The sequence below is a fragment of the Silurus meridionalis genome, chromosome 29 (genome assembly GCF_014805685.1).
Source record: "Silurus meridionalis isolate SWU-2019-XX chromosome 29, ASM1480568v1, whole genome shotgun sequence".
NCBI classification, from domain to species: Eukaryota; Metazoa; Chordata; class Actinopteri; order Siluriformes; family Siluridae; genus Silurus; species Silurus meridionalis.
The window spans coordinates 6572880-6644968 of record NC_060912.1 but is presented as its reverse complement, the minus strand read 5'-3'; the positions used below and the strand labels follow the sequence as shown (position 1 = coordinate 6644968).

Here is a 72089-nt window from a genome sequence, read left to right as displayed (position 1 = left end):
CATAGCTTACTTGTTAGCTGTATATTCAGCTGATTTGCACACTACAATCAAATATTAGTTTATGACCCTATGTGGAAGAACATTTTTCTTTCCTGCTTTCCTCGTGCCTGCGTCAGTTTTCTGTGCACGATGTTTTGACGTTGTTTTCCTCTTTTTGCTGAACTGTTGGACCTTTTCTTCTGACATTTTACACTAAGCCCTGTTACAGTAAATAGTACCAAAATAAAACCACTTTGTACACACACACACACACACACACACACACACACACACACACACACACACACACACACACACAAACACACACACACACACACACACACACACACACACTCTCTGGCTCCTCTCAGTTTGACTTTTCCCCCTCCCCCAGTGCTTCAGCATCTGCAATGCAGCATGACTCTGAATGCTCCTTGTGCCCCATGCGGACGCTACAAATGAATCACTTAACATTTGTAATGTCACATTTATTATATGATTACTTATTTTTAAGTATTTTAACTAATCTAAGAGAATGCATCCATGTAAGGAAAATTGTACATCTTGTTTTATCACTTTTGCCAGTTTCAGACGTTGCCTCATCATCTATTTGGCGTCTCTAAGGAGGAAATAACTATTTATATCAAAACATTTATTCAATGCATTTGCGATATAAAGTGTCAAAGGCAGTGTACTGGAGGGCAAAACCATCTCTGAAGCATTTCCTTGGTAAATCCTCACAGCTGCAATATGTATATGTTTGCAATTTATACCTACAGTGCTGTGAAATAGTTTTTGCCCCTTTTTGATTTTTGTTTGTCACAGCTAAATAATTGAGATCACCAAGCAAAGTTTAATATTGCGCAAATTATATATAAAATATAAATACAAAATTCAGTTTTTATAAATGATTTTTATTTATTAAGAGAAAAAAAGCAGTTCAAACCTGCCTGGTCCAGTACTTTTGTCCATATAGTGTATATACAATGCTAAACATTCTAACAAAATGCTGTTTTGCTCTAGAGTATATTCAATGTGATGTATAAAGGTCTGCTTAAGACAAAATATGAAAATAAAATATGTATGAAAGCACTTCAAGACTATGCACAAAGTACAATCACAACACTGGTCAATTTAAACATACTATATGTACATTTTATTCAATTATATTTACTGTATATTTTATGATGTTTCTTCTTTCATGGCAGGTGGGAGGAGGAGTATGCAGTAAGAATGGACATACAGGAGAGGATAGCTGAATTAGAAGAGGTAAAATATTAGATCAGACTTTTTAAACACAGTGTTGTGCATGCTATTCCTGGCTTTGCTAGCTCTTGTGGTAGTGCATAATACTCTTAATCTCAAGGTCATGAGTTTGAGGTTGATGATGGAGCATTGGTTTTAAGGTACAAGAGCAACACCAACATCAGCTTCATGGATAGGGAGTAGCAATCTACATCCTGCCACAAAAATTGTATGAGTAGATTTTGTGTCCAGGAGGATTTAAATAGAAATGCATATGCTTTTATTTTATTTTATTGAAACTGGATTATATAATGTTGTTTTTTTGCTAGAGTTAGTACAGAAAAAAATATTATAAATCCTGAAATGAAAATCCTGTGTCCCTGATAAGCCACAAGTTACCCTGGAAAGCCTATGATAGTTTTTTAGAGTGAGTTAGCTGGGAAGATGTGGACAAAAGCAATTTGTTGTTCATTTATAATCTTTAATATAGATGAATACCCAGCTAGCCTTAGTAACAGTGTTGCTTACTTATAAATCAGAAAATAATAATAGAGATGAAGAATTCCAAAAGAAAAATACCAACTATTTACATACTGAAGCAGAACTGAGGGCAACAAAGACTCAATTTAACGTTTAACAGACAGCTTATCCACACAGTTACACACATTTGACACTGTAATTTTTACATAATATACCCACAAAGGGTTGCTTTCAGTTTTTGAAATGTGGCAAAGACATCTTGATTCTGTAAAAATAAAATTGCCATGATACAGATTGTAAAAATGTTAATATTGTCAGTCCTTCAAGAGATTGTATTGGCTTCACTTACAACATATACTTACAGTACAGTAAAATTCATACTTTGCAAACCTAGCTTGTTAGCTTGCTAGGAAGCTGGGAACAGGATTAGTCTTGATACAGGCCCCTTGGGCCATAATGTGGTAAGGGCTTTGCTCAAGGGCCTACCGTGAACCCCCGACTGTACCAATCAGTAGCCCAGAGCCTTACCCATTGAGCTACCAGTCCCCAAGTGACTCCAAGAGTCCCCAGGTGACTCCAAGAGTCCCCAAGTCCTCAACCAACCAATTTCATAAAAAGATAGAAACCCATACTTTGTTTTTGATATTCTAAATGTAATATTACAGTCATGCCCTATTGTATGTATGAGTTGTCTTAAAAAATGCTAAACTGACTTTAAGTGTCTTCATAAGAGTCCATTGCCTGCTGTCAGTAAGCTATGAGTTAAATTTTTCAACAATGTCCCAAGAATTACAGTTACTAATGTGACTTGTTTAGCAATGCTTTTCAAATATATATATGGTATAATTAATTGTTGGCGTGCATTACATGATTTTAATATATGGCATGGAGGGGAATAACCACCCAAAGAGAAGCAGGGTGTATTAATATTGTGTAACACAGACCTAGTTGTGGATTATTCCACTTAAACCCAGGTGATTTTCCAGCATTGACAAGTTATTGATGTTTGCGGTGCAAAACTGACTTAATGAATAAAAAACAGTACATTTCTTAAGGGACTCCTGAAAGCATAAATAAATACAATATGCTTTAAAGGAAAACGAGTAACCACTTGATCTTTCTATTCAAATTCTAGATAACCCTTGTCATGTGTGTGTAGCTTTTCAGAATGCGCTACAAGGTCAAAACAATTCAAACTAAATGTTCTGCAAGTGAATGAAAGCGCTTTTCTGATAAACACTCATCTACCTGTCAATCTTTCATGACTGGAATATGCCAATATCACTTACATGTATGTGTCTAGGACCTATACATGAGCGAGATGTGCCAGGATAAGCTTGCTCTCCGAGTAAAGCAACTGAAATCTGAGCTCAATGTCTTCAAGAGCCTCATGAGCAACGTGAGTTCATTTATCATATTATTAGAAAAGGTTTGGAAACACCTAGTCTTTTATCGTATTTAAGACACATGTATGTTCTTTTGATGGAGATGTAACCAGACTGTCTCACACCCATAGTCAAAGATGGTGGTGGAAGGTTGATTTGAGGTTGTTTTGGAGCAGGGAAGGTTGGAGACTTATTTTGGGTGAAAGGAAAACTGAACCAACATGGCTACCATTCCATACTTCAGCACCGTGCAATTCCATCTGGACTGTGGAAAATTGGACTAAACTCCACCATGCAACAAGACAATGAGCAACAAACGTTCAAGCTATTTAAGCATTATTTATTGAACAAACAGTGATATTTTAATACCATTAAAGTACCTAGCTTATTACCTATAAGTAAAACAAACAGGCATCTGTCGCTCAAAAACCCTAAAAGGTGTTTTCAAACTTTTTTATAGCCGCAGTATATAACTAACAGTTCATTGTAATTTAACTAAAAATTATTAAAGAATATTCTAGAGGTTTTTAATGTTATTTTTCTACCTAATCTGATTACTCCTAATTCTCATCAGAACCTCTCTGAGTTGGATAGTAAGATCCAGGAGAAAGCCATGAAGGTGGACATGGACATATGCAGACGGATTGACATCACTGCCCGCCTATGCGATGTAGCCCAGCAACGGAACTGTGAAAACATGACTCAGATCTTCCAGGTATCAACATAACACAGGATTGAAAAACTAAACAGCAATATTGATTTTGTAAAATTAACTTGTCATTACTAACACCCTTTTGTCTGAATAAGCACAAATCTCCACAAGCACACTCCAAAATCTAGTGGAACATCTTCCCAGAAGAGTGGAGGTTATTAGAACAACAAATGGAGACTAAATATGGAATGGGATGTTAAAAAAGCACATATAAATCTTATGTTCAAGTGTCCAAAAACTCATGTCAGTATAGTATACAGGATATTAGTCATTACAATTTTACAGCCTAAAGAATAAATATGGTTTCACCTTTCACAAGATTATTGGGTGTCAACCTCCAGTTAGTAACAAGTTTTAATTTTGTTACTGTGCTTAAGTACATTTTAAGTACTATTATAGTACTTTTATACTACTATTTGTCTTTACCACACTATTCACTATTTTAATGTGTAATATCTTACTTGCCTGAATACATACACTATAAGATCAAACATTTGTGGACACCTAACCATTAGATTTGTCCTTGCTTGTATTTGTTTGTTGTTCAATTAGACACAATTCTTCTGGGAAGATGTTCCACTAGATGCATGTGGAGATTTGTGCTCATTCACTGCAGTCAATGCAGTCAGTGACCAATACTTTTGTCCATAGTGTACATTGTGTTAAATTATAAGCTGTTTCATTTATTGTGACCACAAGCGTAACCCCATGGTTCTGATGAGAGTTTGTGTGGAGTAAGGTTTCTCTCACTGTGTTTCTGTAACAAAAGGAAACTCTCTGCTCAAAATGGCAAAATGTGCAGGAGAATGGAACACTGAATTGAATACATTATTAAAATCAGTTCTTCTGATTCATAAGTACATTCAAACGTCAGTGCTTTTGTACTTTTTACCCAATTAAAAAGAGTACAGAAATGGTGACTACTGGAGAATACAGGGCCAAAAAAATAAATGCTGATAGGTTTCACGAGCCCTGTTGCCCCCATATACCTGTATTTATATTATGGTGTAAGGTTTTTAATGCATGCATGTTGGGTCACCAAAAGCTCACCACAATCTCTAAGACCAGCAACAAAATGGGGTAGCAGGGTTCCACATAGAATCTTAGAAGAAACAGCAATTGTGGATTTGTCAATTCAAGAAGCTTTTTATTGTAATTTTAACCATACTGTATAGCTGATGCAGTACACAGTGAAATATGTGGTACTCCAGAACCCTAGTGCTACATTACACAACATAGAGCTACAAAACAGAACACAGAGCTAAGTGTCCTCGCCACATAAAGTGCATCGTGTGCAACCGAGTGCAAACAGTGCAGACAAAAGACAGTGCAGACAGACAACACAAAACAGTGTGGGACAAATACACAAAACACAAAATAGTGCCGACCAGTAAACCTACTTAATAATATGCTATACAGTACAATGTGCAAAAGAGAATAGTATACAAGAGTATAGGAACATGATAGATTGAGGAAAAAAAACTGTTGCCTAGTCTGAATGCAATGATCAATTCAATGCTTTTTTTTTTTAATTAAAGACTAGAGCTCTCTACAGGTACTGTATTGTTTCCACAGCAATTAATGGTGCTTTAAGGAGCCCAGTTTGACTTGTAACACTGTATTCCAGGGAACTTTCCAGATCACAAAAGTAAATTTGATCAACTGTTAATAAATTTATATTTCTTTGTCAAGTATAAGAACAGTTGTTCCCTGATTAGGTATAGATGTCAGTATTAAAAAATACCAAGTCACATTAACTATAAAGCTTGAGAGAAAGGTCTACTGAAAGGCCTATGGCTGGTATGAACTCAAATGATGTAGCTGAGCAACTGTAGATATGCAAGAGCTAAATGTCAAATTCTGCAAATTGCTTTTTTCCCCACAGATTTTTGTGAATGTATTTGCTTCTTTTTCTAGTAGCACTGTTCTTCCTTTACTAGAGTTTTACAGGTTTTACATAAGTAATCTTAAATCTAAACCACATCCACTTTTAGTTCAAATTCGAATACAGACAGATATTTGGAGCACTAAATAGATACAGACACAAATAATTACATGTTTTTACGTCTACAATCGTACTCAGGGACATGGTTGTAAACAGGAGAAGGGCCTTGTCATTTGCCAGACAGAATCATTGTCCATATAACAGAATATTATCTTATTATATTGTTTAACATTTTTCTGGCTTGTTGTCTCGTTATTCTTGTTTAACACTTAGCATAAGGCTTTTCAAAGTTATTAGTTTAATGTGGTTACTTTCAACAAGAATATAATCCAAATGTAAATAAAATAACTGTTTATCAATTCTTTCACATTTTGCAAACCTGATTCAAAAGTCTATTTTCTAAAATTGCTATTTTCTGACATTTTCAAAAACTGTTTTACTATAAAGCGGATTTTCAGTGTTTGATTTTGTGTCGCAATTGTTATCAAGTTACATCAGAAGCTTTTTCTTACATTAGCAGGTAGCTACACCTCCCTCAACACTGACTCGTCAAACGAAACAAGCCTCCTTCACTAATAAGCCCAACATTGCTGAGGACCCGGTCAGTCTTTCTGAGAGCGAGGAAAGCAAGATTAAAGAAGCGGATCCATGTGGCTCAACAACCAATCCAGTCAATGAAGAAATGCAGAGGATACTCAACCAGCTGTAAGTTTTTGAGCTTCTGAGAAAAAAAAAAAACATCATTGCTGCATAAAACAGGCTTGTACTGTAGCTTCAACGGAGGACTGTTTAGTATCTGCTGTAACGCGACAAAATGACGTATGACCATTATTAAATTAAATAATTAAAGGTCACTGTATTCGTAGGTTCAAACCACTCTTATCAAATTATTACTTCTTGTAGATCTGCAGGTCCTGTGTTCATGTTTAAAAGCATAGGCATGAGACTGCACTCCATATTTTCAACAGATCTCCAGATGTATATGAGGATGTAGCATATCCAGATAATTTTTCCACTATGAGAACCTTGTGGGGACTGAACATCCCATTCCAATTAGTTAGCATTTGCTGTTATAATAACCACCACTCTTCTGGGAAGATGTTCCACTGGATTTCAGAGTGTGCTTGTGTAGATTTGTGATCTTTCAGCCACAAGGTGTTAGTAAAGTCAGGTACTGATGTAGGCGAGGTGAGGAGGCCTGGGGTGCCATCAGTGCTCTAATTCATCTCAGAGGTGTTCAGTAGGGTTGAGGTCTGAGCTCTATAGCAGACCATTAAAGATCTTCCACTGTTTCCCATATAAAACAAATCTTGATTGAGCTTGCTTTGTGCATGGGGCTTGTTATGCTGGAACAGGTTCATGTCTCCTAGTTCATTTAAAGAGAAAGTTCAATGCTACTGTATCCAAAGACATACAAATGTACAATTATGTGCCTCCAATGTTGTGGTAAGAGTTTGGGGATGAACCACATCACGAAGGTTAGGTCATCTATAAGGGAACAATAAATAAAGTATTCACTGCTTTACAGCGCATTGACTATTGTGTGGAGGGTTTCTAGAAAATTCCTGCTCCAGCTTCAGTTTAAGAAGCAGATAAAAAATAGTAATAGACATAAGAAAAAATATTTTGCTGATTTGGGGGGACAAAAGTTAATAGTGGTGTGTATTTCTGATTTTCAGTGTATATCTGGAATTGCATTATTCGGTTGTAGCCCAAACTACACAAAGCTGATCTCATACTGATCTCTAAAATAAAAGCAAATTTCTAGTTCATTTCTGTATGAGCAAAATATAAATGCTTGGATTTATTAATTATTAATAGCTCAAAGAGACCATCTGCTGTGAATATGTCAACATTTTTGTGCAGCACTTTTCAAAAAACAAATTTTCCAGATGTTATTTCTCAAGATTTATTAATGTGGTGGCACAGTGCAGCATTTTTCTCTTAATCTTTATAAAGATTTTGGATTCTCTGTACTTTGACTTATAATGTCCAGGAGTCTTAAGTTTTAATACTCATTTGAACTCTTTTGCTAATCTGCTAATCTGCTTGCTAATGTTTAAGTGTGTGTGTGTGTGTTTTGTAGGCATGACTGTGAGTTTGAAGACGACTGTGATAGTCTGGCATGGGAAGAAACGGAAGAAACATTATTGCTCTGGGGAGATTTCCCAAGATGCACCTTTGCTGTGGACACTAATGGGGAGGTAGACAGCATTTGTTATTTCCCACTGGCTTCACTCAAGAACACAGTGCAAATTTACTTATATGTCTGCAGTATCATCTAGACGTACAGTGCATCTGGAAAGTATTCACAGCGCTTCACTTTTTCCACATTTTGTTCAGTTAAAGCTTTATTCCAACATAGATTATATTAATTATTTTTTTCAAAATTCCACAAACAATATCCCATAATGACAACGTGAAAGGTGTGTGTTTGAAATCTTTAAGTATAAGTATTCACAGCCTTTGCTCAATACTTTTTTGAAGCGCCTTTAACACCAATTACAGCCTCAAGTCTTTTTCAGATTGTTGCTAGAAGCTTGGCACACCTATTGTTGAGCAGTTTTTCCCATTCTTCTATGCAGAACCTCTCAAGCTCCATCAGGTTAGATAGGGAGCGTCAGTGCACAGTCATTTTCAGATCTCTCCAGAGCCATTCAATCGGGTTTAGGTCTGGGCTCCGGCTAGGCCACTCAAGGACATTCACAGAGTCGTCCCGTAGCCACTACTTTGTTATGTTATGTTTGTGTGCTTTGGGTTGTTGTCCTGTTGGAAGATGAATCATCACCCCAGTCTGAGGTCCAGCGCCATCTGGAGCAGGTTTTCATCAATGATGTCTCTGTACATTGCTGCAGCAATCTTTCCCTCAATCCTGACTAGTCTCCTAGTTCCTGCTGCTGAAAAACATACCCACAGCATGATGGTGCCACCACCATGCTATGGTATTTGCCAGGTCAAGAGTAGTGCCTGGTTTCCTCCAGAAATAACCTTTGGCATACTGAGAGTCAGGCAGGCTGTTATGTACCTTTTACTGACGAGTGGCTTTTGTATGGCTACTTTACCATACAGGCTTTATTGGTGGAGTGCTGCAGAGATGGTTGTTCTTCTGGAAGGTTCTCCTCTATCCACAGAGAAAGGCTGGAGCACTTACAGATGATGGAGGCCACTGTACTTATTGGGACCTTCAATGCTGCAAAAAAAAAAACTTCCTCAGATCTGTGCCTCAATACAATACTGTCTCAGAGTTCCACAAACAATTTTTTGGACTTCATGGTTTGGTTTGTGCTCTGCCATGCACTGTTAACTGTGGGACCTTCTATAGACAGGTGTATGCCTTTCCAAATCATGTCCAATCAACTGAATTTACCACAGGTAACCTCCAAACAATCTGTACAAACATCTCAAGGATGATCGGTGGAAACAGGATACACCTGAGCTCAATTTTGGGTGTCATGGCAAAGGCTATGAATACTTATGTGCATGTATTTTTGTTTGTTTTTCATTTTTAATAAATTTGCTAAAATTTTGAACAAACTCCTTGCACGTTGTCATTATGGGTTCGAATTTTGAGGAAAATTATGAATTTAATTCAAGGCTATAACATAAAATGTGGAAAAAGTGAAGTGATGTGAATACTTTCTGGATGCACTGTATAAATATATATCCACATGATGTGCTATATTATTGTGATGAATCATTTTCTTTTGAAATATAGTCTTAAAAGGCAGAAAATATCAATGCCTTACACTGTAACACAAAATAACAGCCAAATTCTGACAGTAACTGACTGTTTCCCCTTTAAAAGTTTATTTCATTGTAGAACATTTTTGCCATGTCCCTTAAAATACCACAATATACTATATGATTTTGTTTCTCAGGGTGATGCTAGAATTAACAGATGACAGACCACTCGAATGCAGCACAGTATTGTATCTCCAAAGGATAAACACACTGTACAGGAAGCCTGAAACCAACTCCGGGTTTTCTTTTCGAGTATTCTCTATTAGAATCCTGCAGCGCAAAACAAGCTGAAAAGCATTTTATCTGTATGGCAATGTTTGCATGCTATTGTCATCTTTAACTAATCATAACGTATCTAATGATAATATATCATAAAATTCCCTTTCGGTCCTCTTAGCTTGCTGTACTGTGACTGGGGAGTACAGCAGATTTGTTATTTTACTTGGTAAGGCAGATTTCTGTTTTGTTAGTTATTTTGGTTTGGGGCTTTTACATAGCGTTGTGAGCTGATGTTTCATTGTTATGAACCCTAGCAATACGCCGCTGCCTGTTAGCTACAGTTAAATCAAGAACATACAGCAAGGTCATTTTTTACAGTGTAGTATAGGCCTTAAACTGTATATACGATTTATTGGCTTATTAGATATGCCATAATATAGTCTTTTTTTTACACAGCAAGAAGAGTCCATTGAGGAGGTGATAAAGGACACAGAATCTTTATTCAAGTCCCGTGAGATGGAATACCAAGAGACAATAGACCAGATTGAGGTAAGTGCTTTTAGTGTGTGTATGTTATGAATTTATATTAAGAAAGTAGAAGGGGCATAATTACCTATGTTTTCACCATAACATTTTTAAGACACGAGAAAATGCTGTCTAGTTTTCTTCAAACATTAGTAGCTTAGATCATGAATTGGTAATTTTACTCTACTGTTCTTTTAAAACTCTCCTAAATTTGTGGACACAATGGACATTGTGGTGAAGCATCTTTAGAGAGATAAAAAAAAGTTTTAAAGTTTCTATTTCAATGTTTCTTCTCATTGTAAGTTTTCCTAAATGAGTGAGATAGTGGAGACTGTGGAAAGAAAAAACTTTCTGAGATGGCATAAGGAAGAATCCTTGAGAGGAACCAGACTCAGAAGGGAACTGATCCTCAGTTGGATGACACTGAATTTACATTCATTACAGTTCCATTATTTTTAAGGTGCTGTACAGCAGAGGTGGCAAAAGTACACACATCCATTACTTAAGTAGAAGTACAGATACTCATGTTTTAAAATACTCGGGTAAAAGTTGAAGTACTGATTAAACTTTTTTACTCAAGTGAAAGTAAAGAAGTCTTGGCTCTGACATGTACTTAAGTAAAAAGTAGTTTGTGTCGCCATTATGAGGGAAAAAACCCACAAAACGCCACCTAGAGGGTTAATTGTGTAAAACATGGCGGATTTGGTGTTTGATTTGAAACTTAACGCATAAATAAAACAAAAGTTTACTGATTAAAATAATTTTTCGGTGAAGTTTATTTATTTATTTTATATCTGAGTAAAGAAAGGACGACCAGCGGATTGAAAAAGACACGCAGTAACAGGAAATCGGTTGTTCGGCTGAAATCGGCGCAGTGAAAATAAAAAAATATATTTCACCAAATTGATGGATTAAAACTAAAGTAACGAGCCGGTTTTGAAAATGTAAGAAGTAAAAAGTACAGATATTTGTGTAAAAATGTAATGAGTAAAAGTAAAAAGTCTGAAAAATAAATAGTGGAGTAAAGTACTGATAACAGAAAAATCTACTTAAGTACAGTAACAAAGTATTTGTACTCTGTTACTTCCCACCTCTGCTGTACAGTGATTAAATACAGACCTGTTCATGCCAACTGTGGTCCTAAGCCAATGTAGCAATTTTAATCAGAGTCCAAATTTATCTTTAAACTTATGGAGTTGTTCAGTAACATAATGAATTTTTAGGCTATTCATGTGAAGTTTACCAAAGTAATCTCCAGATTTATTCAATTACAAGAGGATTTTCTGTGCACAGCTGTCGCAAATCATTACACAGGTTTTTGATTTAGATCTGGGCTCTGACTGGGCCATTCCTAAACGTTGAGCTTTTCTTGAAGCCATTCCTTTGTTTTTTGGGTCATTATTATGCATCTGGAAACAGAGGCCTGCAGGTGTTATGCCAGAATAGATTATAATTTGGATCTATTTACTATTTACAATTCAGCTATTTACGATCCTACCCTACCCCATACATGTGAATACAAAAAAACTGTTGCCAGATATTCTTGCATCGCATATAATGCTGCTTTTGCTCTTTTGGCAGCCTCATTTATATGTTTTCTTGTCCTTTCATTAATTTTGCAAAGCTGTCCTCTACAAGGTAATGGCACTGTGGTGCACAATTTTAATGTTTTGTACATTTATTTGTACACCTCTACATGAAGCCTTTCAACACTAAGGTTCCATGCAGCTTGCTAAGTTATTTATGGACCCTGACATTAGCAGTTGGATGTAACCAAGATGTGAAATCCCAGCGAAATCCCATGGGTTATTCAAATATTTTTCTTTTTTATTTAATGCCTCTGCCACAGATTGGTGAGGATAGTATTCTTTTACATTGTCCGTCCATCCGGGATTCTCAAGAGCATGATATATAAAGAAGGACTGGTTGGATGTTTGTAGGTTCCAAAATGTTCATTCAGTCCCTTTCTATTGTGTTAGTCAACTGGTAGGAGCATAGATGTGAGCTTTGCGAGCTTTAGTGAGATTTACGTGGCTAAATAAAAGCCAAAGTATGGTGCAGGCCTTGGCCCATCCATGCCCTCCTAACACGAATCATCTGCTAAAGCACCTGCTTCAAATAAACTGATGCACAATCACTTGTTTTAGATATAATTAATTGCAACAAGATCAAAAATTACAAAACATAAAGGTTCCACCAGTACAGACAGTAAAAAGTACCATAAGGTCTGAGGTGCTGTTTGTGTTTTAGTTCATTCCAAAGGTATTCATTTGGGATAAGGTCAGGATTTTGGCAGGACACTCCAAGCATACCATTTCTTGCTTTTTGCTCACTTTTTGCACAGAAGCATGTCATGCTGAAGGCATTAAAGGCCATCATTAAAGGCCGCTTTAATGCTACACTATCCAAAGACATCTGTTATACAATTCTGTACTTTAACCGTTTGAGGAAGCAGCAGTTTGTAGTAACTGAAGTAACCTGTTTTGGGGAAAAGCTTAATGGCCAATTTTTTTCCCAGGAGTGTAAATATGCACTGACGTCTTGTGTTATATTTTGTCTTGCTTGCTTAATTTTCCATAATCTACATAATAATACCCCATGCTTCAACATCTCTCCTACACCCATTCTCTACAATCTTTACAGCTGGATTTGGCCACAGCAAAATCAGACATGAACAGGCACCTGCATGAGTACATGGAGATGTGCAGCATGAAAAGAGGCCTGGATGTGCAGATGGAGACATGTCGGAGGCTTATCACACAGAGCGGAGACAGGTACATGCTAAGACATGCTAAAAAAGTCCCCCAAAAGTCTCCATACCTATTCATTTTTTATTTGTATTTCAGATTGCATTTAAACATATCTTTGGCAAAAAAAGAAAACGGTGTTCCATGAAAAGATACAGCACAACAGATTATTTAAAGAAAGGCATTTAAAATGCGGTTACATGCACAACACTAGAAATGTTTACACATTAGTAGTTAGTAGAGACAACCTGTAGTACAGCCTATAGTTTAATATTCTCTGCTTGCCAGGTCAGATTTCAAAGGGAAACTGTTCATATATACATAACCTAAAATATATAAATGTATAAATTAGACTTTATTTTAATAAAGCTTTACACACTCTTCGCATTTAGACAGTTTGTTTCTCCAAACATTCAGCTGAAATACTTTGCTATGCATTTTGTAAAACTTCCCAAATTTGTTCAACACAAGCTTTCTAACGAGATTTCTTTCTAACCTTGTAATCCAGTTAATCACAGAGCAGTTCAATAGGCTTAAAATGTGGTGGGCAGGCCATTCCAAAATAGATAGCACTTCAGTCCACTGTTTGCTCTCTACATAACAGTTATAGTGCTTGGACGTATGCTTTGGGTCATTGTCTTGTTGTATGGTAAAGTTTGTTATAATTAGCCGCAGTCCAGATGAAATTGCATGGCGTTGAAGTATGAAGTACGTCCTTTCACCTGGAATAAGTCTCCAACCTTCTCTGCTCCAAAACAACCCCAAACCATTAAGATTTTACCTCTATGTTTGACTGTGGGTGTAAGGGAGTCTGATAACATCTCTTTTTCTTTGCTAATATACTTTGAAAAACCTTTATGGGGGATTTACTTTGTTTCCTTTTCCAGAAAATCTCTCTTTCCAATTCCAGTGACTTTGGGAGATGCAGTGGAAGGAGAGCAGGAAAAGATGAAAGCAAGTCTTCAATCAGATGCGATGCAGCCTGAGTCACACTCTGACAATCTAAGTGACCCTTCCGTTGCGCACTTACCTTGAAGGAAGTACTAATAGGCTTTTGTGCCTGTTAAGCCCTATTTTTTTATTTATTATTATATTTGTATTTAATGCAATCATATACAGGGGTGCTTATCCTCAACACCACCAACACTATACACTGAGTTCAGGGCAACACCTGCCATATGACTTATTTATCACAGTTCCATACAAAATTTCTCCAGGTTACATATGTAACCTAGTTCCCTAAGGGAACAAGATGCTGTGTCAAAATGCCGTGGGAATGCTTCCACGTTGTCCACGCTCTGAATCACATATGTAATCCGTCCAATGGAAAAGCGTGGCCCACCGGCGGGGTTATGTCACAACTAGGAAGCTATAAAAGCACATGGAGTAAAGCCAGCGCTAGCTTTTGAAAGGAAAAGTAAGCGCTGCAGGGACGCCGGCAGTGTGGCCTGGAGACGCAGCGTCTCATTTCCTCAGGGAACCAGGGTTACATAAATAACCTGGCGACGTTCCTTTTCAGGAACTCGATCAGCATCAAAAGCACTTTAAACAAGAGTCCAATACTGCCAGACTGACCAGTCCCTGCTTAGTGTGTGAAGGCACAGCTAGGTCGAAGGACATTGGGCTAGGAGTGGCAGTGGGGTAGACCAGTCCGCAGTGTTACTGATGTCATTGAGGGAAACTCCAGAAGATCAAGCCTTAGAGGCTGCCACACTCAGGTTGAGTGCGCTCTCACCCCAAAAGGAGCAGGACCAGAAGACTCATAGGAGGATGCAATAGCATCAACAATTCATCTGCTAAGCATCTACTTGTTCACAAGAAGGCCTCTCCTCAGAGGGTCGTAGCTGGCCATACCTGGAGTGAACTCCAGAAAAGACGGGGGAAGCGAGAGGGCCTGAAGATTCTTCCCAATTCTCTTAAGAGAAAAATAGGCCAGGCAGAACACATCCCTAGGTGTAAGAACCCTCCAAGATGCCTTGGCCAGCAGTTTAAATTGGTGCTCAGATAGAGCCTCCAACACCAGTGCCAAGTCCCATGCAGGCTCTCTTGGTTGCACCAGAGGTCTCAGCTTGCCACAGAGAAAATGCATCGACAAAGGGTCTCTGCTCAGTGATTGCCCTGCCAGGGGGTGTGGTAAGCCAAAATGGTGGATGCGTAGACTTTAAGGGTGGATGGAGTCAACCCTTCGGTGAACTGCTATTGAAGAATTTTAGCACTGAACCAACTAGGCAGTTAACTGGATCCAATTGGTGCTGATCGCACCATGCACTTAACAGGCGCCATCTAGTGGCATTTGACCTACTCATGGAGAGAGCTCTGGATTGGAGAATGGTCTCTACCACTTTAGTGGAGAGACTGGAGAGTCGGAGCTGTGCCACCCTAGGGGCCACGGCCACAGTCTCCACAACTCTTGGCAGGGGTGAACTATTGTGCCCCCTGCCTGAAAGAGAAGATCCCTCCTTAGTGGAATCTATCAGGGAGGGTGTTCTAAAAGGGCAACCAGGTCTGCCTGGCTACCATGGGGCCACCAGGAGGACAGAGCCATACAGAGCAAAGGCATCCAGTCCTGGGGGGCTGGGGGTGTAAGGAAGAACCAGAGGGGACAGTGCAATGTTTTTTAAGTCTACCTGCACCCTGCCCAATCTCTCCTAGATCTGCTCCACCACTTGAGGGTGGAGCTGCCATTCCTCAGGAGGTGCTGGGTTGTTTTAGGGGCTGCACCCACCGAGCAGCCCCATGAGAGCGACATGGGAAGAAGTGCTGAAATACTGCCCACTGCGTCGAGCTCTGTCCCTTTCAGAAGGATAGAGATAGGATAGGGTGGGCCATAGGTGCATCACAGAGGAGACTAGGGCGGCCATAGACCGGCCAACACCCACAGTGGTCTCTTTTGTGGCCCTAAAAGCCAAATCCGCCCACATCTAGCTCTTGCAGCAGGTCAGCCTGATACGCTTGTAACACAATTGGGGTATAATTGGGGTCTTAAAGGACAATGCAACACCTAGCCAGCATCTCTACAACCCGGGGCATCGACCCATAATCACACTTATTTAGTCCCACTAGGTTGGAGTATAACAAAGATTTAAACTGAATACGGCGAATAGGACTGAGCCCAGGACCTGGACAACTCGGTTCGCAGGTCCGAAAGAAAGGCAAACCCCGACGTGGAGGTTGTGACGTAGTTCACAGAAAGCGATCGTCGAGCTTACTGGACAGAGCAGCTTTCTGTTCATCGGCCGGCCAATCTATATCAAGTTTTGCTATGGCACGGGTCACAACCTCCAATATCTCCTCAAGGCCTAGCTTGCAGAGCATGCAAGCAAGTGATGCACAGTCGGAACGATCGCTTGCTTATTCTTTTTTTTCTCTGACATTTAACACTTACCATAAACATGAACAAACAGAAGCTAGCGTTGACTTCACTCCATGTGCTTTTATAACTTACTGGACGTGACGTCACCCCCCTGTGAAGCCGTGCTTTTCAATTAAAGGGATTACACACGTGATTCAGAGCGTGGACAAGATGGAAGCGTTCCCAAAGCATTTTGACGCAGCTCAAGTTCCTGAAAGGGAACACTAGTGCCCTCCATTGGCACAGATTATATTAACAATATACTCATCATTTACTTGATTATCATCGTATTGATTACAGGATGTTGCGTGCTGTCTATTAAAAAAACACTTGCGAAAGAATGTTTCATAACACAAGTTGTGTTGTTTGATGCAACACAAAGACCAGCGTCTAGATAAAAAAAAATCTTTGATATTTCAAAGCCAGAGATTGAGAAATTACTTCAAACTAACCAAATGCAAATAGAGTTTCCCAGACAGCTTCAGATTGGTCTGTGAATTCAAAATTGGATTACACAGAATCTCATCCAGGACTTGAACCCAGTCCAAACTGCTCAGACATAGGAAAAAGTTGAGATATCATTTTTGTTTCTCAGACATTTGGAAGAATACAAGGTGGCTATTTTGACTGCCAGAAACACTGCAACTGCTTCAGAACAGATTTAAATGATAAACCTTTCTGAAGGAAAAATATATATGATCAGATATTATTTGATTTTTATTGTTGCCAACTGTAGACTAAATAACACTTTCTTAAATTGGGTAAAAGTTAATTGTTTTAAAATATAATTCGTCTGCATACTTAAACACATTAGTCAGAAGATAAAAGACAACTAGTTCAGGAGTTTAGTGAAGTCATGTTCTGCAAATTCCTATTTGTTGTTTTAATTTGTGAATGAAAAATAAATTCTCTTTGATAAAATTCTACCTATATGCCCTGGAAACACTAGACACAAAAACACAATGTTTTTATTACTATTATATTTTATCAAACATAAAATAGGCAGAAGGGTATGCAAAAGTGGGTGGATAGCGTTTTGAATTTGTCATGTTGCTCCCTGACTTTGAATAAGCAGCAGGTTGAAATAAATAGTGCTCGGTGGCTTCGTTTGTTTTAGAGGAAGCATGTGATATCTTTGTGCTTCTTGTTTGATGGCTGTCATATAACAGGATGATCTAACTGGTCCTAACTCATTTCTGAAGAAAATTGAGGGGAAAAAATGCATGCAGTTAGAAATAGTTATTAATATTCAAAGCACGTGTAAAACTAACTGAAGCAGAAATCATCAGAGTCAGACACTGAATCAGTACTAAATAAACTATTGTAATGTAAATGTAATATAAACTATTTTATAATTTTGTGTGGGACAAGTCATCTTCCCCCTTTTTTTCAGGGCTCTGGTCACATAGCAAGATTTATACTGTTTTCTGGAGCTGGGTCAGTTTAAAGTCTCAAATTATTTGTATTGATGGGTACTGGAGAACAAGTGCTGTGCCCTTACCTCACACAGAGGGGACAAATTGGGTTCCAAAACACTAGATACACTATATGGGCGAAAGTTTCAGCATCATATAAACATCATATTATACATTTAGTCCCCATTTGCTGTTACAATATCTACTTGTGGAGATTTGTGCTAATTCAGACACAAGGATGTTAGTAAAGTCAGATACTGATGTAGGTGAGATGAGGAGACTCAGGGTGCAGTCAGTGTTCCAATTCATACCAAAAGTGTTCAACAGGGTTAAGATCAGAACCCTATAGCAAGCCACTTAAGATCTTCCATTTCGATCCATGTAAACCATATCTTCATGGAGCTTGCTTTGTACACAGGGGCATTGTCTGGCTGGAACAGTTTTGGATTTCATAAGCTAATTGAATGATACTGCCTCCAAAGGCATTCTATACAATTGTGTGCCTCTAATTTTGGAGTAACAGTTTGAGAAAGAATCATATATAGCTGGAAAGTGTCTCAATACTTTTGTCCATGTAGTGTATGTTAAGACAATGTCTAGTAATACTGTAGTATTAAGAACTCGCATAAACAATTTATTATGAGCTTTAATTCAGGGTTTTCAAGCTGAAACGAGCTGTTTGAAATAGATTTAAAGCCATGATCAGGTAGACAGATTTCTGCTTTATATGCATACAGTGTTAAATGCACAAATTTAGTCTAATGTGGTGACTGGATTTTTAAAAAAAAAAGATATAAAATCATAGGCTGTTGTTTGCACAAGATTTATGTTCCTCATTCATGTTTTTTTTTCCCTTTTTAGTTCTCTGTGTAAACAAGTGTGTCCATGTTAATTTTTTCTTATTTAAACTGTGCACATTTACGTTTCACTCATTTTTTTATATAGTGGACTTTATATTACAGAGAAACTGTTTATTTTATCTTATAGCCCATATTAAGTAACAACCCTGTTTCTGATCAGAACTAACCTTCTACTAAGCTTCTACAAAATAACTAATCTAAGTCATTCTTAGATTTTGCTTTTAGAGAAAGATCTCCAGCAAGCTTTCCAGGAAGCTTGGAATAAATCAGCCAATTTCCTTAAAAAAATTAAGAAAAAATGTAGCTAAAGAATTTTTTTGTTGTTTGTACGAGTAAAATTTGATTTGGTCATATTTATTGGTAGTTTCACTAATCCCTTTTATTCTATTGTCTGTTTTTGTGCTATAGCACATTGTACCATTTACATGCGTGAATCATGACATGCTAAATCAATTCTGAACATGAACCTTAATAGATTACATCTAATAAATGTAAAGTAGATGGACTTTTGGTATAATCTTGAAAAAAAGTTTCACTGAACAGTTTCTAAAAAACTGAGCTGATAATCAGCAAATATTGTACTACACTTTTGTCCTGTTGTCATTTGACAGTGATTATGGACAAATGCAAACTTTCTTCGCTGAGGCTTGTGGAGGAATTTTCTTTAGTTTAGATTTTCAAGTCCACTCAATAGATAAATAAAGGCTTTAGATGAAGATTTTTTTCAATTATATTATAGCAGTCGTGATGGTTTACTTTTCATGTTCTCTCTATATCTTCACATTTTAAGGACAAAATCAAGCCGCTTTAGTACAGGTTTCCTTCCTTCTTCTTGCCAATAGAGACCTCAAATCATAACTGTTCTTCAGATACCTAGTTCACATAATCTTTACTGCCATAATGTTATATCTGCACTCCTAAATCTAATAGTCGTTACTGTTACACATCAGCTCCACTCATTACTTCGTCTTCTGGTTCCGGTTCATCACTGCAACTTTTTGCACATGTTCCCTTCAGCGGAATTTGCACTCAGTCTAATCAGTATTTCACATTCTTGTCCTGGTTTCTTGTCTTACACTTTGTTTAGTGTACTATGTATATTTATTGTTGATTGTTAAAGCTGTACAGAACCAACTTACACCAACACCGTTGGTGTGTGCTAATAAAAACATCATGAAAATCTTGAATCTATTGTCGTGGCTAATTGAAACAAGAACAAACTAATTTTTGTTTCAAAGTAAAAACCCCAATTAAAGATGACAGACTCCAGGGTTGTGATGTCAAAGGAGAAGGCTTTATTCTCGCAGAAACAAAGTCAGACTGTTTAATGGAAATGTCCAAAGTCAAAGTAAAAACACAGACATTTTATACTCTTTTCTTTAATCTTGATAAAACACTATTTATTATTAAAAGCAGAGATAGTTGCGAACACAGGATTAGCCTTTCTATTAAAAACACTGGGAAACATGAAACAAAGATCAAACACATTGAACAGAATCCAAAAGCAATTAGGCAATAATTCCATACAGATATTTGATTAACTTTCTACAGATTAGCAAGTTGTGACCACAATGTTTGTAGGCTGTGGAGTGTTTCTGGTGGATTCCAGCTATTATATCAGGTACATACATCAATTTAATGTAAATACTATTTTCCAGATAAGTGATGCCCCTGTTCAGGGCTTTAAGTTGGTTAAAAAAAATACTTTCCAGCTTAGCCTGGTTAGACTGGCTAGCCTGGTTAGACACCTAGACAATTTCTCATTCATTTTTATTCTGATTTGTAACAATAGTGACTCTATACTAAAAATATATATACAGGTACATTAATGTCATTTCTTTTCAAAAGTCATTGGATGGTTGTCTTCTCCTTACTTTTTCATTACTTCATTTACAAAGAAGCAGATAAAAGGTATAGGGTTCATTTCATTTGCATTTAGACTCTTTTGCTGGAAAAAAAAAAACTAAACATTAGAGAGATGACAAATAATACATGTGGCCAATTGAACTAGTTGATACAAAAAAAATAAAAATAAATTAATGCACTAGCCATAAACACCAAAATGCCCAGAAAACCGGTGGTAGATGACAGAAGAATTCTTTACCTGGTGGAAAAATAAAAACAGAAAATTCTTTTGACAACATTACCTCAGCAGTCAACAATCAAGTTAAGAGTTCACCACAGTACACACAGGGGTTTTACCACAAATTGTAATTGTTACTACAAACTCACGCATGTCACACACACAAACACAACCATTTATAGAATATTTTGTGAAACTTTGTCTTCACATTAAATAAAATTAAGAAAAAATAAAGCGAGCTAACAAAATTTTATTTGTCACATATATAACCATACAAAGTACAACATGCAGTGAAATATTTTTACCAACTGCTTTGTGACATAAAATTGATTTAAATATGTAAAGAGTAAACATACAATAGATAGAATAAAATAGAATTTTTCATATTCAGTTACATACCATATGCATTTCGAGACAATCTGAGTACTTCATAATTTTCCCCCAAAAGGTTAACCAATTACTGTTTTTCTTATTGTGGGTGAAAAAGGTTTAGATTTACCCCAAATTCATTCTAAATCTTAAGGATGTCAAAACTAACATGCAAGTGCCCTTAGTTTTTGTTCCATCAAAATCCAAAGTTTGTCATACACAAAACAGTTATATAAATAGCACTGTGTAGTATAGTTGGGTTCCTCTGTACAAAACACTATAATTTCTCAATTTTTGAGGCTGATTAAACAAAACTAAGTGTCCAATGTGTTACTTTTGACCTCTCAAATGTACCTTAAGAATTTAGGGGAAGATACATAAACTTTTCTTTAGATAATGAGAACAACACTAAGTGTATAGCCTTATGTTTTGTGTTTTAGGTGAAATAGAAATTGTATTCCGTGCAAAAATTTTAATATTATACCATAAGTATGGTATGTGATTCCAAGGTCCTTCTATATTCTTGGCCTTAGTCTAGTACCACTTGCTATAAATATACTACTGGTCAGGGAGCACTGTGAGGATGGTGCTCTCAGCTGAATACATCATCCTCTTGAGAGCTTGTCTGTACTGTTTGGTGCTGTTTACAAATCAGGCTGCGATGTAAATCGTTAAACTAAAAAAGTAAGACCAGTCAATTCAATTAAGACTGCTGCTGTATTAAAGAATAATGGACTACAATGACTCAGCCTTAAAGTCAGGTCTTTTTTCCATGCCATTCTTTTTAACATTCTATTTGAGCCAGTACTAAGTGACCAATTGGGTATGACTCATGCTGCAATGTGCCTAGTGTTCCATCATTAGGCTTCTTATGAAACACATCCTTCTACATTCTCAGCATGGCATCAGCGAGAGTGCTTTGGCACAAAGGCTGGCATGCAATCAATCAAATGAGTACATTGGGCATATCATGATGTGAATCATATGTCAAAGATCAGTACAAAAAATGCTAAAAAAAAAAGATCAGAACAAATGGGACAACATTCCTCTCCAAAAACGCCAGCTAGGTTCCCTGGCGCTCTCACCGCTGCGGCCCGGGTTCGATCCCCGGTCAGGGAACCAACCCCAGCCATTAGGATTGCACATGCCTTAGTGCCGGTCCCAAGCCTGGATAAATGGGGAGGGTTGTGTTAGGAAGGGCATCCAGCATAAAAACACGTGCCAAATCAAACATGCGGATGGTCCGCTGTGGCGACCCCTAATGGGAGAAGCCGAAAGAAAGTTATTTGAGCCAGTACTAAGTGACCAATTGGGTATGAGTCATGCTGCAATGTGCCTAGTGTTCCATCAATAGGCTTCTTATAAAACACATCCTTCGACATTCTCAGCATGGCATCAGCGAGAGTGCTTTGGCACAAATGCTGGCATGCAATCAAGCAAATAAGTACATTTGGCATATCATGATGTGAATCATATGACAAAGATCAGTACAAAAAATATGACAAAGATCAGAACAAATGGGACAACATTTCTCTTCAAAAATGCCAGCTACTGGTCTCCTCAGGTCACAGACTTATATGTACTGATGTTGAGGGAGTTTTATTCAAATAATTCTTATTTGTATAGCACTTTTAACAATGGACGTTGTCTCAAAGCAGCATTACAGAGATAAAGCTGGATTAAAGTTATATAGAAGAGTGTAGAATTTTTGTCTATTAGTTTTTTCCTTATCATTGTAGGTTTATACCTAATGAGTGAGCCAGTGATGACTGTGGCCAGAAAAAACTCCCCAAATTGGCATGAGGGAGAAACCTTGATAGGGACTGGACTCAAAAGAGAACTTTCTTTAGTTTAAACATTGCAATTTGTTTTCTATGTTCTACTGTGAATAAAATTTGGGTTTATGAGATTTGCAAACCATTGCATTCAATTTAATTAAATTCATTTTCATTTGTATAGCGCTTTAAACAATAGACATTGTCTCAAAGCAGCTTTACACAGATAATTTATTAAGAAAGAATTAATAAGATTGTTCCTAATGAGCGAGCCGGTGGTGAGAGTGGTGAAGGAAAAACTCCATGAGATGGCATAAGGAAGAAACCTGAGAGGAACCAGACTAAAGAGGGAACCCATCCTCATCTGGGTAGCACCCTACGAATTTATTACAGATAAACGATGTTGAGGTGTGCAGTGATGGTAATCAAATTCAAACTGTAGTCCTGAGTCAGTGTAGCAGACTGTTGACATTAAGTACAGTCCAAATTTATCCTCAAAGCTCCTGTGTTACTCCATAATTTCATGGATCCCCAGGCCGTTGATGTCAACCATCCACAGATGCAGAGAAGCAGGCAGATCCGAGGAGAGTGGCAGGAACGGTGGTCACTGGAACCTCAGACGCATGTTTAACATTCTGTTTTTATTGACATTTCTTTCCAACTTTTTATGGAATTGGGTTACTGGAGAGCAGCTTGGCTCTATTCCACACTGGAGTCATTCTGAATGCGAGGTGGAGTGAAAGAAATCATGACCCCCAACTTTGGCATTGACTCCCAAGTTTGATGAAGGATACTGTAAATAAAATGAGGGTCTCATCACTTTAGCTCTGTGTTGGGAGATGGAATCTAAATGTTGTTGGTGTGTACGTCAAACATCATTTCAGAGTTATTCAATGTTCTTGTTCTCCTTGGGTAAAGAAGGTGTCCCTGCAGGAGACTAGTTAAAACTAGAATAAACTTTTACTGGAGCACTTTTATGCAAAGGTAGGTAAAACCTGGAAAAGTGCAATCAAGAGGAATGGACCACTCAGTCTGAACCAGGGTGGTTTTCTGTTACAGGTTTTTCATCCAAATCACATTTTATTCACAATAAATATCATGTTTAAACACTCAGGTAAAGAGAGGAGCTGAGATGAGGTTGATTAGATAACTACATGAATGAGCAAGTATTCCTAATAATGCGGACAGTTTGTGTATGTGCATTTTACCTCAGCATCGAAAATAAAATATTTCTCATTGGTCATTTCCAATGTCTGAGCTCTGCCTTTTAAGCAGTGGGCGTTTAGTGGGCATCACCAAATCTAAACATGATTGATCAAAGTGTATGTTGACATCGTGCGATGCCAGAACCTTTTGCGCAGACCACACAAAATTGAGAGAGAGAGAAAGAGAGCGAGAGCGAGAGAGAGAGAGAGAGAGAGAGAGAAAGAGAGAGAGAGAAAAAGGAAGGGAGAAGGAAAGAGTTAAAAAAAAAAAGAGGGGAATAATTGGATGCTGACGTGATCTGTCTCCTCAGAGCCCTCCTCCAATATTTTTGTTACTCCCAAGAGCCAGACCAAGAACTGCATCAGCTCGCTCGGTAATTATTTATTTATTTACTAATTTATTTATTTTTCAGACCGATACGTTTCAGCTACTTCAGAATAGAGTAGAATGTAATAAAGCCTATTGTATTAACAGACTTAATTTTTAATCTTGTATAGAATACTAATTAAATCTCTCTCTCTCTCTCTCTCTCTCTCTCTCTCTCTCTGTTCTCTATCTCTTATATGAATTATTTTCTCTTATATTGCATCCAGTGTATCCTGGCAATAGGCATTTGCTGTCATAATGTAAGTATGAAGCATTTCCTACTACTTCAGCACAACAGATCATTTGTTTTGTGTACAGAAACCTGGTTTCTCCTGTTGAATGTGAGAGTTCACCAAGGTATACATGTTAGTACTTTTATAATTATAGGCACTTCAATCTTGATATTTCATTGCGTAAATGCATGTCTCCACAGGTCTGCTCCATATCAGGATGCCGCCACTGACCCAGGAGCCCCAGACGGGGTTGAAGGAACAGCAGCCCCAGCCCAAGACCCAAACCTCTCTAGCAATCGTCGGCTGCAGCAGACACAAGCTCAAGTGGATGAGGTGGATTATGTCATTTAAACAACAAATGTTTTACAGGCTTTCAGTCACATATGACTGACCAAACAGCTTTTTTACTATGAATGAATCTCTTGGAGCTGCTATGACTAGTGATAAAATATCAGAATATTATCCCATAAAAGCCTGGAATGCCTTACTGCTTGTTTCATCTAAAAACAGCATACGCAGATAAAAACTCTAATATAATTTGTTTTATAGTCGTTACATTCTCTTCACAGTTCCATGTTGAAGCTTTCCACTTAAATAAGCGAATGTAATTTTTGTATATGTATACAGATGTCAAATGCTTGCAAATGCTTATATAAAATATACAGTAGTTCAATTACAACAGTTTTTCAAGTCCCTTTTATTAGCATAGTCATTTTTAACACTTCATTATCACAAATTTAGAAAATTCATCAATTTATCTTTAATGAGCAAGCCAGGGGTGACGATAACAAAATAAAAACCACCCTGAGATATGAGGAACCATACAGTAGTTTTATTAGCAGTTATCGGGTTGGAAGTGTAAGATTGAAGATATGCTTTTTCAAAATGTGAAGTCAGAGCAAGATTTGATTAGATGCCCTAATCTTAATCCTAATCTTAATAAAAACAAAGTTATGGTCCTCTTTCACTACTAGCAACGAATTGCTAAACATTGGGCTAAGATTATAACTTTTATAATTACAATACAGAAAATCCTGGCTTGAAGATTATTCTATTTTACTATATTATTATATGTTTATTATATGTTTATTTTATTATAATTTATTATATCACTGCCACATCCATTTTGCTTTTCTTCAGAATTACTTTTTTTCAAGGAAAGTGACCTTATTTAAATAATGGATGACAAAACGCTTAAAAATTGCTAAGCTCCCTCGTAAATAAAACCCTTCTAGGTGGTGGACATTTTTCGGGAAAACGTTGAAAAGGTGCTACACAGGGACCAGCAGCTGTCAGAGATGGACCAACGGGCTGAAGCACTGCACGATGGGGCTCAGCAGTTTGAGAGCAGTGCTGCCAAGCTAAAGAACAAGTACTGGTGGAAAAACTGCAAGGTGCGTACTGTGAAACGTATCACTTATAACTAGCACCATAAAAGCATGTCTAATAAGCTGTGCCTTTCCCTCGTATTACTATACCTCTTCTTCTTCTTCTTTCGGCTGCTCCGATTAGGGGTCACCACAGCGGATCATCCGTCTCCATACCACCCTGTCCTCAACATCTGCCTCTTTCACACCAACTACCATCCATGAACTCCTCCTTGGTCTTCCTCTTTTCCTCCTTCCTGGTGGCTCCATCCTCAGCATTCTTCTACCAATATAACTCATGTCCCTCCTCTGCACATGTCCAAACCATCTCGCCTTCCTCACCTTGTCACCAAAACATCCTACATGGGCTGTCCCTCTAATAAACTCATTTCTAATCCTGTCCATCCTTGTCACTCCCAACAGCCTCGTATTACTATACATACCTCATTGTATGTTTTAGTCCCAATAAATGTGTTGTAAATTATTAATGTGGGTTTGTCCACAGGATTTTAAAATCCTATACACCAAAACTGCAGTATCCATTTTAAGGGGTCCGTTTGAATATACACTGTATTGACAAAAGTTTGTGGACCCCTGGCCATAAGATTTATATGTTCTATTTTAATATCTATTTGAACCACATTTAGTCCCCATTTGCTGTTATAATAAACTCCTCTTTTCTGGGAAGATGTTCCACTAGATTTTTGTGTGTACCTATGGAGATTTCAGCCACAAAGGTATTAGTAAAGTCAGATATTAATGTTGGGTGAAGAGGCCTGAGGTGCAGTCAGCGTTTAAATTAAACCCCAAAAGTGTTCAGTAGGGTTGAAGTCAAAGCTCTATCTCAGGCCATTTAAAATCCACTTCAACCCATGTAAACCAGATCTTCATTTTCATGGCGGGCCATTTGTGCACAGGGTCACAAAGGAACAGGTTTGGACCTATTAGTTCAAACGAAGGGAAAATGTAATGCTACAGAATCAGAAGACATTCTATACAATTGTGTGCCACCAAGTTTGTGGGAACAATTTGGAGAAGAACCACATATGGCTGGAAAAGTTGGGTGTCCCAATACTTTTGTCAATATATTATACTGTTATTTCTGTGTGCATGGAATCATTATCAACAGTGACAGGAAAGTTTTTTTGCAAGATATTTTAAGATAACATTGGCCTGTAAATCATTGTGTTGCCAGAACTAGATAAATATCCAGCACCAGCTTAAAAAATAAATATCTGGTTCTTATAATCGCAGAGTCATTAATGGCCTGTGTCTTCACTCCATTCAAAAAGCTAAAACATTATATTTCTTATACCTTCAACAAAACCTCTGCCATTAGACTTTCATCCCTTTTCTTCCTCCATCCTGCAGTGCATTTTTACCCAAATGGCAGACCAACCTCTAATTCAATCATGTCTCAGGACAAAGGCAGAGTGATGTCACTGGATTAAACACACTGCTGCTGGATCTCTTGATGCAGACCCTAATAATTATTTTGCATTTCTTTCCCTTTTGCATTTCTATTCGTTATCTGTGTTATCCGAATCAAAGTGAATCGGAAGGAAGTTGGAGCTTAGGGGCAATAAATTAAAGAATAAAAAATGATGGCCACTTTATAATGCAGAGCACAATTTCCTGGCATGGATTTGAATCACTTATTTACATAAAGCAAATTAGTCCAAAGTGGAATCTCTGTGATGGTGCAGTAAAGATGTTCTGCTGATTCATGGATTTTCAGAACCTTGTTGGTCCTTTCTTTCTTTGGTCACCTGTCTTTATATTTAACATCTTGTTTTCTACTTTCCTTCATGCTTTTTATTATTCACAGAATGATGTTTAAGAGTTTTGTTTTACATTATGTAAGTTGTGTGCATGACACACTGGCAACATTTAAACAGAGCATATTAACACAATATGATCATTGATAGCTAACTCATAAATAAACAAAAAAGTTCATTCAGCTGAAATATGTCTCATAAAAATGTACAAAGTTTTTTCACTAGTTGGAGATTTCTTTCCGAACTTGACATCCAGTTCATCCTGGATCAGTTCAATAGGATTTACGTGAGTTGTCTTGGCAGGACATTTCATGATAGAGAACACTCCAGCTGACTGTTTGCTCTCTAAGTAATGCTTTTAGAGCTTGAACATATGCTTCAGGTTATTGTCCTGTTGTATGGTGAAGTTGGTTCTAATTAGCTGCAGTCCAGTTGGAATTGCATGGTGTTGAAGTATGGAATGGTAGCCATGTTGGTTTAGTGTTCCTTTCACCCGGAATAAGTCTCCAACTTCCCTGCTCCAAAACAAACCTTCTCAAACCTTTAAGCTTCCACCCCCATGTTTAACTATGGCTGTGAAACTGTCTGCTAACATCTTCCTCCTGTTCTTCCTCTTACATAAGCTCTTCTGTTAGAGCCGAAAATTTCAAATTTGGACTCATCTGTCCACAGAACCGTCATTCACTGTCTAATTCCCGTGTTTTTGCCTTTTACCTAGATTCTTCCAGATAAACAAATGGAGAATGCATGTGTCTCAGAAACCATATATGACTAGATGTTTCCAAACTTTTGACATGCACTGTGTACTCAATGCATGTACATTAAGGACAAATTATTTTTACCTTTCTAGATGATGATCATCGTTGGAGTTATTGTTGTCCTCCTACTGGGCATTGCTTTCAGTGAGTAAATTCCCTTATACCTTAGTGCCCAAGACACTAGATATACTTTATTTGCCTTCATATTGTTTAGTTATCTGTGGCACATATTTGCACTTTTCAGCCTCAGCAATTACTTTTTTTTTTTAGAAACCTTGACAGAAATCTTCGTAGTACATTGAATAGAGAATGGATGTGCATCAGACAAAGAAAACAAAAAACATAAACAGGAGGGTTTTTTATTTTATACAAGAATGAGCACCCAGTATTTATGAAGCTCAGTGGATAAAGTAACACCATGTTCATTAATATGAAGATGTACCAGTGTGCAATGCATTGACAATGGGCCTCCACTGAGTCTTAGTAAATGCCTGGTTGGTATTACTTAAGAAGATTACATAAGTTAACTAGTTTGTTATAGTCTATTTAGAAAAAAGCACCAAATTTATTTAAAAATACCACAAATGGAATGCCACATGCAAACTGAACAACTGCACAAGAGGGGTTTTCTTTTAAACATTTTCATGCAGAATTTAAGTTGAGAAAAATTATAATCTGAAGTGATGTTGAGGTTGAGAAACTGTCGGTACAGTATTTAAGCTAAATTTACAAACTATGCTGAGAGTGCTAGCATTGACGGAGAGACAGACAGACAGACAGACAGAGACAGATTTGTTCACTTTCTACATCACAAAAAAAAAATAATAATAATTTAGGCCACATCCATTTTGAATTCAAATCTAAATCAAGATATTCATTTTCTGTATCTATTGCTAAGGCTAATCCTGTACCTTTTACTAACATAAATGTTTGTTTAGCATTTGCAAGTAACACATATGATAAAGATGATCATCCAAATGTAGTTGTGGGTTAGAGGAATAGCTGTTCTCAGATATAACCCCAAAACCTTCTAATAATAATATTGCAATAATATTTGTACGATCCATGAGAACTTTTTGTGATCTCTTCTCCACAGTGTACTTCTACCACTGAAAAGAATGAGAGCATTTGGCAAATTCTACCATTTCACCAGCAAATAATTTGTGTAATGTTATACCAAAGCTTTGTCCTTTTTCCCGACTGATGCCTTTTATTCCAAGTGCATGTTTGTGTAGTGTCTCTCCAGTACTTCTACATTCCTGTTTAAATACCAACCTGGGCTATTTGCAACCCGAGAGCTCACTCTCTATTGCTTACTCATCCTCACTTTTATTGTTCTAACAGGAAGAAAATATACATAACTGTTTGTTGTTGGATAGATGAAGCTTTTAGATGCTTTGTATGCTTTTAGATACACTATATAGACAAAGGTTTGTGGACATCTTACCATATAATTCATACATATTTTTTTAACATCCCATTTCATTTAGTTCTCATTTACACGTATAACCTTCATCCACATGGGAACATGTGGCACTAAATTTTGGAGTTTATTTGGAGCTTTGTGCTCATTTAGTCACAAGGGTGTTAGTAAAGTCAGGTACTGATATTGGGTGATGAGGACTGGGTTGCAGTCTGTATTCCAATTCATTCCAAAGGTGTTTAGTACGGTTGAGGTCAGAACTCTATAGCAGGGCACTCAAGATCCTCCACTCCAATCCATGTAAAGCATATCCTCGTTAAACTGGCTTTGTGCAGAGGGGCATTGTCATGCTGGAGCAGGTTTGGGTCTTCAATTTAAGTGACATGAAAATTCAATTCTACTGCATCCAAAGACACACTATAGTGTAGAATAGAAGTAATGAAATATAAATACTTCGTTACTGTACGTAAGTAGGTTTTTCTGGTATCAAAAATTTACTTTACTATTTATTTTTCAGACTTTTTACTTTCATTTATAAAATTTTACACAAATATCTGTACGTTATACTTCTTACATTTTCAAACCAGCCTTGTTACTTTAGTTTAATTCTATTTGGCAGTGTGATCAATATTTTTTCTTCTCGTTGCGTGCCGTTTTCAGCCCATCAGCCTATTTCTTCTCATTGCATGTCTTTTTCAATTTACCACTGGTGTATCATTTCCTGGCTCTCACACACCACAGATGTAAACTAGTTTATGAAGAGAACAACAAGCAAGGCAGAAGGCAACAGAAGTCTGGGGCTAACATGTTCCTCATCTGTGCTGTATTATTTATTGTAAGCGTATTATTTTATACATATTATTGCTGGACTCTTTGTGATGTCACTATTTCAGGAGTGTTTAGTGTACTTTGACTGCCTATTATATACTAACAATAATAAAGGAATGAAAAGCAGCCGAAGCCTCTCATCAATTGTAATTTATTTCACAAGTGTATTATATTCAATTGATATCTGATATTTGAATCCATAAGTCATAAACTGATACATAAGAGCTTTGACACACTGTGTTGATTCTAGTTTTAGTAACAATATATATATATATAAATATATATATAGGTAATAAATCCAGAATCAACACAGTAAAATTCTGGTAAGTTTTAAAGTAATTATGGTGTTTTAAAATTAAGTAAATCATCAGGATACCAAACCGAATGTCTGCTATGTTTCTTTCTTTCTTACTCCATCACCTTCACTTTCAGCAAGGCAGTTGTTATCGTGGCTGTGTGTTTGGGTTCGTTTTCATGTTGGCAAACTGCCGTTTGGCACAGTTTCTTAAGGAAGGGCATCATGTTCTGCTGGAAACCATCTGAGCCAAACTAGCGTATCTTAGTCTCATTAGACTAGGACATGGACATGGTTTCAGTAATTCATGCTCTTGGACAGGTTGACTTCAGCAAACTGCTTACGGGCTTTCTTGTGAGCCAGCTTCAGGAGGGGCTTCCTTCTGAGATGACGGTCATGCAAACCAACTTGTTGCAGTGTGCGCCGCATGGTCTGTGCACTGACAAGTGGACCTTCCGCTTCTGTAACCTCTAAAGCAATGCTGCAGCACCCACGCGTCACTCGTGCACCTGACACACAGCACAAGGACTCAACTTCTTTGATCGACCCTTGCAAGGCCTTTTGCGAGTGGAACCCGTCTTGGAAAACCTCTGTATGACCCTGATTTTCTTGCACGATTAATCGTATCGCAATCGTGATGTCTACTTGTGAGATTATAAGACTGCAAATGCTGCGATTTAATTAAATAAATAAGTGCATGTGTGGACACATACTTATTGAGAACAGTTTGTAGATTTTCTGGGCCGCCGACAAAACAAAAAAAGACCAGATAGTCTCAGCTTAGGCAGTGCACGTGTGGCGACACTGAACTGGAAGCCAAAAAAAAACACGTTACCTGTGTTATATGGAGATATTTTAGCTTTAAGATCGCCAACACTGAGCGGAGAGAGGTACTGTGTGATATTTGCTAAATCAAATTTGCTACATCATGTGGCAATATGACAAATCTGTAACAGATCTCACTGGTCACTCGTGGATTGCCGTTCCTTCACATTTCAACCTCCGCTTTCCTATACACATCCCCATACACGCCATTAGCTCTGCCTGCTATCTCTCTCTCGTGTCTGTTACATCCTGCGTTAACAGGGCCGTTTCTAGCCTTTTGGAACCCTGGGCAAAATTCCATAAAAAAGTCTAAATAATAATGATGGCAAAAATGCCTGAATTCGTGTATGTTAACATATAGCGTATCTTAAAGTTCAGCAAAAAAAACAGGTAAACAATTTAAATAGATACGTTCTGTTTGTTTCGATAAAATGTTTCAAAGATCTTATTTTTGTGAAAATGTATATGTTTATATTTGTTTTATTTTAATCAGCTGTACCTTTAAGAAAACCTTTATAGTTTTACAAATACACATTTCAGCATGATTGCTGATCTGTCTGCAATTTTCTTGGCAACCAATCAAGTGGACTCATGATACCGTTTATTAAATCGCAATCGCATATATCGAGATATTGACCACAATAATCACAACGTGACATTTTTCTCAAATCGTGTAGCCCTGGTCGCTGTACTGTAACTCAGTTTCAGGGTGTTACTGATCTTCTTGTAGCCTCGGCCATCTTTGTGGAGAACAACAATTCAAATTCTCAAAACCTCAGAGTCTTCACCACGAGGTGCCACGTTGAACATCCACGTTGACCAACCAGTACGAGAAAATTGTACTCAAAACACCAAATTATAACTGTTCTAAAACAAGATACACAAATATGTATGATCCTGTCAAGCTGAAAAAAAAACATGATTATGATGAATAGGACATGTGGTTTTGCATGGTTACATGACAGCTATCATCACTTAGGGTGTACTCAATTCTGTTGCCAGCTATTTTGACAGTAATGGCTGTATGTTAGACAGTAAATCTGTACTGCTATACAAGCTGCACATTGAACACTCTAAAATATATTCAAGTATCATTTCTATAGTATTGTCTCTCGAGATGATATAATAAACTGGTTGTTGAAATGTGAGCGGTGCACTCAACTTTGAGAGATACTGCATGTACGTCACTTTCCTGGCTCCAGGATGCACTATGGGAAGAATGCAAGCTGTTGGAGGCAGTCTGAAGTTCTAACCAATATTTTGCTGGAAAACCTCAATTCCTGGAATTCAAGTGCATGCACCTTTGACAAGTCCCACCTACCCCAAAACACTGTTGTAGACCAAGTACCTACCGTCATGGTAGCGGTATTTCCCATTTGCAGCGGCTTCTTTTAGCTAAAATAACGCCCTGCACATTATCAGTCTCTTTCAAATCCAGCTTAATAAAAGTCTGGTTGAAAAAATGGTTGAAGAAAGGATTTTATTAAAGAAAAAAATATCAAATACAAGTGCTCACATTAAACAGTGTCTAGTTGTTAAGAGTACAGATTAATGTAGAAATCAAACATCAAAGAAGTTGCTAGAGTAGAAAACAAGCCTATGCAAATGCTGTAAAGCTAGTACATCTATGCTAAATGGTTAGGATCAGTCATTTTAGGGGGGTGGGATGGGGAGCAAAAAAAAAAATTTGTTTTATATACACGATCTACCAGGGATGTACACACATCTACAGTCAAATAACAAGGCATTAGACCAATCTACATGAATTAAATTAAATACAGAGAAATTCCACAAGCGAACGCTGCAGACTGGGAAAACACCACATGGAGGATATCAGACTTTTGCGGTTTATGTAAAACACTTCGATTTCAACTCCCCGGTCAGGGAACCAACCCCAGCCACTCTTAGTGGCGGTCCCAAGCCCGGATAAATGGGGAGGGTTGCGTTAGGAAGGGCATCCAGCGTAAAAACATGTGCCAAATTAAACATGCGGATGATCCGCTGTGGCGACCCCTAATGGGAGAAGCCGAAGGAATCTTCGATTTCAACCTAAATATTGCCCGTTGGAGAGGTGGGTTGTATTTGATTGTAGCCTAGGGTACTAAATGTTCTACACCTCTCCTTAATCATACAAATGGTAAAGTAGTTCTAAAAAAGGGCACCGGGAACCATTCTCTATTTCAGACGTTATAAAGCATAAAAGGGCTAAAGACTGATTTGGCTTTAGCAATGAGAAAGTAATAACTTTGTTGCTTTAGGATAAATTTAAGTTTATCAAATAAAACAAATTTGTCTATATTTAGACAGTCAGGAACGTGCGACCAGAAACGGCAAATGATTATTTTTTTTTTATAACTTTTATACGTCATCGAAGAAAATATTTTTGGGGAAAAAAAGGTTTGGTGAAAAAAATGTAGCAAGTATGGAATTTCTTTTTAATATTTCAACCTTATACTTCAATATATGATCACATAACAATAGCGACTCATTTGCATGGCTACTTTTTTGGGAAATTCACAAAGTGTTTGTGACGAATTTAAACAGAAATCCCAACAAATACAATCGGACAAATAGAACCAGAACATCAGCAACACAAACAACTAGACTTACATATAAATATTTCTGTTCACATGGGAATAAAAAAGAAATAAAATAAAAATAAAAAACTCCTTCAGTGTGATCATGTTTGAAACATCATAAAATGAAATTCTACGAACTTCTATTAACACTGGCTTCGCGTTCATGTCCATTTAGTTTTTACTCTGAAAAATAATTACGAAGAATTTCTGCTTGTAAAAAATAAAATGTCTTCACAACCAGGACAGAAAACATCACCACAGACATCCTGCTTAATAACAGGAGTAATTACAATGTACTTTTTTTTAAACAAATGCAAATATATTTTTGTAACAAAACAAAAAAATTCAATCATTTTTACACATAAAAAGGTATAAAAGTAAGCAATCAACCATTCGAGTCAAATAACGAGGGCGGTTTCGGGAATAAGTATATTAGACAACGGTTTTGTTTTTCCACATCGTCCGACCCAATTTTTAGGTAATATTCTTAATACAATGCATCACTGCTTTGCCTTTGCATTGGATAGGAATAGTACTATAATAGTAATATAATAGCGCATACGATTTTATAGCAATGCTGAGGCGAATATTCCATAGTTTCACTTTTGTACTGCATTCCAATTTATGGAAATGATGTCTCAGTTAAAAAAATATATCATATATATACTGAAACTGTAGCTGGGACATATAGCTTATGTGTTTAAAAAGACTGTTCAACAATCTAAAATTTAATTGCCTTTCAATCACATGAAATTTTTTTTAAAGAGCTTATTGATCACAACCCTGAAGGTTGGTGGTGGAGGGGTATATTTGGTTCACCCACATTACAACTCTTCATTCTACAGCTGGTGTGAAGAAAATATAAAATGAGTTTTATATTTAAACGGAATGCTGCCATTTTATGCATCTCAAACTACGTTTGCACACGCGATACTTTTTAACGTGTTTGGTGGATTCAGTTGATGGTAGCACAGGCTCAGGATGCAGCGATGTCTAGCTAGAACAGTTTGGTGTGTTGCCGTCCAGTGATGGAACCGTTAAACTGCATGCCGTGTTCTCTTCACAAAATTCTATTCAAATTAATAAAAAACAAACAAACAAAAAAAAAAACAGGTCCTGCACCAATACACCAGACATTCAAACATCAAGCCTAGTGGAAAGCACAAGCACAAGTAATTTCAACAAACACCAATACAGATAAGCATTTTGTTCCTGGCATTGATACATTTTTTTTTTTTTTACTGAATAGCTTATTTCTGCTCCCAATAAATTTGTATAAATAATAGAAATGCTCAGCGAACTAATTCTTGCTTAGAAAGCCAAGTCATACAGATGAGAATGTGCCTAAAAATCGGAATTCCATTTTGTGTCTGGATGCAATTGAACATCTGCTTTTGTAATAAAAAAAAAAATTATTGTCTTGATGGGGACGTACATAAAGGTGGTGTACCATAGAGTATCAAAATAAACTTTTTATTTAAAAAGACATGCAAAAGCACAAGAGCTGAGCAACAGACACAAGAGAGAGAGAGAAAAAAAGTCTGTATTGTTAACCTTCGGTACAAGTCAAACGATTTGTATGAAATCTGGTAAAAACCCATTAAAAAATATTTGTGCTCTGTTCTACCCGATGGTTTACTTCTTTTTTTGGGATTTACCTGCTACCCTTGAGGACAAATTCTTTCTGCTGTTACTCTCGTGAACCTCGGCGTGATTTAGCTCTTCACCCACTTGCGCTATACGGTCTGGTTTTGCAGCACCTCCAGCAGCTAGAACAGCATTTTCTACTGCATGGCAAGCATCGTTTTCACTGGCCTTTTGGTCTTCAGCGCCTGGTTTACTTGAATTCTTGGATGAAGCGTACGAGTTACGGGGTCGTTTGGGCGAGGGTTCGTCGTTTTCCTTGCTCTTTGCTTCTTCGCCTTGAACGACTGAAGAGAACTCCGGCTTTTTAGGGCGTCCCCGCTTACGGGGCTGGGCATTCACAGACAAGGCACTGTTATTGAGAACATGTTCCGCCTCCTCTGTAACTGTTTTGACTTTGCCTGATCCTGGGGGTCGCCCCCGCTTTCGAGGACTTCCGTTCGTTTCCCGTAGTAGACCTTTGATCTTTGTCCCAGAACCTGGAGGACGACCCCTCTTTCGGGGAATGCTGTTCGTCAGCCGCTTTTCGACTTTTACTTTGTACCAGACCCTGGAGGACGGCCTCTTTTTCTAGGAGTTCCGTTCGATTCAACTGAAATAACCTTTAGCTTATTTCTAGAGCCTGGCGGTCTGCCCCTTTTTCGAGGTGTTCCGTTTTCAACCTGCTTGACATGTAGCTTGGTTCCGGAGCCTGGAGGTCGCCCCCTCCTTCCTGGAGTACCTGGTATTGGTCTTTTTGCTGGAGATGGACCTGATGGTCGCCCCCGCTTCTTCTTAAAAGAACCTCTTGGCCTTCCCCTCCCTCGAGGAGTGTCGCCACCTACTTCCGAGATCTTTAGAGTTTTCAGATTCCTGTCAACTCGGCCATTTTGAGAAGCCATGGGTCCGTATTTGCGCGGCCTACCTCTTCCCCGTTTCTCCTTCGCCATGTGTCCGAGAGGATGGATGCGTGGTCTCCCGAGGGGCTTCGAGAGTTTCCGTTTCTTGCTCAACCTTAAAATTCTCTCTGCTTCTTCCTCTGGACTAAGGGGAATCTTTCTCGGTCTTCCTGGGATTCTGATCTTTTTTGGACGGCCGCGTTTCTTGGCTTTCGGCCTGATCACCATCTCGGGTGAAAAAAAATCCACCCGTTTGGACGTTCTAGCGTGGTGAGATGTCTCTTTCATGGAGATAATTTTTTTCTTTACTGACCCTCGAGGTCTGCCCCTGCCACGTTTGCCTGAACTGGCGCTTCCATTGGCCATTGTGGTGTTGGAGGCATCCTTCTCTTCGACCTCCATCACAATGTGTTTTAAGCCTTACTGAGGGTCTGGGACCTTCACCCAGGCTTGCTTTCTCCAGCTGCTAAATTCTAGAAGAGTAAAAAAAATAATAATTCAAGTCTTTCAAATTAGCAAAGCTATTAATTAATACACAATTGTTCACCTTAAAACCAGTAAACAGTCCTGGTTGTAAAAAGTTCTGTGGGTGCTCCATAAACCACATCTAAAAAAAAAAAAACTGTATAAATTAAAAGTGAAATGTGGCATTTAAATTTGTAATAAGATCTTTGTTAGAAGATAACATTTATGGAAAGAGTTTAAGTGGCATGTAACATTTAAAGGAAGGTCACACAAGAGGAACTAATTTGTCTCTTGGACTTTCCTCAACCATCAACAATAAAACTGATGTGTCTTTCGTGTGTGTCTAACAAATTAGACACCGCTGGAAAGTCGCTGAGCTTCAATAAAAGAACAACAAGCACTTTACTATTACTATTATTACAAAAGGCATACAACAGGCACAAATGGCGACTACGTAGCAACAATTTCCACAGACATTTCGTTCAGTGACAAACATGTAGACGCTTTCATATCCTTTTAGTGAAACCCTTCACTAAACTGTGTTATCGCTGCAAAAAGGTCTATTCACTTTAACTTGGGTAAGGAAAATATTGAGGTAGACGTTTCATGCTTGTATATGTTAGCTCTCAAAAGCACACCAACAAACAAAAGATGGGCCAAATGACCATGTAATCTGGAAACTCAACTTCCCTAAACACTATCGGGACAAAAACACTGGAACACTTGACTATTCCAGCCATATGTGGTTCTTTCCCAATCTGATATCACAGAGTTTAAGGTAAAAAAAATTTATAGGATGTCTTTAGATGCGGTAGCATAAACAATTCTCCTTCAACTGAACTAGGAGACCCAAAACCTGTTCCATCATAACAATGCCCCATTTTAATGAATCTATGATTTACATGAGTTGGAGTGAAAGATCCTGAGACTCGACCATTGGAGGCCTCCTCATCTCAACTACATCAGTACCTGACATGTACCACCCCTGTGGCTGAATGAGCTCAAATTTCCACAAGCACATTTCTAAATCTAGTGGAACATCATCCACAAACGTGATGCTTTACCTGGCTGACGTACGGATGGCGGAAACTGTTCTGCCAACTGCTACAGAACAAAGTGAAGATGACATTGCAACCAAACCAAGCGTCTGTAAATACACTATATGGAAAAAGGTTTGTGAACACTAGACCATGTGATTTGTTATTTGCTGGTATAATGGCCTCCAATCTTTTGGGACTAGATGTTCTACCAGATTATAGAGATTGGTGGTCATTTACATTTTCCTGGTTACTACACCTTTAAATGCCATTCTTCTGATGGATACAGTGCTTTCAAATAGTTAATAGGTGTTTCTGTTATTTATTTAAACAATACCAGTCTGTTTCAAAACTGAACCACATGGAACATCATAGCATTGTAGAAACATTTCTACCAACTAAATGTACATTTACAGAGTGATTTATAATTAACAGATTTATATAACTGAGCAGGAGGTAGAGGTTGACAGATAGTGGATTTCACCAATAACAAACGCTGAGTTGGATTGTACTTGCCGATAACTGATTAATCATCTGATTTAAAAAAATAAAATTTTTTTAAAACTACATGTAAAAATGTACTGAACCCAATTATAAAAAAGATATATATATTTCAATAGTTTCAACCTTTTTAACATTTACTTAAGTTAATAAATGCTTCATAACTATTGTTTACTGTTAACTTCAACATTTACTAATACATTTTATAATTGTGTTAATTTTCATTTTATTTGTTAATGCGCTATGAAAAAACATGAACGAAGTACAGCAGTCTCACGCGTCAGTGATTCGCCTCTAGAGGCCACTCTCGTACCGTATGATCCAAGCGGATCTTCATAGCCACTCTAACAGACGCAACCCAGAAAAACTATCAGTAATAATTGTTGTTAATAGCTGATAGTTCCAGCAAGCAATTATCACTGCCGATTATCATGCAAAAACGATTAACTGGTCCACCTCAGGTTCAGGGCCTTGCTCAAGGGCCCAACTGCGGCAGCTTGATAGTGCAGGAATTTAAACTCATGGCCTTCGGTTCTAAATTCCAACAACTTAACCATTATCACAAATATTCAGGGAATAAACCTGGTGAATCCAAGTCAAGATTTCAGCATCACTTCTCACAAAGCTGCCATGTGGGTCTGTTTTGTGTGTTCCCATAGTTTTCGCTTTATATGCACTTTGATTCTGGAGCCACTCGAGACGAATCATTATACACAATTTGACTCACGGAGCACCACAAGAGCACGGGGGAAAAAAACAACCATTTCCAATCACACCCTGCAAATAAATAACCCGAACAACTAAAAACTAGACTAAACAACCAGTCATCTGGTTACAAAAAAAACCCACACTAATGGAAGGAGGAAATCAACAACTAATAATCATATCCCACTGGTATGCACATATGAGCAACAAAGTCAACAAAAACACAATCAGACAATCTATCTGCCACTTCCTGCCATCGAGCGGAGACAAACAGTAGCTAACAGATGAGCTACAGTCACAGGTCTCTCAGAATAGAACTTCCAGAAAGTTATTAGAATGAGGCAGTGGGTCTTTCGCTCTCAAATATCAAAAATTTTCCAGGTTCTTCTACAGATTTTTACCTGAACACCTTTATCTCTAGGGTCTTTTTCTTCCCTCTTTGATTTCTACAATTCGGTTTACATTTACAGTATTTGGAAGGCACCCTTTCGACAGGCACTTGTAATTATATTTGTGCACCTTTTTTTATTAATAGAAATACACAAATCTTTCGTTCATCATCCTTGACTTGTCTTCAAGCTTTCAAAGCAAATGATACCTGATTATACTATATTAGTAAATACAATTAATAAACATAATAAAATATCAAAATAAAATCTCAGCATTAACAATATTAATAAACCATATAATAAATATTAATATAAATAATTCATAAAACAAATAATTATTATTAAACCAAACTAAATTAAACAATGAATAAGTTTTCATATTTTTCTAAAAGACAGAGGTATTTTTATGTAATTATTATAAACAGAATTTAAATAAAATCATATTGCATTTAAATAAGTAAATAAATAAAATTAGAAAAAAAAATTATAATAATAATAAACAGTATAAAATGTTAATACAAAGTTAATAAAAATTATTTTAAATAAATAAACAAATCAAATAGTTAATACAAAATTATATTCATACATTCCTTAAAAGACAATCAAAATAATAAAGATATATAATAATAACAAAAAAAATCTAATAATAATAATGCATTAAAATTTGAAAAATGTAGAAATATTGACCAGGTTGTAATTTTATTGCATAAACTTTAATTCTAGCATTAAATCAGTTCAAGTCATTAAACTGAATAATATAATATTATATAATAACAATATAGAATTGTTTTTATAATAACAATAAGAAAATGTTATTATATTCAATATTAAGATGTTGAACTCCTCAGAATACTATTTCATAATTAATCTTATTTAAAATATTAATTGTTAATTTATTTAATATTAGATTGTGTTTATTTGTTTATAAATAATATTAGAATCAGAGATATTAGAAATCAATACCACACAAGCGCGTGCACGGGCGGCCAACTGATAAACAATTTTTATTATTATTATTTTATTATTATTATTATTATTATTTATTATTAGAGAAGTCCAGACCGTGGAGCGCTGGGGGACCTGCATGTCTCCCCTGGACAATCCTAATCCCCTGGTTATTAGTCTGGTGTACACAATAACAGGCTGATAAAGAAGCAGGTTAGCTTGTGGCTATCGGCTAAATCGCGGCCAGCAAATTAAAGCAACTTCATTTTGCGGTGAAAATCCGCCGGAGATCAACAACAACATCCAAAGTATTTAACACAACACCATAACTTACTTACTGACCCTGTGACCGGCGCAGAGGCGCTTCCCCACATCCACTCGAGAATAAACTCGGATGCACACTGCAGCACACACAAGACGGAGGCGGATGCGATTATTTGAAATCTAACGTTTTTCCGTGTCCCGTTGTTTTGTTGTGCGTGGCTGTGGGGCCGCGAGCTAAACAGCGCCCTCTGCTGCTGTGGAGGATCGCATAAATTACGTACGCCTCGAGTGGTCAGTGACGGACGGAGTGTGGAGGACGGAAATGACGTAAACATTAATCAATAAATAAAAAATAATAATTAATTAATTAATTAACGTTTTTGTTTAATAAAATACTTACATTCATTTGTGCATTGCTTCTTCTATTAGGTGTTTCAACATTTATTTGTTTATTATTTAATATTACATCTGCATGCATCTGCATTTATTTATTTCTAAGTTTCTTTCTTTGTTTGTTTGTTTTTGTATGTTTGCTCATTTATTTAATATGTAGTAAAAATGTGTAGAAAATGGTTTATTTCTCGAGACTGTAAAATGTCTGGTAGCGGCCTCTAGTGGTTAAAAGAAATTATTGCTCTGTGTACCTTGTTTCACAAAGACGGAATAAAGTTGTGTATATCATGCTATTATTTTGTGAAGAAGAAAAAAACATATATAAGAATGTCGATATATGTATAAATAATTTACGCATTAAAGGTTTAAGCCTGCAAAGGCTTATGATAATGTATTTGACATAAAAAATATAATTAAAAAAGACAGAAATACAATACACGTATTTTTTAGTGTTTCATAATTTTATAATACACAGAAAAATATCATGTACATAAAATATAATATGCATGACATTGCAAAGTATATCAGCCCTGATAAAGTTTTTACCTTTTATTTTACAAAACATTTTACAAACATAATCATTTTCATACATACCGCAAATAGTTTTTAGATAAATATGTAAGAATCCTTTTTAACATTATGTCAGTGAACCACTAAAAATCCTTGTGTGTTCCTCAGCCTTGGCATTCCCTAAAACTCTTACCCATTTAGCAACTACAAAATCCAGCTTAGGTTTTCACTGGTATTACCAGACTAAAGGAGATGACCCAGCATCAGGTTTTTTTTTTTGAGGTGAGGAAGTTGGACTGAGATGATCCTCACCTCCCAAAAAAACCTTCTGTATGACTAAAACATTTGATAGGCATTAAGCACCAAATCATCTGTGATATAAATCTTTGTGAACATCTCATTCCATATTTAATCTCCATTTTCTGTTATAATAACCTCAATTCTTCTGGGAAGATGTTCCACCAGATTTTGGAGTGTGCATGTGGAGATTTGAGTTAATTCAGCCACTAGTGTGTTAGTAAAGTCAGGTACTGATGTAATTGAGATGAGGAAACCTGGTGAGCAGTCAGTGTTCCAATTCATCCCAAAGGTGTTCAATAGAGTTGAGGTCTGATCTTTATAGCAGCGCACTCAAGGTCTTACACTCCAAATTATGTAAAGCATATCTTCATGGAGCACACTTTGTGCACAGGAGCATTGTCATGTTGACACAGTTTTGTGTCTTCTTGTTGAATTGAAGGAGAAATGCAGTTCTCCTGCCTCCAAATGCGTAATATACAATTGTGTGCCTCCGACTTTGTAATAACGGTTTGAGGAGGAACCAAATATTGCTGGTCTGTATGTAAATATGGCTGCTCTGTAATATCATTATTTAGGTTTATTTCAGCAACAATGTTTTTATACTGTTCAAATCATCACTGATGTGGTAATTACTGGAAAGAGAAAAAAGCCTGTAAGATAGACACTGTGTATATTCACACGGACAGCTTGTAATCCTGTGTTTTATTCCGCACTCATTGTTTTCGCATCTGTTTGGATTTAATGATGAAATGTAGTATAAATTATGTTCACATGCATTTCATTATCCTATCCTCCTCAGTTGAACCAATACAACTTCCTGCTGGTGCTCATAACAGAGCATCTTTCAGCACTACGATGGTGGTCTGTGGTCAGTAAAGCTAAGGTCATGAACATGGACATAAAATATTCCAAAGACAAGTCAAGTCAAATCAAGTTTATTTGTATAGCGCTTTTCACAACAGACATTGTCTCAAAGCAGCTTTACAGAAATCAACAGTTAACGTGAATGGTGTGTATTTATCCCTGATGAGCAGCCGTGGCGACTGTGGGAAGGAAAAACTCTCTTAGATGATATGAGGAAGAAACCTTGAGAGGAACCAGACTCAAAAGGGGACCCCATCCTCATTTGGGTGAAGACACAACAACAGTTTAAGGAATCATTTTAGTACCTAAAATGACTCCTCATATGTATATTTAGATTCAGTCATATATCTGAATGCTCTTGTCATAGATTTCATTCTACTGCCAACACTAGAAATCTGTAATAATATCTCATAGCATCTTCTTTTGGGTCTTTGGTTAAATCAAAGTACAGCTGGTGTTGTCTCTGGTTTTGAGCTTTTCCCACTCATGTTTGAGTTTTTCCTCTAAACGTTCTTATTCTGTGCAGGAGCTCAGCCAGATAGGCTGTTTTTGTTGCTAGATTGTGATTGATTTTCTGATCCCAATGGAATGTAGCGAGTTTTGTCTCTGTCGTAGTCCTGCCATGTTCAGTACAGCACCATCATGCTTTTAGTCTGGTTGAATCCCTTATGTGGTGATTTTATCTGCACAGAACTTTTTGATACCAGATTAGCGCTGGCTTTTGTTCATTTTGACTTTAACACTAATATTTTGACTACCCTAACTAGATTTGAGAATGTTCACACTTTGTTTTTATTCAGTTGCATTGGCTCTCTGCATATACTGTACACTCTTAAATCTCCATGAAGTTGACCCCATCCATTGGTTCCTCAGGTTTACTCTTAGTGTAGCTATCTTGAAGGTCTTCCTGCATTTGAATCACTACTTACTCAATGCTGAGGCATTGTATGGTGCTGTTTTGCAGCTTTGGCTTCTAGACACTGTAGACTTGAGCATTCTTACTTCATGAAGAATACCTCACTATTAAAATAGCTAATTCTGTTACACTGTTCAATGTTTTACATGTTATTAATAGGTTAGTAGGTCCCTCCAAAGTCAACTCTATTCTTACATATCAATATTAATGCAAACCATGAAAAAAGTCTGGTGACAAATCACAGAATTAATCGGCTTGGGGTCAGTTTATGAACGAGCATTAACTATGGATAGGAGACAGGAAATGTACAGACTATACACGATAACATGTTGGCACTCAAGACAAACCACAACAGCACCAAAAGCTTGCCAGGAGAGACACTAAAAACTTAATTGTGACTTGGTCCTGTGATGTGCTGAACAATTGGGTAGCGTAGTTCTGCACCATTCGTCACTACGATGATACATTGAAGTAAAATAAAATGTCAATACAGTAGTTTTAATCCACTGATTAGTATCTATAGCACTAAATTAGCACAAAATGGTTGTTCAGAAGATATGTGTACTGGTCAAGCACCTGAGCTGACTTCTGACTGGAGACTGACTGAGGTCCTCACAAAATGACAGCTAGATCTGAGGGACTTGTGAGTGAGATTCATAAGGATTCGGTGAATTCTAAGGATGAGTGCCCTCTAGTGGAATTCCATGGCAAAAGCAGGCAGAATCAATACTGATTAAAGTAACTCAAGGGACTCGTGAGACTCGATTCCGCTCACTGATTGATTCAGAAGGATTTGAATCCTTAAACGGATTCGGATTTTCTTCATCTCTAATATGTAACCATTTTTAATGAAGACATCAATAGCGACACGGTTTATTTATTCATTAAAGTAAATACATGTAGATTGTTCTAAGTTATTTATTTTAACAAATTTATCTACTTAAATTTGTAAATACATTGGAATTAATTACAAGACACAGTACTTTTTTAGACGTAGTACTAGATTTTCCCAGCTGTATGTGGTTCTTCTCTAAACTGTTACCACAGAGTTAAAAGTAAACAACAAGGTCTTTGGATGTGGTCGAATTCAATTTTCCATTCACTTCAACTAGGAGACCCAAATCAGTTCCAGCATAACAATGTGCATAAAACCAGCTCCATGAAGATATGACATACATGGGTTGGAGTGAAAGATCTTGAATGGCCTGCTATAGAGCTCTGACCTCATCCCTATTGAACACTCTTGGGACGAATTAGAAAACTGACTGCACTATGAAGATGTGCTTTACATGTGTTATGTATCCACTTCAGAATAGCAGTTTTTCTAAAATGTAGAAAAAAAAGACATTACACAATAAACTATATTGAAAGAGATAAATAAACTGTATAAAAACTGTATTACTGTACACCACTGTATAAAACCTTATCATCAGCCTGGGCGTTCCTATTTTCCTATTACAGAGCATCTTTTAAAAATGGTGCACAGACTTTTGCATGAACTCTTTTTAAGGTTGCGTTGACCATTTGCGTTGGCTTAGTTGATACATGTTTGTAGAAAAGTAAGAGCAATTTACAGGACTGAATGTATACTCTATGTTCCCAAGGACCTCACCTGTGAGTTTGGAGGGACACCACAGGTTAAGGGTCTCAGGGACACAGAGTCATACTCAAAGGTGCAGTACAAAACTTTCCAAGCTGGTGTGACAGTGTGTAACAGTTTCTTCACACATGCCATTCGATTTCTCAATAAAAAGGGATTGGTTTGAAACAAACACACACACACACACACACACACACACACACACACGCGCACACTCCATATACAGTATTTATTATTATTATTATGGACAATTCAAATGCACGCCTTTGTTGTGTTGGCTTTGTGCTACGCTGTCAATTTGTTTATTTGTCTAGTCGTGTTTTGTTTGTTTTTACTGTATATTGTTGGCAAGTTTGCACATGTGCACTTGATGTAGTGTCCTAGTTTGCTTTGTGTTTTGCATAATTTTTTCTTAAAATATGTTGTTTCACATTGTTTCATTACACTGTGCACTTTACTCCACTTCACATGCCTGAAATCACAATAAGAGCCACTTGACCTCAATCAATATTACTGCATTTTTATTCATTGTTAACTGAGATTAACACTTTCCATATTTTTATTAAAACATACAGCTGACATGTAAATTCAACTTTTAGGTCTATAAAAGGAGATTTATTTTGCTTTTTGTGTTAAATAATAAATAATTTAAAACATAAAGATTTTTTTTTCACTAAAGTCTAGAAGTTAAGTATGAAAAGCAGTAATGACACTATTCGTCTGTAAAAGTACAATACATTGTTGTTAATGTTTTCAGGATCCAGGTGTTCTTGTTTTGTTTTGTTTTTATGTATACTCTGTTTTACCACTAGATGTCGCCATTGTGTCCCTGTGTCCCTTATTAGTTACACGTTGTTTCCATCTGTATTTAATCTCCCCCAGTATCTTTAAGATCTACTTTTGTCCCTGTTCCTTGCTGGTTGGTTGATTTTATGTAACCGAAGTGCTTTAGAAAATTTCATTTTACACTTTTGAGTTATGGATTGTCTATAATATAATTATAATTCTATAATTTACATATGCCATTTCCAACATTAGTTTTAATATGTAAATTGCATACTAATTTAAATGCTTTTTAAGTTGCAAAATGAAAATGTATTGCCAAATTGATTTCACACGTGTAATGGCCAAGCAAAAATGGTAGCAAAATTTAAATGTTATTTGTCCTAAATGCATTTGGACTCGTAGTTAGGACATTTAGGATTGCATTTTCATCATGATATTTGTAGCAGAATTCTGTGTGTATTTCAAAATGCATTCTGAGCAAAAAAGTTAGCAAAATGGTGATTTAAATGTCTTTTTTGAATGCATTGACACACAGATGTAAGATATTTGAAAAATGCATCTTCAATTCAGAGCCGATATGATATTACAGTAAATTACTGGATATGGTAACAGTACTATACAGTAAGTGTTGATTACACTGAATAGCCCTGTAAATATACAGTAAGTGACAGAATTACAGATTTCCAAAGATTTACGCAGAAACATTGCTGACTTAACAACAATATGGAGAAAATTAATAGAAAACACTTTATCACTATCTGGAGGAATTTCTCTCTCCAGGCTTCCACAAAAAGTAATTTAAGATTTTTTAAAATATTCTAACATTGTACATGTATTATAGAATATTGTGCAGTTTTTCTTTCGGTAGTATTTAGCAGTGACTCTGAGTAATCAAATGAACTGAGAGGAAAACTCACTCACTTTTGTTGAATCTTATTAAAAAAATGATATTCAACATAATGAAATATAACAACTAAAAAAAGTTTTCCTATTCTGTATATGAAGGAATCAAGGCAATAATAATAATGAAAAACCTATCAAATATAATAAAAACCATTCTATACACATTACACACACACCCATAACTCATTCTCACACTTCTCTTACTAGTTCCTTATAGCAACTTTCCATTGATCTAATTATTAATGCTGCACATTTAACCGCAGATTGTTGTTGCATAACAAAGTGTTTTTCTACATTATTATACTCCTCTTGCACATTAGGAGGAAGACAAACACACCAGCTGTTTTGTTTTTTAATGTGCTTTACATAAAATTAATTGTATTAGTGACCTTTGACAAAAAGACATTTAAGTGATTAGTGAATTGGGGGGTGGGGGGTGGGGGGGTTTGGGGGGAACACGTAGCTCAGCTGAGAGAAGGGTGTGGTCGGAGATTCTGGTATTTCTCAATGAGCGTTACATAAGTTTATTATAAGTAATACGTTTATTATAAGTGTCCTGTAAGTGTGTATAATATGTGCCATGCACTTTGGAAGTGTTTGCTTAGAGGCTCAAAGTGATTAATCATTGCATTTCTTTTCTGAATTAAGTACGTTAGCGAGCGCAAGGAATTTCTCAATTCAATAATCATTTAAAATAAATAATTTCACTCACCCTGTAAACATCTGTTGTATTATTAGATCAATACAGATACATTTTCTGGCCATTCTGTTTAATAAAAACAATTTATTCCAAAATATTTAAAAAAAATTAAGAAAATATTTGGCAAGCAATTTTTTATGCTCTGAAAGCCCAAAGCTGGTGCTGATTTTCACTGAAAAGCTTGTGAAGATGTGCAGATCGATTTAGTTTGCTGTAGTTTCTACTCCAAGTTGGTCATTACCTGGTGTGCATTAAACGGCTATATGGATAGTGAGGGGGAAAAACTAGCCTGTTTCAAGTCATCTAGAATCTAGAAGAAATCTAAAGTAGACCTCAATCTTGACTTTACATACAGTACAGCAGAACCAGCAGTTACACTCTAATTGTAAATCTGCCTGTCAAATAGCCTTTCATGAGCTTTACATGCTAACAAACAAATACATGCATTCATGGAGGCAGCCATATTTTTGTGTTTTCCATTTTGCATGTTAAAGGTCCTGAGGTGGGAAGGCACCACAAACACAGCATCAGTCCACATTAGGTTAGGATCAGTAGAGGTGATGACACCGCAGGGAAAGATAGAAGGGTGTACAGTTTACTCCAGGCTGATTAAGATGCAAAACCATACAACCAACTACCTCAACCTGTAGTGCACAAAGGAAACAAGTCCCAAAAATCTGGAATAATCCTACTGTAGATCTTCACCATATCACAATATCTATAACATCAAGGTTGTTCCATAAAACTTGTGTTGTTTTTTACATAAACAACAAGATTTTTTACATAACGATCATGGCAACTAAGCTAAAAAAAAAGAGATAGATCAAAAAAACATGTCATACAATCTTCACAAGGTATCAAGGGGCCCAGCAGTAGCAGTTTGGTGGTGCTGATATGTGAATTCTTGGTCTGCTGACCAGATGTTCATCATCTGATCCACTGATCTACCACTTCCCACAGCCATATACCTCCAGCCATATACTATTAACACAGAAAAATCAAGGTACAGGTATGCACCTGAGAGTACACATTCTTTGACGCTCCAGCTGTACCCTAGTAAAGTACAGCAATATGCCTGGTACTTTATGAAGGTACAACAAATGTACCAATGTTCAGAAGCATAGGTTTATATAGCCTATAGATCTTTTTTTTGGTGTGAACATTTTGCTTTTTAATAAAAGTCGTTTTTCCCATCAATTATGTGTCTTTTACACTTTACACACTACCTCCTGAAACACCTGACTTACACCATTAGTGCTGTGAGCACATTTCTGTTCTCTGCATTAATCCACTTAGGGTATATATATATATATATATATATATATATATATATATATATATATATATATATATATGGTAAAATACATACAGTATGGTTCATAATTCTACAGAAGTACTTGAAGTCTAGCAATATAAATAAAGGTTTATTTACAAAAAAAATGGAAGTTCTCAAAGACATTTGTCTTGACATATCAACAGTAAAATATCTGGTGTTCTGTCTTGTATACTGTGGCAATTTATCCAGACAGGAGATCAGTAGTCCCAGAAAACCTGTCCTGTACATATCTATTGTTTGGCATAGCACAGCTATCAAATTAATAGCAAGCATCCATCGAAGAAAGTTCAGACCAGCAATGTTTATAAGAACAATTAAATCATGACATTTATACATTATTTATCACCTAACTAGTAACTTGCCTATCTTGCTATTCAGATTTAGTAGTAGTAGTAATAATATCACAAAGTTTGCTATAACCATAGTGATAAGGTAGTTTGCTTTAATTTTTTTTGACTCTACGCAGCCACAACTGGACATCACATCCTGTATTAATAAATACCCCAAACTATAAGTGGTTATTTTTTTCTATTGCAACAGGATGATGAGATATTTTCTATTCAACTTGCTCTAAATCTTATATTTGCTCAAAAAATTGTTTTTTTTTTTTTTTGCAGGAATGTTTATCTGCTCTCATGCCTTCCTTCAACTTGCAGCATGATTGAATAGGAGGAAAATATATCTAGCCATTACCTGGTGTTTTTTTTTTCTTTTCACTTCATAAACACTCCACCGCTGACACTTCCCTAAGGATTATTCAAGCATGTGTTGGCAGTTGAGAAAAAAAATGGCAGGTGTGAAGGAAGCACCCTAAGAGAGCAAGAGCAATACTAAACAGCGGCAGCAGCAATCATCTTCAAAAGTTGCATTTCTGTTTAAGATCAGACAAGCTGTTCACACTCAACAAAACACCTGTAGTGGAAATAACCATGACAACATGTGAAATTTCACACACCAACATGCACTTGGTTATGCTGGAGTTCACACCCTGTGAAAGAAATCAATCACCATGATCATGTCTATTGCCTACAACATGCACTAATTAGATCTTGGTTTGACATGCATATTTGGGCATTTGCAAAAGATTTTTAAAACATTACTATCTTTCTCAGAATTTGCCCTCATGAGCACTTGTGTTCCCAATAGAACCCAATATCAGCATGTTCTCATCCCCAATAAACATCTTTATTACACCTATAATATACAATATACAACCTATAAAGTTCTCACTACTGCTTTAAATCCAAATGAAACAGAACGATGGATTTCAAGATGCTTTTCATGATACTGGTGTCTGGAATAATCAATGCATTTATACTTTTATATAGTTTTTTTAACCAAGAAAGTAATCAGGAAACATGACCTCATTTCTACATATCCCATTTAAGGTACTGCATGACTACTGTGTGACTTCTGTATAACTACTGTTCTTGTAAACGGTGTACTGTCTACAACAGGGGTACCCAAACCTTTTTCTGTGAGGGCCACATCATTTTATCCTTTCTTTAATGGTGGGGTCAGATCGGTCTGTAACAGACAATGACATGTGCCAGAGTGACTACCAGTATTACTGTGAAGATTTGATTGAGATTTTAAATGTATTTATTATGCCTAATACTAGATTAGTTTACTATTTTGTTATGCTCTATTCAGACAAATGAGCTTTATTTTGCAAGAGATATATAGCCTATTAAATGCGGCCTGGGTTCGATCCCCGGTCAGGGAACCAACCCCAGCCATTAGGGTTGCACAAGCCTTAGTGCCGGTCCCAAGCCCTGATAAATGGGGAGGGTTGCGTTAGGAAGGGCATCCAGCGTAAAAACATGTGCCAAATCGAACATGTGGATGGTCCGCTGTGGCGACCCCTAATGGGAGAAGCCGAAAGAAAGTTTATATAGCCTATTAAATGTGCATTATTACTATCATACTGACATTTTTTTATATTCATTGCATTTCACAATCAGTTTAGCTACCTGAAAGTTGCTTGAATGGATTCATAGTGTATGCGCAAATTTGATTTTTTGATAGCACAGACACTGTTTCTTGACAGATGAGACAAACAGCCATTTCTTTGCATTGTAGAAAAAAAATACTTTTGGTTAAATACCCGGCATTCTAAATTAACTACTCTCTTTAAAAAACTTTTGGCCATTTTTTTTTTATCTCTGTGAATTTTCGAATGCTGTAGCATCTGCTTGAGCGTGTATTATGTTGAATGTACCATTCTGTTGGTTGGTTTATGAATCTAACAAAATAATTAATAACTAAAGGAAATTTTAGTTTGAAAGCCAATTTTTATTATCAAATACAGGTATGATAGAAGTAAAACATATATTTAAAATTAAATTTTCAAAATGTGTCTCTGGCATTGTTTAGAGGACTGTTCCAAATGTGGGAAAGGGCCATATTCGGCCCATGGGACATAATTTGGGGACACCGGGATTACAATATATTTATTAGCAGAGTGAATTATCAGGATACGCTATGCACCCTTGTGACATGCCTAATATTATTTTAATTAGTTTAGAACATTCAGATTTTTCTGGGGCTATTACAGGACAGATGAAACAGGGACATCAGGGACTTGTGTGGACATGAAAAGAAACAGACACACACTTGGATGGTGACTGGGCAAGAATTAGCCAATACAACACCAAATTAATGAGACTGATGCAGTAAGACCAAAGACCAGGCAAATTTCTGTCTGGCTGTAGATTATTTCATAATTATTCAGATCCCTGACTGATCTCCCTGAAAATGGACTAATAGATCAGCTCCAATAAATAGTTTTTATCCAGTTACATTGTCGTAGATGATTACAGGAATGCTTGGCCAGTTGTACAGAAGGCACAAGTGCTCATTCCATTTGCAAGATATCATATAAAGTGATAGGTCATGTGACAATATCACTGTCTTATGATTTATTGTAAACAATAGATCACACTAAGACAAATGCATACAAATGTCATTCATATTCAATAACAGAGTGACTAACAGCTGAGCAGTTAAGGTTTTAGGCTTTTGCTTAAGTGGCCAGCTTGGTGTCGCTGGGATTTAAACTTGTGACCTTCTGATCCACAGTCCAATCCAATTATATAAAATGGCTCAGTTTTGGCTGCATTTAAAAAAAATTGGTGTGCAGGGAGAAGACCAGAGGGGACTGCACCATTTTGGAGCCCATGTGAATCTTGACAATTGACCTCATTTTACATGCCAAATTATTACACTAAAATTAGGAACGACACTGAAAACTGAAAGTGAACCCGAACCATAGCTCATAAAACATGCTTTAGAAGTGGTGGAACATGAAAATGGTTCATTTGGCAAATCCTGGCTTTACCAAACCTACCTACTAACAATTACTTCTTTTTGTGACAGGTCTTTACCATATGTGCAGATTCCACAGAGAATCTGAATAACTCTCATGTCAAGTGGATTGTGGCAAGCAACAACTTTTGATGTAAATCAAGACAGCAATAAATTGACCCAATGTGTTCAAGCCCAGGAGTGAGGTGTCAGTGATCAACCAATATCTAGAGTTCCCTCACCAAGCATTTGTCATTGGGCAGTGTGCATCTGGATATAGTACATTTAGTGACCAGTGCATTTCTTTATGTTCATTTCTGTAGAATTAATTTTTTTGTCACCCATTTGCAGTTGATGTGACATACTGGGTAGATGGCTATTATAATGGAATTGTATTACTTTGTTGGTCCAAGCGTTTGGGACAGGGTAGAATAGCCCTTCTTAGCTGATTTTTATGTATAAAGCAACCCTACTTCCGGACATCTCCTTCATGTTTTCTGCGTGTAAGTATGTTCTCTTTATTCTTAATCAGCTAATTGCCAGTGGTAATAGTATTTTCTTTATGGTAGCATTGTTCAGATCTGGATAGTCAACTTTGCAACAAGCAGCTGTTTTTGTTTGTTCCTGTGTTTTCTTTTTTTTTTTTTTTCCTTATTCTCGTTTCATGCTATTTGTTTCGTTCAGTGCAGCTGTTCCTCGTCCAAGCACAGTCATGCATCACATCTAGCTTGCTAGAATATTAACGCCCCCTATGTTATGTTACATTCAAGCGTAGTTGCGCATAATTTCAAGTGAACTAGTATATTAAATTACCAAAAAGAAACTAACCATGTTAGATACATTTCCATTTCAAACATCATTACAGACCAGCCTTTTTACCCGATTGTTGGTCTACTTTGTAAATCGGTGAACTGAACCACAAAATGTCCCAGTAGGGCAATGATCACTGGTAATCAGGTCTTCTACAATAGTTTCCTTTGCGCTTTTCCATTAAGGAGTGAAGAATGGAGGATAAAATTAAAAGTTCTTTCTAATTAATACTATGCATTTTGTTTATTGTCTTTTGTGCATTGGGTTTTTTTGGTTGTTTGTTTTTTAAACTGGAGAATTATTTTCAAGTCATATTATAGCATAGTCCTTTAGGCAGAGTCCTGGATGCATTGTGCACTGAGAAATAATTATAAATAGGCATGCTGAGAATGGTACTTCCTATCTCTAGTCTCATATGATACTTCTTCCAAAAGCTTATCCCATTTAATGCAACTCTTAATGGACCAGCTGGCAAAGTTTTCTCACTGTCTTGTGACTGTGTGAAGAAGGAAGCAGAGCATTTTGGGGAAAGAAATGCTAGAGATGCTGATGGAAAACAGAAATCTGATGTATTTGTGAAATAAAAGGACTAAAGCGTGTTAAATGAGTGGATGGATGTAGAGGTGAAAACCATGTTTAATACTCGAATTTTGAACTGAGGCAATACACGCATCCATGTTTGGCAGGGCAAATGAACCACTTTCCATTAATGATTTACCCTTCTGATTTTTCGAGCCATCTGCAAGGTTTCTAACAGAAAAATAGTTATACAGACAAGTAAAGAGCAAATAAAAATAATACCTGTGAATAATTTATTTGTCACATGGAATGTACAGTACTGTAAGAGATTTAGGCAGGTGTAAAGAAATGCTATAAAGTAAAATCCTTTTAAAAATATATATTTTAATTTATTTTTATCAATTTACAAATTGCACAGTGGGCAAACAGAAGAAGATCTAATTCAAATCAGTGTTTGGTGTGAACACCTTTTGGCTTTCAGTTCTTACATTTGCACTCTTTATATACTTGCAAAATGTTAAGGATTTTGTAGGATCAGTGTCAAGTGTATGATTAACCAATTATACCAAGCAGGTTCTAATGATCACCAATTTCATATGTAGGTTCAAACACAGTCCTTAATTGAAACAGAAACAGCTGTGTGGGAGAATTAAACCTGGGTGAGAAACAAACTCTGCTACTAAGGTGAGGTTGTGGAAGACAGTTTCATGTCACGTTATACACCATAGCAAGACACAAGGTAGTTTTACTGCATCAGCAAGGTCTCTCCCTGACAAAGATTTCAAAACAGACTTGGGTTTTAAGATGTGATGTTCAAACTATTCTGAAGTAGCACAAAGAAGCGGGTAATGTTGAGGACTGTAGAAGCAGTGGTTGGCCAAGGACACTTAATGTAGCAGATGAAAGACGCATATTGCTTACTTTACTTCAACATCAAAAGGTGTCCGGTAGTGTCATCAACAAAGAACTGGCAGAAACCAGAAGTGGGGCCCAGGTACAATCATTTACTGTCTAGGAAGTCTAGCTAGAAATGGTTGTCATGAAAAAAATGCAGCCAGAAGCCATACCTCCAACATGGAAACAAAGCTAAGCGACTCAACTGCATAAAAACAATGGAAGCAGGTGCTCCTGACTGATGAGTTTAAATCTGAAATATTTGGCTATAGCAGAAGGCAGCATGGTACGTATAAGAGTGGAGGTAGGTGCACACAGGTGGACTATGTGCTATGCAGGAGATGCAACCTGAAGGAGATTGGAGACTGTAAGGTGTTGGCAGGGGACAGTGTAGCTAGACAGCATCAGATGGTGGTCTGTAGGATGGTTGTGGAGGCGAAGAAGAAGAGGAGGAGAGTGAGGACTGAATGAAGAATAAGATGGTGGAAACTGAAGGAGGAAGAGTGTAGTGTGATGTTCAGGGAAGAGGTCAGTGAGAGGCTCAGTGGTGTTAAGGAGGTGTTGGATGATTGGGCAACTACTGCAGGAGTGATGAGGGAGGCCAGGCTGAGAGAAGAGGTGACCATCTGTGAGCAACAGTATGGTTTAATGCCGAGGAAGAGCACCACAGATGCCTTATTTGCTTTAAGAATGTTGATGGAGAAGTATAGAGAAGGACAGAAGGAATTGCATTGTGTATTTGTGGATTTAGAGAAGGCCTACGACAGGGTGCCAAGAGAGGAGTTGTGGTATTGTATGAGGAAGTCAGGTGTGTCAGAGAAGTATGTGAGGGTGGTGCAGGACATGTATGAGAACAGTGTGACAGCAGTGAAGTGTGCAGTAGGTACGACAGACTGGTTTAGGGTGAAGGTTGGACTGCATCAAGGATCGGCCCTGAGCCCTTTCCTGTTTGCAGTGGTGATGGACAGGTTGACGGACGAGGTCAGACAGGAGTCTCCCTGGACTATGATGTGAGAAGAGTGACAGAAGTGATTTGTGATAGTAGGGTATCTGCAAAAATGAAAGGGAAAGTTTATAGGACTGTGGTGAGACCTGCGATGTTGTATGGATTAGAGACAGTGGCATTGAGTAAAAGACAGGAGATGGAGCTGGAGGTAGCAGAGCTGAAGATGTTGAGGTTTTCGTTGGGAGTGACGAGGATGGATAAGATTAGAAATGAGTTTATTAGAGGGACAGCGCATGTAGGATGTTTTGGTGACAAGGTGAGGCAGGCGAGATTGAGATGGTTTGGACATGTGCATAGGAGGGACATGATTTATATTGGTAGAAGAATGCTGAGGAGGGAGCCACCAGGAGGTAGGAAAAGAGGAAGGCCAAGAAGGAGGTTCATGGATGTGGTGAGGGAAGACATGCAGGTAGTTGGTGTAAAAGAGGCAGATGTGGAGGACAGGGTGGTATGGAGACGGATGATCCGCTGTGGTGACCCCTAATGGGAGCAGCCGAAGAAGAAGAAGAAGAAGAAGAAGAAGAAGGCAGCATGTTTGAAGAACATTTCAGAGTGATACAATAGGAGTGTCTGCAGGCAACAGTGAAGCCTGGTGAAGGTTCCTTGCAAGTTTGGGGCTGCAATTCTGCAAATGGTTTGGAGGTTTGGTCAGAATGAATAGCCTCAATGCTGAGAAATATAAGCAGATACTTATTAATCATGCAATACCATCAGGGAGTTGTCTGATTGGCCCTAAATTGATTCTGCAGCAGGACAATAACTCCAAACATTCAGCTAATGTCATGAAGAACTATCTTGAGCACAGAGTAACTAGAAGTCCTGAAAGTGAAAGTTTTGGAACCTACAGAATCCAGGTCTCAACATCATCTCACACAAATTTGTCTGGGATTACATAAAGAGACACAAGGATTTGAGGCAGCCTTCATCCACAGAAGATTTGTGGTTAGTTCCTTCAAAAAAAAGTTGTTTGAAACAACCTACCTGCCGAGTTCCTTCAAAAAGCTGAGTATCTAGAAGATTTGATGATGTTTTGCTGGCAAAGGGTGGTCACACCAAACATTGATTTGACTTGGATTTCTATTCTACTCATTTACTTTCTATTTTGTTCATTAATAAAAATAAACTATTTGTAGTTTTGAAAGCATTACTACTTCACAGCATTTTTTTCAAACCTGCCTAAAACATTTGCACAGTACTGTATGTATAAAGGATGGTTTTGTGTCTTGTATTAACCCTAGTTAATTATCATGCTAGTCTGAGGTGCAGTTTTAATAATTTGACACATAATACTGTCTGGTGGAATACATAAGTGAGAATGATCTATAATGACTTATAAAACAGAATGAAAGAATGAAAATCCCACCCTGGGTCCAGAGTAAAAAGGTTCTTTGAAACTTCTACTTCTTCCCCTGTTGCAGGCCAGGGTATTAGATAGTGTGTGGATTGTTTGTTGTGGGTTTTCCCTTGAACAGAAATTCTTTGTGCACCAGTAGTATCACGAAAAAACTTTTGATTCATAGAAATAAAATATTGATTCTATACTTACCTCGTGCTCAGTCCATGTGATCTGATCTTGTGTAGTTTTCTGTGAAGCAAATAGAAAAAAATGATAGTATTACATACAAAGCTTTGATAGTTCCCTAAAGTGCCATGGATCCCTATTGATTCCATCAGCAGTGGCTTGTGACCAAAAATCATGATTGGGCCATGTGTCAATTAGCATGAGCCGAAATCATTCTTTTCAACTGCTTTTTAAAAAAAAATCACGCCATGGGCCACGGGTGTTGTGGCGAGTTGGAATCAGAAGATTTATCCACCATTATTTACTCTCAAAATGGTAAAATTTAAACTGACGCTAACCTGTATGTTGGTGATAAGTAGATACCACCAAGCGGCAATCATTTACATTTACTTCATTACTGTCCACCACTGATCACAGGACACTTCTAAATGAATGAAAGCAATATTTAGCAACTTTTTCTGATAGCTTGCTGAAACCACAATATGTCACACAAACATTTAGGGTTTGGACAGTAACATAATCATTAATATTGCTTACACATTTGATATTTGATACTCATAGGAATGAATGAAGGCAGGAAAAATGATCGCTCAGTCAACTTTTTCCTCAAACCATTGACAAGTTTCTTTACAGAGGAGCTCATGAGCCTTAAAGGCAAATACTAGTTTTCAATGATGGTGCCCTAAACAGTTCTAAAAACCCCATCCAAGATGTTTCTTCTCTAGAAACAAATTAGCAAGTTAATGTAAAATACAATACAGTACACAAAAGTGATCTGCATGATCTGTATGGAGCACCCAGTAAACCAACTTCAGCACAAGTGAAACCAGACTCTGCATAATGGTTAACATAAGCTAAATATTATCTACCAGAGATGGGAAGTAATGAAGTACAAATACTTCAGACAGAGGGAGTCAGCAATGTAAACATGACTTAGAACAGAGACATTTCTGATCACCTGAACATCATCATCTTTTTTTCTGTTTGTGTTCTATATGGTGGATGTTCAGCCTGGATACATTCATTAGATAACAACATTTGAAATTATTTTGTATTAATATATTAATATGATGTGAGGTCCAATTACCAGTGTGACACTAAAACAGGTAGTAGTAATGACTACTTTTTACTTAAGTACATGTCAGAGCCCAAACTTCTTTACTTTAACTTAAATGAGAAAGTGGTTAGTACTTCAACTTTTACCAGAGTCTTTTAAAACATGAGTATCTGTTCCTCTACTTGAGTAAAAGACGTGTGTACTTTGTTTTGCCATGCTTCTATTCAATTCAATTCATTTTTATTTGTATTGTGCTTTTAACAATGAACATTGTCTCAAAGCAGCTTTACACAGATAATGTGGTGACAAAAAATGAAGATGTTCTTTATAATTGTGAGTTTGTCCCTGATGAGTGAGCCGGTGGCGACTGTGGCAAGGAAAAACTCCCCGAGATGGCATAAGGAAGAAACCTTGAGAGGAACTCAAGAGGGAATCCATCCTCATCTGGGTTGCACCGATTGTCCATTATTTGCAGATATACAATGTTACGTGGTGCAGTGATGGTGATCAGAAGCAAACTGTAGTCCTGAGTCAGTGTAGGAGACTGTTGACATTAACTACAGTCCAAATCCATCCTCAAAGCGCCCATTCTTACTCCGGAATTTTATGCAACCACCCAAGGTGTTGATGAGAAACCGTCCCCAGCTGCATATATCAACATTTTACATCAACATATAATTTTGAAAGACATACTGTATATTAAAAAGCAAAATCTTAATCTATAAGTGGCCACACCAGTAAGAAATATGTAGTAGTAACACGAAAAAGCTTGTCTGGGGCTAGTTTTGACAGCACTATTGATGTTCTCAAAGATGCAACGCAAGATCTGAGAGAGAAGATAACACTGATTCCCTCCACCCCATGACTGTGAAAACAGAACTGCTATAGCAACAACCTTGAAGGCACCAGCTGTGCGTTCAAGAAGCATGAGACAAAAAACACGCTATCAAAACCACGTCTGATTACTAACAGCACACACACACACACACACACACACACACACACACACACACACACAGCTGTCCCTTAAAGGGCAATTAAATCAAGATACTAGCCAATGGTTAATTGATTGGCTTTCTGTTACAAATAACTGAATAAAACTCTCAACTGCATGGTTTTGGTCAAATCTTCGCAGCTTCGATTCTGTCTTCAAAATTAGAGGCAGGGAAGGGTTTTAGACTCGGTGCTCTTTCATCACACGTAGCATTATGTAAGCTTTTGCAGCAGCATAGACCTGATTCTGCAGTGAATATAGATATCAAACTGTGAAACAATCCAATCTTCAGCCATATCTGATTCATTAATTAGGGTGAAATAAACGAATGCCAGTAATAACCATATTTGGCTAGAAAAATCCATAACCAATGTAAACCCATGTATTCTCAGGTCAGGGCCAGAGCCAGTTTGCTTGGTATTTAACTAAAAGTTTCTAATAAATAAATAAATCAACATATATGTAAATATATAGATAAAGCATCATTTCACATGACTGTGGCAAATTGACACTGTATTAGGTCATTCCATCTCCAGTGGTCCAGTATAGATTGCTTTACCCTTTAATATATTTACATTTTTTGTGTGAATACCTCTATGTTTTCCATTAATAACCCCTTTTTTATTTTACTTAGTTTAACCATCTTTATGTCATGGATAAATACAACATTTAAGGACCCATAACTGAACTGCACTCCTCAACAATCTTAATGACCTCACTCCTCAATGATTGAACTGTAATGAATAGACATTCAGTGACACCCAGATGAGGATGGGTTCCTTTGAGTCCGGTTCCTCTCAAGGTTTCTTCCTTATACCATCTCAGGGAGTTTTTCTTTGCAACTGTCACTATTGGCTTGCTCATTTGAGATAAACCTATAAGGCATAAACGTATAGAAAAAGGTATACACATTTTATAACCAATTTATCTCTGTCAAGTTGCTTTGGGACAATATCCATTGTTGAATGCGCTACACAAACAAAAGTAAATTGAACAACAAAAAAACAAAATTGCAATATTTTTGATTATACAGCTGATTCCATATTTCTGTAAAATCTATTTACACATAACTTTACACAAAACACATATAGGAAGCTGAGTTTGGAGCTACAGAAGTTTGGAACTCTGCAAATATAAAGAACCCTGTGATGCTTGCCTGCTGTTGCCAGTATCAAATACAGAGTCAGAGTTACAGAGCTTGGACTGTAGTGTATAGTAGAAATCTAAATAAACCTACTTCATTAATTCACATTGATAATGATAATAAATATGTCATAACATAACATAATAATACTAAGAATATTTTAGACTCATTGGCAAGCATAAGCTATTGAATGTCCATCAAAACATGTATTTCTGTAAAGTACTGTTCAGCTTTACTATTAATAAAAATGTATTATCATCAGCTCTGTAATCGGTGGAATCTCAAACTCAAAATTTCTACATGCTACTACTGGGGCCTTATTTAAATGCAAATGTCAGTCTTATATCTGAGCCCCTACAAGAGATATTCAACCAACATGGACTAATTAAACAATTTGCAAGTCTTAAACCTGAATTGTTCTGCATGCACAATATATTTACCTCTTTTAAATACCGCTTTCAATATTAAGACAGAGACTCAAATTCATCTCTTTGTAATTTGACCCTAAAAATGGAACTGATTTTTACTTTTCAGCATTACATTAAATGTACTCTAGAGATTTAGCTTTTGATGTTGGAGCTAGGACCACCCTGAGCCGAGATACTGAGGTTTCCGTAAACTAAAACCATGACGCAAAGATGCTCAAGGTTAAGGCAAATGAATTTTTTTTACCTCTATGTATTCTGAGATTTTGCAACCAACTCCTCAATTGTTGCATTATTTGAGACCACTTGAAGTTTTTGTACAATCCTGAAATCTTTTTTTTATCCTTAGCACTAAAAAGGCTGTGGATCCAAGCAGACATGAGAGAACATCTTGATTTTTTCATTCATTTATTTATTTTTTTTTATTTTATTACTGAGCTCAGGACAATGCTTGGCAAAGACAAGTAGAAATTCTCTGAAGGGTTTTTCTTTTGGCTTCTCTCATTGAGGGTCGCCACAGCGGACCATCCGCATGTTTGATTTGGCACGTTTTTATGCTGGATGCCCTTCCTAACGCAAGTCTCCCCATTTATCCGGGCTTGGGACCGGCACTAAGGCTTGTGCAACCCTAATGGCTGGGGTTGGTTCCCTGACTGGGGATTGAACCCGGGCCGCAGCGGTGAGAGCGCCGCATCTTAACCACTAGACCACCAGAGATTTGACTAAAATGGTTATATAGGATTCAAACTCCCCTTGAAGAAATATTCCAACAACATTTTAGGACTATTCAAACTATGCACAAGAGTAAACCTAGTTGAAGCAAACAGGGCCATTTCTTATCATGGACAAATATGGCCCCATTTTACAAATACAAAGACTAATAATATATAAAAAGGAGCAATGTCCCTCTAACAGGACATGTGGATGGTCAAGCTTCTGTCTTTGGTTTTACAGCCCCAGATGCTTAGTAATATTTTGGAATGTAACTGTTTTACAGGCTCTGGGAATTGAGCCAATCGGTACTGTTGTCAAGGACACTCCTCGGATACACTCCGCAGTGACACACCTCTGTATTATGTCATGACACAAGCTGCTCAGCAGAACATTACCGATATCCAAGCTCTCTCTATTCCCATTGATTTTTTTGACAAAACAATATGTAGGTCTGGAGTGGGTCGTTCAGTCCTACTCTCCTGGCAAAAAGCAAAAAGCAAAAGCAAACTCTATGCTTTTAACGGGCTAAAAGCCGATCATTGATCAGAAAATGAACAATGTAAGAATTAAACAAATGCATTCACATAAAAATGTGTTTATTTTCGCTTTAGTGAACAGTTTGGGAAAAATCTAGAAACATTCCTGAATATAATCTTAATGTAGGTAAAAACAGAGTCATGCTCATGATTAAAGTATTTGATACAAAATTACCTCTACAGCAAAAACACCAGACAAAGTTGAAGATCTGGCAGATTTATCTGGTCAATTTTATTAATTTGAAGACGTTTTTTGTTGTTGCATTTGAATCCTCCACCGATGTTCCTTTATTTGTCTTTTTCTGTATGTAATTACTTTCTTTTACCCAAAACATTTTCTAAGAAGGCATTTTGGATTGGATTTGATTTCTACACTTTTTTTTTTTTTTTACTTTTTTGTCGTTTGTTCGCCTTGAATCAGAGGTTTCTATAGGAACAATAATGTTTTAGAGCATGCACGTTTCTAAAGACGTGGGTTTTCTTTGCAATTAGAGCTGCTCTCAAAAGCACGCTGTTATAAAGAATGAATCAAGAGGTCTTTAAAGAACATTTTGAAAATGAAATTGCTTTTTATATGTTTCTGCTGTTGTCCAATAAGTCAATCATCATCATCGTGGGTGAAAAACATGGGACTAGCTTGGAACACAGATAGTTGACTTGAATGGGGTGGGTAATGAATATCAAATGGCCACAATAAGGGTCACTGAAGCAGTTAAAAACATTTGGGCAAATGGATGTGATGCAGGAATGACTAATACATTTATGACCTCTCTAAAATGTTTTCCCATTGAAATTCTACTCAAGCATTATTGACACAAGCATTTTGTTTATAACATCACCATTTTAGCCAAGTGTGCATATGCATAGTGCATAGATTAGTGTATGCACTATTGTACACAAATTTTAACATTAGGTTAATGAACTATACTGCCATTACTGAAGAAAAAGAGCAATTATAATAATATCTTTTTTAAAAAAAAAAAGGGCAACATAAAATTAAGATCAACATCTGTTCATTAGCAGGTCTTAAAATGAGGTAAATACAACCTCATATAAACAACACATGACATATTACACTTTGTCATTTTTTATTAATAGAATAAAATAGATAGAAAAGCCATGTGTAAAAAACTAAGAAAACATCTACTTCTTTCATAGAATTTAAGAGGCTAAGTAGCAGCCAGGCACTGAGGGTTCCCTGGTGGTCTAGTGGTTAGGATGCCACGCTCTCACTGCTGCGGCCCGGGTTCGATCCCCGGTAAGTGAACCAACCCCAGCCACTCTTAGTGCCGGTCCCAAGCCCAGGTAAATGGGGAGGGTTGTGTTGGAAAGGGCATCCAGTGTAAAAACATGTGCAAAATCAAACATGCGGATGATTTGCTGTGGCGACCCTAACTGGGAGAAGCCGAAAGTATGTACGTGTGTATAGCAGCCAGGTACTGCTAATTAAATGCTCTTGATTAATTGTTCAGCAGCAAGTGTTTGCTGGTCTGAAACATTTAGGTGTGTGTTAACACAATGCTGAAAAAGAAAAGATATCAGAATTAATTTTAGATTTGGGAAAGGGTTATAAGGCCAATTTCCTTACCATTCAAAATCCACCATTCTACACTGAGGAACATTCTTCACAAGTGAAAAACATTCAAAATAGTTGCAAAGGAGTGGACATCCCAGCAAATTTACCCCAAGGTCAAATTGCTAAATCTCAGACTTTACAGGGCTCGGTTAACATGTTAAATGTTAAAGTTCATAGCAGTACAATAAAAGAAAAAACAGAACAAGTTTAGAAGGATTGCCAGGAGAAAGCCTCTTCTCTCTAAAAAATGAACATAGCAGCATAGCAGCATTGCTTAGGTTTGCAAGGTTCCATCTGAACAAACCACAAGACCTCTGGAACAATGTTTTTTAGATAGATGTTAGATTTTTATCATGCTCAAACAAAAACATAATTCTTGGAGAGGTTTTCCCATGCAATCTGTGATGCCCGTAGTGTCTTTTCTGATCAGGGAAGAATCACACAGCACACAGAATAGGGCATACGTTCTTCTTCAGTTTATTGCAAATAATAGACAAGTATTTATACACACTGGAAAACACCTGAGCTAAAATTGTTCCTGATTGGGTAAGAAGACATGGTAACCAGAGATGTGTGAGCCAGACAAAGACTTTCTGTGTACCTTACATACTCACATCGTTAAGATCCTATAGACACTGAACAGACAACATAGGAATGTGTGTTTAGAGAACTAGTGTGAGGCCCATATTAATACTAACAATAGATGAGACCAAAGTTTGGCCATAATGCACAGTGGCACATTTGGTGAACACCAATCACAGCACATCAGCACAAACACCTCATGCCAATTGTTAAGCCTGGTGGTGAAGAGCTGATTCGCGTTTGTTTTGAAGCCATTAGGCCTGGGTAACTTGCAGCCATTGAGTTGGCCATGAACTTCTCTTTATACCAAATTATTCTAGAGAAAAATTGTCTGGCAGATGAAGTTTGGATAAAATCATGTAACAGAAAAATGATCCCAAACACACCAGCAAATCTACAGATAGAGTGAAAAAGAGAATTCTAACCCTAGAATTTTAATGGCCCAGTCAAAGTCCAGACTTTAACCCGACTGAAATGCTGTGGTAGGCCCTTAAGAAAACAAATACCTACAAACCTCAATGAACTGAAGCAACACTGTAAAGAAGAGCGAGCCAAAATTAATCCACAATGATGTGAGAGTGAAAAATGTAATACAGAACAAGATTACTTCAAGTTATTACTGCTTTCTCCATTTCTGCTTTGTTTTTATAAAAATAATAATGACATTAGGTAATATGTCACGTGGTGGTGTTCATCTGAGGTTGTATTTACTTAATTTTAAGACCTGAGATGTACCAGATGATATTTTATGTCTTGATACCTAAAACTATAGAATTCAAATTTTTTACATGCCCGTGTATGTATATAATATACATAAATATGTGGACAAAGATAACTGTCTAAAACTGTATTGTCGAAATGAATATAAATATTTTTCATGTGTTCAAAATGCAGATTTAATTTGAGGATATTACATCCAGGAGTAGAAATTATTGCTTTTTTTTTTACCATTCCTCAGCTGTTTAATGGCAAGTTATGTATTATTCTCTAATTATTGTACTCATAAGCAAATAAGCAAATAAAAGCTCTAGAGTTGGAATTTGGAATATAAATCCAAAAAATCTAGCAGAGAAGCAAGCCTTTTTTTCAGCCTTAGGCTAAATGCACTATGCACTAGTGAGCTTTGGAAAACCAAAAGATATCAAAATCATGAAAAACAACTGTCGTGGATAATTTTTTAGCTAGTGAGAAAAAGCCATTACAAGCAGTGAAAAGTCACCAATGAAAGTCAAAGTCAACAATCACTAGATACATTTACCAAGGTAAATACCGCAAGATGTAAATCATTGGTAAGTCTAACTGTTCTGTAGCGTTCTGTTAAAACATCCTATAGAGATACATTTGTGCAAGAACGAGGGGAAAAAAGGAGTATGGAGAGAGAAAGTAACTCGTGATTTCATGGCATGGACATGTAAAGCCACCACTGGAATTGAGAAAGCAGGGAATTAATTATGTAGTGTAGAGGACTGTAGTATCTGCTCAAATTCACAGTGCTTCTAAATTCACTGGAGTCTACAAATAGAAAATGACCCACAGCATACTCTGAAAGCAACCTAAGGCAAGGCAAATAACTGGACTGTTCTGCAACCAATGACCTGACCTGAATCCAACCTTAAACAACAAGGAAGCTAAGACAGCTGCCGCAAATGCCTGGTGGAGCCTCACCAGAGAGGAAACTTAGTGTGTGTTCATATCTATGGGTTCCAGACTCATTGACTGTAAAATAATTGCAACTAAATATAAAAATGACAGTGTAATTCACATTTATGTTAGTTTATTCAACTGAGTTGGTGAATAAAAGAAAACGATAGCTCATATTCATTAATTAAATTAAACTCATTAAACTGTGGTAAACCTCTACAATAACCATAACATTTTTATTCATTTTTTTATGGAACTGACTGTATCTACTATACAATGATCATCCATACCATTAAAAACACCTGCCTAATAAAGTTTAGGTCAAAACATATCTGTCCCGTGGCAGCAGATGACCTCTGAAAGTGTGATGTGGTATCTGGCACCAAGATGTTAGCAACATATCCTTTGAGTCCTGCAATTGGCAAGGTGGGGCCTCCATGGATTCTTGTTCATCCAGGGCATTCTACAGATGCTCAGACCTTAAACTCCTCGATCATGTCCACACAAAAAAAAAATGATTCATCAAACCATGCCACCTTCTTCTATTTCTTCATGGTAATAAATGTGATAATCACATATCCATTGTATGCACTTTTAGAAGTCGACAGGTTCAGCATGGGCACTCGGAACAACAGCAGCCCAATACACAGCCTGCTCTGTGGTGGGATCAGACAGACAGTCTTGACTTAATTCTTCATATACATCAATGAGCCTTAAGTGCCCATGACCCTATCATCTGTTCACCAATTATCCTTACATGGACCACTTTTGGTCAGTACTAACTACTGCAGCAACACTCTGAAAGGCTTGAATCAGTGGTTTTAATGTTATGGCTAATCAGTGGTCAAATGTTCAGAAGTGCATGATACTTCTATAAAAAAATCCTCCTGCAAAGAGAGTCTACTTAACTTTGGGCCGTATATTAAACATACATGGAAATCTTCAGGGGAGTGGGACGTCTCCTATAAAACTCAATTAGCTGAATATGGACATCCCTCACGTTTCAGCAACAATTTTAGTATATCATCTAGTATATGATATAAGAGACAATACTATAGAAATGAAACTCTGATATATTTTAGAGAAATCAATGTGCCGCTTGTATAGCAGTACAGATTTACTGTCCTCTGGAAATAAATCAACATACAGCTATTAACAAACTTAATTAGCTGTCAATAAACCTTTCTTTCGGTTTCTCCTGTTAGGGGTCGCCACAGCAGATCCTCTGCATGTTCGATTTGGCACATGTTTTTACGCTGGATGCCCTTCCTATCGCAACCCTCCCCATTTATCCAGGCTTGGGACCGGCACTGAGAGTGGCTGGGGTTGGTTCTCTGACCGGGGATCGAACCCGGGCCGCAGCGGTGAGAGCGCCGTATCCTAACCACTAGACCACCAGTGGACCTCACTAACTGTCAACAAAAGTGAGTACATTCTAAGTGAACATGTCAAAACTCTGTCCAGTTGTCAATATTTTGTGTGAGCACCATTGTTATCCAGCACTGTTTTAATCCTCCTGCGCATGGAATTCACCAAAGCTGCACAGGTTGTTGCTGATAACATTTTCCACTCCTCTATAATGACATCACAGAGCTGCTGGATGTTAGACACATGGCACTTCTCCACCTTTCGCTTGAGCATGTCCAACAGGTGTTCAAAAGGGTTCAGGTCTGGAGACATACTTGGCCACTTTATGACCTTTACCTTCAGCAAAGCAGTTGTCATCTTGGCAGTGTGTTTGGGGTCACTTTCATGTTGGAAAACTGCCGTTCGGCCCAGTTTCTGAAGGAAGGGCATCAAGTTATGCTTTAATATGTCACACTACATGTTGGAATTTATGTGTTCCCTCAATGAACTGCAGCTCCACAGTACCAGCAGCACTCATGCAGCCCAAGACTATGATTCTACCACCACCATGCTTGACTGTAGACAAGACACAGTTTTCTTGGTTTTCCTCACCAGGGCATCGCCACACATTTTGAGACAAACAGGTTTATCTTAGTCTCATCAGACCACAGGACATTCATGATCTTGGACAGCAAACTGTTTGCGGGTTTCTTGTGAGCTAGCTTCAGAAGAGGCTTTCTTCTGGGACGACAGCCTGCAAACTGATTTATTGTGGTCTGCGGTGTATGGTCCGAGCACTGACGTACAGCACGATGACTCAACTTTTTTGATCGACCCTTGCGAGGTCTGTTCAGAGTGAAACCCATCTTGGAAAACTTCCATATGACCCTGGCCACTGCACTGTAACTCAGTTTTCAGGGCGTTACCAATCTTCTAGAATTGAAAAATTCTAATCCTCAAATACTCAGAGAGTCTTTGCCATGAGGTACCATGTTAAACATCCGGTGGTCAGTATGAGAGAAATGAACTCAAAGCACCGAATTTTAACTGCTTGAATAAGAGATACACAAATTTGTCTGGTCCTGACAAGCAGACAAAAACATGAACACAATGAAAAGGACTTGTGGCTTTGCATGGTTACACAACATACAGCTGTTAACACTTAGGGTGTACTCACTTTTGTTACCAACTTCTTTTGACAATAATGGCTGTATGATAAGTTATTTTTAGAGGACAGTAAATCTGTACTGCTATACAAGCTGCACATTGACTTTACTAAAATATATCCAGGTTTAATTTTTATAGTATTTTCCCTTGAGAAAAATACTAAAATGGTTGCTAAGATGTGAGGTGTACTCACTTTTGTTACCAACTTCTTTTGACAATAATGGCTGTATGATAAGTTATTTTTAGAGGACAGTAAATCTGTACTGCTATACAAGCTGCACATTGACTTTACTAAAATATATCCAGGTTTAATTTTTATAGTATTTTCCCTTGAGAAAAATACTAAAATGGTTGCTAAGATGTGAGGGGTGTACTCACTTTTGTGAGATACTGTATATACACACACACACACACACACACACACACACACACACACACACACACACACACATATATATATATATATATATATATATATATATATATATATATATATATATATATATATATATATATATATATATATATATATATATATATATATATATATATATATATATATATATATATATATATATACGTGCTAATGGGGTTGCCAAATGTTGAGATTGAAAGTATTCAGAAAATGACTGATATGGAATGAAAAGGACTAAAGGAATGAATCAGTAATGCATACCCACAAACATACTACATTAACATAGCCTGGTTCTCCTACCTCCAGGCCGTATGTTCTGCACATTCTCATTGTGGACCTCAAAGTACAGGGTATACCTAGGAGAGAGGGAAAAAAAACAAGGAGATTCAATGAATATATGTATAAATGAATTTAGAGAATGAAACAGCAGAAATTGAACAAAAGTAATGGATTGAAATGTAGGGTCAGGTTCTTCTTTTAAACTGTTGTTTTCCCCTCACACTAAATTAATGCAATAAATGCTCAAATAAATGGTAAGCAGGCAAAAAAAGCATAACGATGCAAAAGATTCTGCAATCATTCGGTACAGAAATAAGACAGGAGTGAAACGATGAGTGAGAATAAAATGGAAAAAAAAACGACAGTCATTGTTTATACCTCACTTTTTTCTCCCATGATTTTGCCAGTCCCCGCATCCACCCATATGTAATCTCAGCTGAGTCTCTCTCTCTCTCTCTCTCTCTCTCTCTCTCTCTCTCTCTCTCTCACTCTGTTCCTCTCTCTCCCTCTCTTTTTTTTCTGTACTTTATCCTCACCTTCTGCATGTTACACTTCCTGACCCATTACTCCGCATGTCCATTTCGTCTGTCCATTCAGAAGTTCTCCCTTCTTCCTTCCATAAATGGGTGCTTCTTTAGACTTAAAAGATTTTCATACATCCTCAGTTCTGACAGGACGTGACAGATCTAATCAGAGAGACGAAGGAAAAGCTTTGGCAGACAGTCGCTGAAGACAGAAGTCAGTTAGGAACATAAGCAGTGCTGCCAGGCAGGACAAGAAGTACCAAAATAATCCTTGTGGATGACTCTGTAGCCATGCAAGCGAGAGAGAGAAAGAGAGAGTAAGAGAGAGAGAGAGAGAGAGAGAGAGAGAGAGAGAGAGAGAGAGAGAGAGGGAGAGGGAGCACGAGACATTTGTGCGTGTAAGAGGGAAGACAATAAGGGTGTATGCATGTGTGTAATCGAGTGCAAGTGCGTAAAGAGGTGGGAGGGGAGAGCACGAGGGAGAAACTGATGGAGAAAACGAGGCATGGGTTTGCACGATGGAGGGGAAGAAAGAGAAATGGGAAGGGATAGAGGGGAGAGTTCAGGACAGGAGGGTGGAATATATGTCCTTGCCACCCCCACCCCCCTTCTCCACTGCTGGGTAGATACTTCCGCCTTTGGAATGAGAGGCAGAAAGACAGACAGAGAAAGAGAGAGAGAAGGCGTGTATTCACCCACTTTGGATTGCTTTGTATCCTTAGACTGTGCACACACTTAAATGAATTCTGTCTGCCATCCCCATCCTCTTTGTTTTCCAGTCTCTTTCTCAGATTCTGAGGCAGACTGTAAGTGAAAGGGGGCAAAGAAGGAGGAAATATGAAAGAGAGAGAGCGGTAAATAAAAGGGGGGAGGGAAGGAGGAAACGTCTGTAGGGGCTAAATCTGTGAGTAAAATAAAGAGAAATCTCTGCAGATTATAGTTATACAGTGTACTGTTTGATAGTCTAAATGAAAAGCGCAGAGCTTTTTTTTTTCACCCCAAATCACGATGGATGACGTCACGTCGTCAAGTCTCTCAGCTTAGAAAGATGGCGGACAAACTCTGAGCCAACTTCATTTACAGATGTAAGAAGCTCACCATTGTTGTAGCTCTCGAATGATTTCTGACATTAATGATTAATACATTATTTGACTTTCTACATAGTGTTTGTTTGAGTCTCCTGACTTTTCCTGATTTAAACAATCCACTATCTACTTTTTAAAATGGTTTTGCATTACATTCATGATTCATTTGTTATCTTATTAAAAACATTAACCTTACCATTGGTGGATTTTGTGTGTTTTCCGGTGAATTCATTTAAAATGTATTCATATTCACTTTACTTGAATTAGAAGACCCATCCTGTTCCAACATGAAAATTCCCCATGTACAAAGTCAGCTCCATGAAAATACGTGATATATGCGTTGGAGTGGAAGATCTTGAGATCTTGGAATGCTGACTGCACCTCAGGCTTTCTAATCTTTCTTTAGTGCCTGACTTTACTAACATCATTGTTGCTGAATGAGCACAAATCTCCACAAGCACACTCCGAAATCTGGTGGAACATCTTCCCCGAGGTGAGGAGGTTATTATTAACTGCAGACAGAGACTCAATGTGGAATGGGATGTTAAAGAAAATGTAATAGCAAATCTTATAGTTTTGTGTCCACAAAGGTTTATCCATATAGATTGATAATATAAAATACATGTATTATTTTGCACCTATAAGCTATTGAGCAAGCCAGAGATGAGGTTGGCAAGTAAATATTTCCCGAGATGAACTTGAAAAAAAAAAAGCTTAACCATAAAAATGTGCTTTCAACCTGAAACTTACAAGAAGACGTAAATCCAAAACACTTTGTAAGAAAAAAGCTCTTAAATCCTTAATGCCCATTTTTCCTGCTTCTAACACATCAATTTTGTTATAATGTCATTATGTTATGCCTGGTCGGTGTATATCAATAGAACTTTTTTGTAATCAATTACAAATTTTATTGGGAGCCA

At 37.2% G+C, this 72089-nt stretch overlaps 3 protein-coding genes and 1 long non-coding RNA gene across 9 annotated transcripts in view; 2 read left to right on the top strand and 2 right to left on the bottom strand.

The window, feature by feature from the left end:
* Positions 1 to 19792, top strand: part of iffo1a (intermediate filament family orphan 1a) — a 22079-nt gene extending 2287 nt beyond the window's left edge. The window contains exons 2-9 of the mRNA XM_046844409.1: positions 1188 to 1248; positions 3008 to 3103; positions 3664 to 3804; positions 6264 to 6451; positions 7833 to 7950; positions 10163 to 10255; positions 12875 to 13005; positions 13866 to 19792. Coding sequence (XP_046700365.1) covers positions 1188 to 1248; positions 3008 to 3103; positions 3664 to 3804; positions 6264 to 6451; positions 7833 to 7950; positions 10163 to 10255; positions 12875 to 13005; positions 13866 to 14013 — 976 coding nt within the window. The 3' untranslated portion in view covers positions 14014 to 19792. The remainder of the gene's footprint in view (positions 1 to 1187; positions 1249 to 3007; positions 3104 to 3663; positions 3805 to 6263; positions 6452 to 7832; positions 7951 to 10162; positions 10256 to 12874; positions 13006 to 13865) is intronic.
* Positions 19793 to 24298: 4506 nt separating this feature from the next.
* On the top strand, positions 24299 to 30301 carry vamp1a (vesicle associated membrane protein 1a). The gene is made up of 6 exons (XM_046844154.1): positions 24299 to 24411; positions 24632 to 24664; positions 24838 to 24970; positions 25873 to 26031; positions 28633 to 28684; positions 29637 to 30301. Coding segments are annotated over exons 2-6 (363 nt in total). The 5' UTR covers positions 24299 to 24411; positions 24632 to 24662; the 3' UTR covers positions 29654 to 30301.
* A 5646-nt stretch (positions 30302 to 35947) lies between these two features.
* Positions 35948 to 41541, bottom strand: si:ch211-288g17.3 (origin recognition complex subunit 4). 6 transcript variants are annotated; one of them, XM_046844348.1, is made up of 3 exons: positions 41389 to 41520; positions 37560 to 37619; positions 35948 to 37485 (listed from the first exon to the last, which is right to left on the bottom strand). In XM_046844348.1, exon 3 carries the CDS (start codon positions 37412 to 37414, stop codon positions 36668 to 36670), a length of 747 nt encoding a protein of 248 aa, XP_046700304.1. In that variant the 5' UTR covers positions 37415 to 37485; positions 37560 to 37619; positions 41389 to 41520; the 3' UTR covers positions 35948 to 36667. The 6 variants fall into 6 exon arrangements, with proteins under 6 accessions (XP_046700304.1, XP_046700305.1, XP_046700306.1 ...); XM_046844349.1 differs by having other exon boundaries at positions 41397 to 41520; XM_046844350.1 differs by having other exon boundaries at positions 41393 to 41519.
* An 8254-nt stretch (positions 41542 to 49795) lies between these two features.
* LOC124382103 lies at positions 49796 to 70381 on the bottom strand. Its single transcript, XR_006924981.1, has 4 exons — positions 70097 to 70381; positions 69582 to 69637; positions 57708 to 57746; positions 49796 to 51153 (listed from the first exon to the last, which is right to left on the bottom strand). It is a non-coding gene; the product is annotated as an uncharacterized LOC124382103 (long non-coding RNA).
* Positions 70382 to 72089: the final 1708 nt, after the last annotated feature.

Coding starts and splice junctions, on each gene's coding strand:
- vamp1a (XM_046844154.1), top strand. Junction 24,971..25,872: donor CACAAGCTCAAGTGGATGAG/GTGGATTATGTC, acceptor AAACCCTTCTAG/GTGGTGGACATTTTTCGGGA. Junction 26,032..28,632: donor ACTGGTGGAAAAACTGCAAG/GTGCGTACTGTG, acceptor TTACCTTTCTAG/ATGATGATCATCGTTGGAGT.
- si:ch211-288g17.3 (XM_046844345.1), bottom strand. CDS start 37,414: ATGGAGGTCGAAGAGAAGGATGCCTCCAACACCACAATGGCCAATGGA.